At 51.6% G+C, this 70,688-nt stretch overlaps 2 long non-coding RNA genes across 2 annotated transcripts; both read left to right on the top strand.

Moving 5' to 3' along the window:
- Nucleotides 1-6,905: 6,905 nt before the first annotated feature.
- LOC120237970 lies at nt 6,906-19,424 on the top strand. The gene is made up of 3 exons (XR_005530097.1): nt 6,906-7,037; nt 19,169-19,295; nt 19,377-19,424. It is a non-coding gene; the product is annotated as an uncharacterized LOC120237970 (long non-coding RNA).
- A 7,758-nt stretch (nt 19,425-27,182) lies between these two features.
- Nucleotides 27,183-54,986, top strand: LOC120238385. Its single transcript, XR_005530204.1, has 3 exons — nt 27,183-27,357; nt 47,943-48,213; nt 54,039-54,986. It is a non-coding gene; the product is annotated as an uncharacterized LOC120238385 (long non-coding RNA).
- The last annotated feature ends 15,702 nt before the right edge of the window (nt 54,987-70,688 follow it).

Raw genomic sequence — 70,688 nt, 5'->3', positions numbered from 1 at the left:
GCCCCGCCATGGACTCTGCACTGTGCGGAGCCTCCTTCGGATTCTCTCTCTCCACCCCCCTCCCTCTCTGCTCCTCCCCGACTCCCACTCTCTCGTTCTCAAAATAAATAATTTAACTTAAAAAAAAAATCCTACCCTGTGTGTATTTTGCAGAAGCCCTAAGAGGTAAGTCCTCTGATTTTAGTCATTTTACGCTTAAGAAAATTTGAGGCTCAGAGAGGTTAATTGTCTTTCAAAGGTCACACAGCTGGGGCAGCGAGGCTAGATGCAAGCCCTGGCCCCTCTGACATCAAGCTTGGGGTCTCAGCCCAAGCCTGTCTGACCGGCTTAGGCTGAATGTTAATATTGAGGTGGGTCCTGTAACCCACCTTGCTGAGTACTTCGGGGCTCCTACACCCTCCGTGTGAGCCTCCCTCTCCTGGGCCCCCCGGCCCTGCCGCCTCCTCTCTGATACACCAGATTCCGGCCACGGCTGGCGGTGTTCCTGAGTGACACCCCCAAGTGCTGTAATGTGTTTTTGTGCACAAAACCTCGTGTTCAGCAAATCGCTGTGACCAAGACCCTATCCAGTTACCTGCCGCATCAGAGGTATGCTCTGCGGTCATGCCAAGCAAAGCAGCGAAGAATGCTTCTAAGAATTTTAACCATGAGATAGAAAAAGGGCAGCCCCGGCCGGCGCTGCGAGCGGGGACGGGATACAAAGCAAACAAGAAGGGCTCATCCCATGTGCGGGCTGAGGCCTTTCCTGGCGGGCTGCCCTCCCTGGCCCTACGGTCACGGCGGCAGAGCCATCGGCCACCTGACTCCGGTTGCTGGCTGGCTGGAGGCACGGGGCGCGGGGTTTCCAGACACCGGGGTGCCTCCTGGTGACGGGCTCAGCTGCGATGGCCACTCACCACAACGGCTCCACGCATCAGCTGAATGATTTTTTTTTTTTTTTTACAAATAGTTTATTGAATGATTTTTTTTTTAATGTTTACTTATTTTTGAGAGAGGGGGAGGGGCAGAGAGAGAGAGGGAGACAGGGGATCCAAAGCAGGCTCTGGCCTGACAGCAGAGAGCCTGATGCGGGGCTTGAACTCATGAACCGTCAGGTCATGACCTGGGCCAAAGTCAGAGGCTTAACCGACTGAATCCCCTGGCGCCCCATCCACACACCCGTCAGCTTTAAAGCCACACTCTGCCAATCCTGCTGTTATCCCTCACCTCAGCAGCTCGTGAGCTGAGAAAGCGACAGCCTTGCTGAACCTCCCTGGGGAAGATAATAATAATAATCCCTGTGTTGCTTGTGAGGATTCAAACAGGCTAAGAGAAACATGGAGAGCTGAGGGCGGCACACTCCCGGGCTCTGTAGCTGTCGGCTGTTACCTACAAGCCAGACATTCACCGAACAGAATCCTGTGGGCCCCTGCTGGGCCTTGCCAGGTGCTCACTGATGAGGAGGGCAGATGTGGTCCCTGCCCTCATGAAGCTTACAGTCCAGCGGGCTGTTGGGTGACATGATCACATGTGACATTCTAACCAGCTCCATGATAGGTTTTCACTGCATGGGAAGTCGGAGAAAGGCACTCTGGGAGATTTTGGGGGTGTCTGAGCTGAGACCCAAGCACGGAGGAAGTTATGAGGGTGTAGAAGGGAGGGACAAGCTTTCTAGGTAGAGGGAACAGCACTTGCAATGGCTTAGTGGCAGGAGGAAGCCTTGTGACCCAAAGGGCCTGAGATAAGGCGGATGGGGCTGGAGTGCAGAGTGACAGGGAATTGAAAGATGGGGCCAGAGAGATGGGCAGGGACCCAGCCTTAAAGCGCTTTGGAGGCCACGTGGGTGCATCCGAGAGCGTTGCCGCTATGGAAACTAATATCACTGGCCAAGTTCCCATAGAGGGGACAGGGAACTGGCTGGGTCTGTTCAGGCCATACCCAGTTCTCTGCACCTCTCTGTCCCTGAAAGCCACTGAAGGCCGAGAGAGTTCTGTGCTGGACATGCCCCTCTTGTGTCCACACCTCCCAGCGTCTCTCCAGGTGCCCAGGTGGGGTCACGGCAGGTCTCCCGGGGACGCACCTGACGCTGTTGCCTCCCGGGCACTGCGGGGAGCTGGGGCTCTGAGCCCCGCCCTCCTCCACACTGAGCACCAGCCTTTCCCAGCGGAAGCCAGTGCTGGTGTGCTTGGTACAGTGGTTTTAGACCCGGTTTTGGAGTCGGAGGGACCTAGGTTAGGGTGTAGGTTCCACGGTTACCAGTAACTGTTTCCTTGTCTGTGCAATGTAGGAGGCACCTAACTCGTGGGTTGTAGTGAGGATTTCAATGAGTTATCCCCATAAAGCACTCAGAAGAAGGCTGGGCCCATAGCAGGTGCTCAGTAAATACTTAGTATTATTACCAGCTGTAAAGAGAGGACAATGATCACAGGGCTGTTGAGAAGACCGTGCCCACGGCAGTGCCTGGCCCCTGGTCAGTGCTCAAGAAGTTGATGTCGTTGGCCTTTACAACAGCGCTAAATCAGATGCGGCTTCAGGCGCGCCTGGGTGGCTCAGTACGTTAAGTGTCTGACTCTTGATCTCCACTCGGGTCGTGATCTTGTATTTCCTGACATCGGGCTCCACATCAGGCTGTGCACTGACAGCACGGAGCCTGCTTGGGATTCCCTCTCTCCCTCTCTCTCTCTGCCCCTCCCCTGCTTGTGCACTCTTTCTCTCTCTCAAAATAAATAAACTTTAAAAAAAAAAAGCAGCTTCAGCCTCTACCATTGCGATCTTTTCAGTCGGTTCTGGATACTCACACCACAGAATGAGAGGGAGCTATTGGAAATGGTGCTGTAGAAAAATGAACGGGGAACTTACTCATTCTATAAGGCTTAAGCGAGAAGAAGTTGGGGTTAAAGCTGGCTATGGTCTGAACATGTCCCTGTAAAGATCTTATGTTGAAATCCTAACCCCCAAAGGTGGTGGGTTAGGAGGTAGGACCTTTGGGACATACTTGAGTCAAGAGGGTGGACCCCATGAGTGGGATTAGTGCCCTTATAAAAGGGACCCCAGAGAGCTCCCACACACACCCTTCCACCATGCGAGGACACTAAGTGAAGGTGCTGGCTATGAACCAAGAAGCAAGTCCTCACCAAGACACAACCGTGCCGGCTCCTTGATCTTGGACTTAGCCTCCAGAGTTGTGAGAAATAAATCTCTGTTGTTTACAAGCTATTCTGGTATTTGTAAGGGGTATTTTGTTATAGCACCTCAAATGGACTAAGACAAAACTGTTCAGGCAGTAGGTGATAGAGTGGGGATTTTATTTCTTGTTTCTACTTCTCATAATTTAAAAAATGTCAGTTATGAATGTGTATTTACTTTAGAGTCTGAAAAACTATTGTATAGGATGTTTATAAAGAGTTTTCAGGGGCACCTGGGTGGCTTAGTTGGTTAAGCGTCCGACTTGGCTCAGGTCATGATCTCACAATTCGTGGGTTCGAGCCCTGTATCAGGCTCTGTCCTGACAGCTAGCTCAGAGCTTGGAGCCTGCTTCTGATTCTGTGTCTGCCTCTCTCTCTGACCCTCCCCTGCTCACACTGTCTCTCTCTCTCTCTCAGAAATAAATAAAAAAACAGGGGAGCCTGGGTGGCTCAGTCGGTTAAGCTTCCGACTTCGGCTCCGGTCATGATTGCATGGTTTGTGGGTCCGAGCCCGGCGTCTGGCTCTGTGCTGACTGCCAGCTCAGAGCCTGGAGCCTGTTTCAGATTCTGTATCTCCCTCTCTCTCTTCCCTCCCTTGCTCATGCTATCTCTCTCTCTCTCAGAAATAAATAAAATATTTAAACAAATTAAAAAAAAACATTACAATTTTTTTAAAAAAGAGTTTTCAATGACAAGAGAACATGCTTGTAATCCAAAGTGAAGTTAAAAAAAGGAATTAGATCACAAATAGTTTGTACAGTTTTGGCTCACCTACACAAAATGAAGTATCCAGAAGGAATTAAATATGCCATGATATCATTGTTTGTTCTCTTGGAGTGAGGGTGTGGTGATTTTATTTATAAAAAATGTTATTTATTTATTTATTTTGAGAGAGAGTGTGTTTACGAGCAGAGGAGGGGAAGAGAGAGAGGGAGAGTGAGAATTCCAAGCAGGCTCCATGCTCAGTGCAGAGCCTGAGGCAGGGCATGATTCCACATACTGTGAGATCGTGACCTGAGCCAAAAACGAGAGTCATGCTTAACTGGCTGAACCACCCAGGCGCCCTGAGGGTGTGGTGATTTTAAAACGAGGCTGCGTATACTTTGACCTTCCTCCTGCGGATGGCCTCTCTTGAATCCAGAAGGGCTTGTGACTGTTGTAACCACTAGAATATGGCAGAAGTGACACTATGTAATTTTTTTTTTTTTAATTTAAAGGAATATCTATACCCAACATGGGGCTCAAACTCAGGACCGTGAGATCAAGAGTCACATGCTCTACCAACTGAGCTAGCCAGGTGTCCCTTTACTATGTAACTTTTAAGACTAGGTCATAAAAGGCCATGGAGTTTCCCTTATTTGCTAGAACCTTCTCTCTTGGAGTCCTGAGCCTCTCAGAGGCCACCATATTGTGGGAAAACCTAAGCCACACAGAGAGGCCATGAGTGAGTACTTAGGTCAACAGTTTCAGCTGAATCACTCCAGCCCAGGAGCCAGACGTGTGAATGAAGTTTCTAGATGGTTCCAGTCCCTAGCTGTTTGAGTCTTCCTAGCTGAGGCTTCAGACATCACAGAGGCAAGCCACCCTCGCTGTGCCCTGTCCATGTTCCTGTGAGCATGATTACACGGTTGTTCTCTGCCAATAAATTTGAGGTGGTTTGTTATACAGGGACAGGTAACCGGGACAGGGGGATTGTGGGAAATTTTTATCCTTTTAACTCTACTTTTCTGGAAACCCGGCATTTTTTTTATTGTGAGCATGTTTTCATTATTAAGAACATATAAGGAATTTTTCGTTGAGTGAATAAAAGAGGAAGTCAGGAAAGGAAACAACATGAACTAAAGAAAAGGGAAGAGAGAAAGAGGCAGGCAGAAAGGAAGCAGGGAGCTGTTTTTGTGGGAAGGCCTTGACTCCACCTCTCTCAGGAATCATGGAGCTCCTGTAAGCTTCCTCTGGACATCTCTTCCCTCCAGGGCCCATTCCCTTAGATTACTCTGTTCTTAGACCATGACTGAGGTGTACAGTGGCAAATGGCTCAGAGTCAGACAACTGGCTGTGTGTCTTTCTGCAACTCACTCAACCTCTTTGAGCACATTTCCTCGCCTGCCATGCGGGTACACTTGGACACAGCTGGAATGTGGGAGAAGCAGGATTCAAATCCAGGGTTGTCTGACACACGCAGGGCAGTTCTCTTTTTCCATTAAGGGGGCCCAGGAAAAGATAGCTGGGAGAAGAAAGCTGCCCCCAGCCAGCGCCAGCCTGGGAAACTTCTGGGCAGGCTGATGCTAGGGCCAAGGTGCTAGGCACAGAGCAGGGAGGCTGGGGGCCCAGGCAGAGGCCAGTGCTGCTCTAGTCCCTCCAGGAAGCCAAGTGATCCCTCCCATAAACCTTTCACCCCTGCATGCTCTGAATGGAGCCATTCAGAGGAGGAAACCTGACCGGCCGATGTTTTATATGTTTTATGTATGGTCCGGTCGCGCCAGCAGCGCAGGCCTCCTGGGAGGTATTCTTTTTAGCTACAGCATGTGAGTGAGTTGGAGGCTTGAAAGAAGCAGCCCAGTCACCCACCTGTCCAGGCCCCTCACCCAAGGACTCCTTGCCTTGCTGGGTGGCCGGAGGCAATGTTAACACGTTCTGTGCCCAGCACTGGTGGTGGTGGCCCAAGCCAGGCATCCGTCGGGGGTGTGGGGTGGGGGTGGGCTGGCTCATCATTCCAGCCTGTCTGTTGTGTAGCCAAACAAAGCAGCTGGCCTTCTCAGACACCTGCGTGGCCACCTCCCACGGGGAGCTCCCTCCCTGTCCAGCTATTGGCCCTGAGTAAGGCCAAATCCAGGGGAGGGGAGTGAGCACGTTCCCGACGCTCTGGGAGAGGATGTAACCTTTGTCAGCCTTTTGAAATTCCTCTGCTGCTGCAAAACAGGAGCTGGCTGCGGGGGGTGCCAGCTTCCATCCCTCCCAGCCTCCTCTGGGGCAGTGTCCGCCCCTGCTAGGGTATCCATCACAGGGTAGATTGGCAGCGGAGGCTGGGTAACACTACCCCTCCCGCCTTGCTTCCAAATGAGTTTCGGCGGTGCTGTGGCTCATGTGCATGAGTACCTACTCTGTGCTCAGTGCTTGTTAGCCCATCACTTCCTAGTCTTCACAACCTTTGGGGGTAGGAACCGCTGGGTCTCACTTTTATGGGGAAACTGAAACTCACCGAAGAGAGTGACCAGCTGGAGGCCACACAGGGAGTTATGGCAGAGCCAGGACCCAGACCCAAGCCTGTCTGTCCCAAAGGAGTATTCTCTGCACTTTGAGGCCTGGTCTACTGACTTCTTTAGGTCAAGAGCCCAAACCCCCAACTCACCGGCATTTTGTCTTTTCTCTCTCTCTTTTTTTTTCCTCCTTTCGCTGAATCATCACAAGCCACAATATGTGGATGTGGAAGGAATGGCAGAGATCGCCTCTTCCAAGCTGTTCATTTCTCAGATGGAGAAGTGGAGGCCCAGAGAGAGGAGGGTGCCTCCTGAAGGTCGCATGGCCCAAGGGCACTGCCCCGTGTGCTGACCTTATTCCAGGCCTCCTTCTTCTGCTCCAGCCCCAGATTTTCTAGTACCTCATCCTCCTGGCGCCGCCCCCCCCCGCCCCCCCGGCATTTGGCAGATTGGTCACGAGCTAGCTCATAACCCCTCATGTAGTCATCCACATAAGGGGGGGCGTGGCCTTCATTTGAAATGGCCAGGAGACGGCGCTGGGTCCTCATGGCACTGATGAATGATATATGACTGAGGTCCAGTCAGAAATCTCTCTGGAGATGTCAGTGAGAGGGAATTCCATAGAGGACATTGACCAGGTAAGACGTGTGAGAGCCAAGGGGCCCAACAGAGAAAGGTAAGCGGGCCAGGAGCTTAGCATCAGCCAGAAGCTGCTCCCACCCCGGGGCCTAGGACAGAGAGAGGAGGTGGTGTTACCCGAGTCCGGGAGCTGGGGCAGGGGCGAGAATCTAGGCGGGGGCAATCTGGTCGGAGCAGGATCGTAGACCCAATGCGGTTTTTGTTGGAAACACAGCGATGGTGGGAGAGGGGAGAAATACCTTGGCTTTTCCCTCTTCCTACTTTCTTCCATGCCTCCCATTGGCCAAACCAGCCCAGAAGCCATGTAGCAAAGGAGTCTGGGAAATGTAGTTCCTGTGATAGGGAGCGGAGCAGGAGAAGAGCCAAGATAGGATCTGAGATCAACAGGTAGTGACCGGCACAAGCTTGATCCAGCATTACGGCTGTAACGGCAACCATTGGTGAAGTGTTCCCCAGGTGCTCTACCTCCAGTAACTGCTTTTCCCCCCGTGGTAACCCTTTCACAGACAAGGAAGCTGAGGCACAAAGTAATGAAGTAACTCAGCCAGGAAGTGGGGGAACTGGCTTAAACGCTGGTCTTATGCTCAGACTCCACCCTCTTTCTTGCTGCAGACCCGCCCGCGCCCCGCCCCCCCCCCCAAGCGGGGTTCCAGCCATGCCTGGGAGCATGCGCTCTGGGTTGAATGGCACCTCCCTCAATACAAGCTAGTTGTTAACCCATCTTACAGCTGAGGAAATGCAGACAGGTTACAAGAACCCGCTGGGTCACTTGGCACATTGGTGGCAGTGTTGGGACTTTCGACCCGTCTCTTCTGGCTTCAGAGCACACGCCCTTCAGAGCACAAGAGACCCCTGCCCCTGTCCAAGGTGCTCCCTGAAATCCCTTCTAATGGCCACTGTTGGGATCCCCCATAGCCCTCTCTAGCTCATTAACTCTGACCGGCTGGCTGGGCTGGCGTGCCTCGTGCATGACCCACACGCCCAATTAGAGGAATTCAAAACGTCATTTATTTATCAATGACTTAAGCTCATTTGATCATGAAGGATGGAGCCCAAACTGTTCTCCGAAGTCACTATCGTCCCTCAGCTGTGCCAAATCCGCCTTTGATCTACTAATCCTGAGTTTATAAGGTTAGGAGATAAGTGGGCGGAACGAAATTCTTTTCTCTTTTGGTCCATCTAAGCGGCATGAAACCCCCAAACATCATAGACCTCCTGGGCCCCTGCCTCCTCGCCAGGATAAGGCAGACGGTGTGTGAAGGGGGAGCTGGTGTCCTGGTGCACAAGTTATTTGGGGCAGCAGGCACCAGCCCCCGATCTGCCTACTTCTTTTTCTTCTTCTTCCTCCTCTCCCCCTCTCCCTCCTCCTCCTCCTGCACTGCTCTCTGGATGCCAGCCTGGGGCTTGGAAAACCCAGGAAGCCAATCCAGCTACTGACCTCACCAAACTGCTGAGAGCCTGCTCCACCCCCCCACCCCCCCACCCCCGCCTTTCATTTTATACACAAATCTGCTCTTCCATCTGGAGCCCTACTGCCTGGTACTGACCCTGGGGAGGTGACAGAAACCCTGTCCATAGGAGAGGGACAAGATTTCAGGCCAAGTGAGCCCAATCCAGATTTATGGTGCCCTTGCGGGAGAAAGCCCCCAGGGAGTGTTTATAACTCAATGCATTGAAGAGCATGAAAGATTTGTAGTCGGACAGTTGTGATGTAAAGTCCAGCTCTGGCCAGTTATGTGACCTTGGGCAACCGGTTAACCTCTCTGAGCCTCCGTTTCTTTATTCAGAAAACGGGGATAATGACGGTACCACCATCATTAATTGAATTCTCACTGCAAGAATCCAATCAGGACACCTGCAGCCTGGTGCAGACTAAGTGCTTTACAAAGGGCGCTGGTCCTGATGATTTTCCTGATCCTCTGTAAGAACTTAGCTCCCAACCATGCAGCATCTCTTACTCACCCATTTGGTGGGTGCCCTGTGGGTCTGTGGCCTCTGTCTGTCCCCACGAACCCTGGACACAAGTTGTGTGGCCCCTGCCACGTTGCTTAGGCCAGGGCTGGGGGAGACACCCCAGGAAGCGGGACAGAGAACAACATGGGCTCTGAGGAAGATGGGGGAACGTGGGCAGGTGCTCTTGTGAGCAGCTATGACTGACTCAGGCCACGGACTGCTAAGGGCCACAGGAGAGAGGTTCACTGGTTGGAAGAGGCCACTTGGAGACTGGGGCGGAAGTCTCCTGGGTTGCTGAGAGGCTTGGAATGCAAGTGTCCTGACCTATTTCATGCCCTTTAGATGCAAAAGGCCTTCAAGGGCAAGGACTGATCCTAGACAGGGGAAGGGAGAGGCCGAGGCCGACCAGCCTGATTCTCTTCCACTGGGGCGTGAGAGAAGCGGGTAAGGGCAGGGTCACTGCTTTGGGTGTCTGGAGGCTGTATTCTCACCTGACTTCCCACCAGCTCTGAGCCAAGTCCCCTCGCGTGGAAAACATCGCCTGACCTCTTGCCTGCCTCTCCCTTTTCAAACTGTATACTGGGAGCCCCCTTGAGCTAAGGCTCTTCTTGATTCATCTTTGAGCAACCCACCTGTCAGCGGAGGGCACTCCGTGTATAAGATGTCCATAAAATAGATCAGATCCTACACTTACATCTTGGAGTGGGGATGGGTGGGAGACCAAGCTCTCCTGAGATTTCTGCAAGGTTCAAGTGTGGACAGTTTCATGGTCATGGCTGGCTCTGACTCCCTGGCCCCCACTCCCCACCTCCTCTCTCACTTCCTCTCTCCTCCATGACTGAGTCCTTCCCTGTCCCTGCCCCAGAGTGGACCCAAACTCTTTCCCCACATGCCCTGCAATTACCGCTGACACTAGTCATTTCCTGGCACAGCCGACTTAGCTGGTTGAGGGTTTCAGGAGAAGGAAGTTCGTATTATAGAAACTGCCCAGTTCAAATCCATGTTGTGGTCACTCTTCCCTGGAAAAGCCCCTTAGCCTTTGCCCCCAGGGACATTTTTCACTCAGTGCCTGTCTACGTGAGCTCCTGCTATGCGCCTGCTGTTTTCTCCAGCAAGTCCTTAATCCCGGCGAAACCCTTACGTGGGGGCAATTCTGTTTATTACCATCTTCCGAGCATGCACATCAAGGCTTCACCCTCACACACAAAGTGCCCCAGCAAGATATTTCTCAACAAACCTCAATGAACGTGCATGCTAGCACACCCCCCTCTCTGGGTCTGTCTTCTCTCCTCTGTCTGTGGTGATCACCGTGTCTACCTTTCCATCCAGCGACCCTGTTGTTTGGGATCAAGAGAGACTAAAGCACAAGGAAACAAAAGGGCCACACAAACGTTTGAATCCTCCTTGGAATAAGTATTCCATGATGATCACGAGGGCATGCGGCCTTTGGAAGAACTTGAGTCTCTTCAGTTTGGATCTCCATGCAGGAAGTTTTTGACCTTGCTGACAAAAGGGCCCTTTGCTCTCCCCACCGCTGAGATTTGCCAGATGCTGGAAGGATGGCTCAGAAACTCTGAGGGTCCCTGTCAGAGAGGAGAAAAGATGTCCGTCTCCTCTCATTTGGTCTCTCTGTGGGGAGAGGGACTGTTTTATTCTCTTCCCCACTTCTTCTTCTTTTTTTTTTTTTTTACCATATGCAAATCTCTCTCTTGGCTTCCCTCACAGCTTGATAAGTGATTGGTTCTTGCTTTCAACATCAAGAGCAAGGCACATATTTTTTTACTTATGCGCAATTCTGTGTCTAAGTTCTCGGGCACTGAGAGAAAACAATATAGTTCTCCTGCAGGAGGTAGACTGTGTAAATATATATTAGTTTGGGGAGAAGGCACGAGGGATGATAAAATATTCAGAAAGCGGTCTCTTCTTGAGGGATGTTATTCTGCACAGCCAGGGAGCAGATTAATGACACCGTTTGCGAGGAAGGGAGACCAGCCCCATAAAATATGGATTAGTGGGGATGGTGGTGGGGCGGATGGGGGTGTCTGGGGTTGGACGTGCAGACCCCAGCCTCAGAATCTGGTGCCCACCTTGGTCTCCCTCTTTGGAGCTCCCAACGGCTGGCTCCAGGGCCCTGGGGGAGTGAACGCTCCGATGTGGATGTGCCAGCCATACCACGGGTAGCCGCAGGGGACCCACTGGGCACTGGAGAACGAGGTGAAGAGTTGGGAGGCCTGGCCCTGCCGCTAACCTGCTGTGTGGCCTTAGGCAAGTCACTTAAGTCTCTGAGTCTTTGTTTCTTCTACTATGCAATGAAAAGCAAAGGCTTCTTAACAGGGCTTAAGGGGTGGTGTGGAGTGCATAGGGTTTTTTCTGGAAATGAAGCAAGACAGCAGAGTTGTATTTGCCACGCCTCACCATCAGGAGTGTACTGTACATGCTTGAAGACATTCTCTGATAAGCCAGGTGGAGGTGGGGGGGGAGGCCCCCTCAGGGCCCTGCTTGAGTAACCAGAGATGGCCCCTAAATTGCCTTCTAAAGTGGACAGTTCTGTTAACTAGGGTTTTGTTTGGTTTGGTTCAGTAGGAGTGCAAGTTTGGGGCCAGAGCTGAATTGCTTGTAGGAATGTGGCAGAAAGCATGGCTGAGGGTGGCTAACACCGTTTGGCCCGCCCTCTAAGTCAACGGTGGATAAATATTTACAGTCGGTTGGCCTGCCAGAGGGCCCTGCATGTCTTGGACCAGGGCTGATCCCTGGCGTTACTTCTGCCTCAGACACTTCAGGTTTCTCTGTCCCATTTCTACTCAGACCCCAATTCAAGACCTTCCCGGAGCCGAACTCCACCAAACTGAGATTTTATGACAAAGGGTGGCCTCTTGCTACTCCCTCGGATTTCACACAGCAAGAGTAAAAGCTTTGTACTACCCAACCCGTGTGCTAGGCACCATGTTACAAGTGTTCTCTCATTTCACCCCTAGAACATGGAAGTATGATGATTGTCCCATTTTACAAATGAGAAGGCTGAGGCTCAGAGAAGTCAAGGAACTAGTCCAAGATGACACAGCAGTGAGTCAGATGCAGGGGCCAAGGCCCCGACCACTGTGCTATATTGCTCCGCGGGACTATCTCCTCTCTTCCAATTAAACTGAAGCTTCTCAGGGGAGGGTTTTGGTGCCACTGGCCCCTAGGAGGTAGAGCCCAGTCCAGGCAACAGGGGGCTTGGCAGATCTCCCCGTACCAGGCCTTCCCAGCCCCTCTATGGCACGGTCCTTGCCAAGTTACAGGTCTGGGCTGGTGAATATCACAGGACACCTGCTTGGGGTCCCGGAAGCTCTCGTGTCTCAGATCAGAGGATGGTCTCAGTGTGTTTGTCAGCAAGGGCTCACTTGTGACTGGCTCTCCTCTGGGTGCCCCAGGCTGCCTCATCTGTGGTTTCTAGCAGCACGTGGATGACCCCAGAGGCCAGCCCATGAGCCTCTGGGCAGCGATGGGTCTCCTGGCTCTGAGCCCAGGTGTCCACGCAGCCCCCATGGGCCAGCTGAGGAGCCGCTCAGACGTTAACTGAGTCAGAACAAGTGGCCACATATGAGACAAAAGACATCATAGCTAAAACTGGGAGGGGCACCTGGGTGGCTGTCTCTTATGCGTCTGACTTCGGCTCAGGTCATGATCTCACAGTTCATGAGCTTAAGCCCCGCGTCAGGCTCTCTGCTGTCAATACAGAGCCCACTTGAGATTCCCTGTCCCCCTCTCTCTCTGCCCCTCCCCTGCTCGCTCTCTCTCTCAAAAATAAATAAATTTTAAAAAATTAAAACATTTTAAATTTTTTAAAAAACTGGGAGTAAATATTTGTAATGCACGTAACTGAAAAATATTTCTACCTGCACCATCGCGACAGCCTATCAAATATAAGAAAGAAGGCAGACAATCCAATAGAAAGTGGGCAAAGGGTAGGTGACTTGCAGGGTCAATGAAGCAGGGCAAGATGCAAAATACTTAGGTGTGGGCATCTGAACAGGTGCGGCCTGGCTGGGCACCTGTGTGTGGTCAAGGTGTCGGACAATGCTCCACCCACTCGTGATCCAGGGAATGCAGGGTACAGGAGCCGTGGGAGAGCTCAGACAGGGCCTCCTGGGCCCTCCGCTCAGCCCTGGCCTCCCTCCCAGGCTCCCTCCCACCCCAGATTCCCCAGGGAATATCCAGCTCACCAGGTGCGGTTTATCTCAGGAGCCGAGGCTGAAAGGTGTGAGTTGGTCTTCAGGGTCGGAGAATCTGTCCCCTGCAGGTTCCCTAAAATGGGACCCTCCCTCCCTACTCAAGATCAGAAGAGGAGGTGCCCTCTCTCCGTCTGTCCCCATTCTGGGAGCTGGTTGTGGGAAGTCACGGCAAGCCAGAGGTCTGGTCACCTGCTGCTCTGGTCTGACTGGGTACAGTCATCAGAGCAGGATGGACGTGACGTGCCATCTGACACTGTCCGGGGTCTTAGGCAGGACAGGCAGGAGCTCCCTCCCAGACCTCCCCCTTCCCTGCAGTGGCTTCGGAAGGGGGCCGGGCCCTTCTGCCTGTACTGTTAGAGGAAGCCCAAAGGGGGCCCAAAGCTTAGAGGGGGCCATGGGCTTTCTGCCTTTCAAGCATCCAGAAGACGGCCTGGGAGAGGGGCTCATTTCAGCGCTTCAAGGGGCATGAGGCTGGCCATCAGTCCTAGTGTTGAGCAGAGGGGAGAGAGCCGCGCCCTCCACTTTGTTAGGGCCCCGGGAGCAAGAGGAAGCTGCCCCCATACGGAAAAATACCCTTGGCCTTTGCTGTAGGGGGTGCAGGCAACGGTCATGGAGCTGGGTGAACTTATAGGGGCACAAGGCTCTGTCCTTCTTCCCACAGATGTAACGGGTGCAGCCCGTGATCCTTCCAAGCCTACCCCCCCCCCCGCACCTGTTCCCTACTTCCAAATCTCCCTAGTCTGTACCATCTGTGGCTCTTTCTGGATGCTTCCTCTGGCTGCTGGGACTTATGCAGTGGAAGTGCAGGGGAGTCACTGTCCCTGGGATCACACTACAACCAAAAACGGACAGCTCTCTCACCCCACGGGTGGGATACCGGAGGTAGGGTCTACGCAGTCCCCAGTAGGAGTGAGCCTGGGCTGCCCGCAGGTGGCCTGCTCATTATCGTGCCCCCAACCAGCTTCTGGGGCCTCCACCCCTCTCCCTTGCAGGTGCTTCCTAGGATCACCCCCTAAATGAACCCCCTATTTCAAATCCTGGTTTCAGATCCTGCTTCTGAGAAACCCTGCTTAAGACAATAGTTGTAGCAGAACTAAAACTTACGGGCTTGGGGGTGTCATCTGCAGAAGCGATTCACAGGTGACCCAGGGAGCCTCACTGAATCGCCCAGCCCTGGACACTAGCGAATCCAGCCTTCCTCTCCTGGGCACATAACTTTTTTTTTTAATTAAAAAAATGTGTGATTTCCCCTGTTGATAACCACTTGTGATGTTCACACCATAAAACATAGAATCGTGGCTTGGGCTCCACAGTTTTACTAGCCACTTCTGCACGCCTTTGACAGTTCTGGTATGTTTTCAACTGTCTGCTGTATCCACTGTCAGGCAGAGGACACGTTCCCCTGAAGCTCTGCTTGCTCATGCTCTTCCCCCAGTCCATATCAAGTCGTCCCAAGAGGGGGCCCCTGACACCTCTCCCCATCCCAAGCCCAAAGGAGGGCTGGCCTCATCTGCGGAGAGCATCTGTCTCAAGTGGGGCCAGCACAAGGTAACTAGAGTCAGGGGTGATACGGGCCTTGAGGGGTCGGTCCGGAGATCTTTCCCAGGACCGTTGGCAAGTTTAGGACTTTGCACACGAATCGTAGGCTGGCACACAACTGAGTGGAGAATCTCACGGGAGGGAGTTGGAACAAACCTTGAGTTGCTCCATGGAGATCCAGAGTGGGAGGGGACCGTGGCCATATTTGACCCCTGGGTCTCGAGAAGTTACGGGATAGACGTGCAGGTGCCAGGCTGGAGAGGCGGAGGGTTCACTGCCCAGAGGGCTAAGTCATGGTGACTTTCTCTAGGAGAGCTGGTGGGAGCTCTGAGGAGATGGGCAGGCACAGGGGCGGGGAAGGTCGGGTCCCCTCAGTTGGGGACTGAGCTCACCTCCCCCAACCATGCATCTGTGGCCTCATTGGTCTCCTGTGATGAGGAGTTAGTTTAGTGGGTTGTCACCTGCTGGATACCTGTTGACAATCTTTCACGATCATGACAGAATCATTGATACTGTGTAAGTTGGTTGCCAGAAGCTTATCTGGAAGATGGTCCCAGGAAACACCAGCAAAAGAGCAGGATAGCGAGGTGGGGAGGGGAAAGTGACAATGTGGTGAAGGCAAGGACAGGCCCTCAAGCGAGGAAGGGGAGCCCCTGAAGCAGGCATAGAGCACACACCCCAGGCTCTCCCGCCTCCGGAGTGTTTACACACCGCCCCCCCTCTGACGTGGGTGGACAGCTGCCCTGGGGCGCTGCCGATCTTCCGGCCATGCTGTCCTGTGGCTGGAACGGACATGGGGGACATGGGGGACTCTGGCCATCAGAGAAAACCTCCTGGCAAAGTAGTAGGAAAGACCCAGAGGCTATGGGCTGGGCAGCAACAGCCTCTGCTACACTCCGGTCTCCAGACACTACTCGGCCCTGGCCGCCTTGCCTGGCTCGCTCTCACCTCACAGCCCTGTTCAGAGCAGGTCCCTCCTTCATCCAGAACCTCAGCACTAGCACCCCAGAGGCTTCTGGGAGCCCTGACCATCTGTAGTGCTCATTTTGTGCTAACCCAGGTTGGGTCAGGGCAGTGTTCTCTTTCCTGGGTTAGGTTGGCTGGTGTGTGGCTTGTGTCCTCAAAGAGATAGCACCCTTGTTGGGGCGCCTGGGTGGCTCAGTCATTTAAGTGTCTGACCGGCTCAGGTCATGATCTCGAGGTTTGTGAGTTCAAGCCCTGCACTGGGCTCTGTGCTGATGGCTCAGAGCCTGGAGCCTGCTTTAGATTCTGTTTCCCCTTCTCTCTCTCTTTGTCCCTCCCCTGCTCACATTCTGTCTCTCTCTCTCAAAAAATAAAATAAAACATTTAAAAAATTATAAAAAAAAAAAAAAAAGAGAGAGACAGAGAGAGACAGCACCCTTGTGTCTTAAGCAGCTCTGAGTTGCAAGCCCAGAAAAACATTGGACACATAGTAGGTGCTCAGTAAGTGCTTATTGTTTTCACTGTCGACATGGTGATGGTGGTGGTGAAGGTGACAAGTCAGGCCGCCAACGAGCATGTCACGGGTCTCACTCTGTAGCTACTTGCTCTGTTTCTTCCTCTTCTCTTTCTCCTTCTTCCTCTTCTCCTACTACTTCTCTTCCTCCTCCTCCTCCTCATCCTTCTCCTCCTTCGTCTTCTAATTTATTTATTTTGAGAAAGAGAGAGGGAGAGGGATAGAACACACATGTGTGGGAGAAGGAGAGGGGCAGAGATGCAGAATCCCCAGCAGACCCTGCACTGTCAGCGCAGAGCCCGATGTAGGGCTCAAACTCACAAACTGTGAGATCATGACCTGAGCCAAAGTGAGGAGCCCACAAACCTGATGCTTCACTGACTGAGCCTCCCAGGCGCCCCTTGCTCTGTTTTTTTTTCCGACAGCTCACATCATCTCTCTGAATCTCTTGTCTCGTAACAGACCCTTTAGCCGGTTGTTTTAAATGGTTCCCTTTCCCTCCTTGGCACACGGGGAACCCACACTCTCCCACATCCCTGGTGGCTGGGATCAGCTGTGTGACCTAGCGATGGAACGTGGCAGAAGTGATGCCTTCACCTCAGGGGTTTGTCTTGTAAACCCTCCCAGGCACATCCTTCACTGCCTTTCTCCATCTTCCACTAAAGATGGAAGGAGCCTGGCCACTGGCACCCCTGAAGGGGTGCTGTTCAGGAGCGCCCTGCTCTCGGACACTCCCACGGGGCTGCCGTGCGGGTGGGAGATGGAGTGTTACTGTGGGAAGTCCCTCCAGTTTACGGTTAATTGTAGCAGTCCATTTAACTCCGACTAACGTGAAAATATTTATTTGTTTGTTTAATGTTTATTTATTTATTTTGAGAGAGAGAGTGAGTGTGAGCTGGGGAGGAGCAGAGAGAGAGGGAGGGAGAGAGAGAATCCCAAGCAGGCTCCACACTCAGCACGGAGCCCAATGTGGCTGGGACCCTGGGATGACGACCTGTGCTGAAATCAAGAGTCGGATGCTTGACTGACTGAGTCACCAAGATGCCCCTTATGTGGAAATATTTAATAGGGTTTTTTTTTTTTTTTTTTAAATTTCTGAGAGAGAGAGAGACAGTGTGAACAGGGGAGGGTCAGAGAGAGAGGGAGACACAGAATCTGAAACAGGCTCCAGGCTCCAAGCTAGCTGTCAGCACAGAGCCCGACGCGGGGTTTGAACCCACTAACTGTGAGATCATGACCTGAGCCGAAGCCGGACATTTAACCAACTGAGCCACCCAGGCGCCTCTATATGGAAATATTTAAAGATGAGAATAATGTCAACGTTGAATGGGCTGCCACCAACATTAATGCTATAACCTGTTTAGAAGATGCTACATTAGTTTCCTAGGGCGACCATAACAAAGGACCGCAGGCTGCATGGCTTCAGCCCCAGAAATTCATCTTCTTTTAGTTTTTTCTAGAGGCCAGAAGTTCTGGGTCAAGGTGCTGGCTGGTTCGGTTTCTTCTGAGGACTTTCTCCTTGGCTTGTGGATGTCTGTCTTCTCCCTGAGTCTTCACCTCATCTTCCAACCCTCCACCGCCGACCATGTCTGCATTCAAATTCCCTCCTCTTATAAGGACACTGTCCTCTGGATATGGGCTCACCTCAGTGACCTTGTTTTAGCTTTGTCCCCTCTTTAAAGAAACTGTCTCCAAATACAGACACCTTCTGAGGTCCTGGGGGCTAAGATTTCAAACTATGGATTTGGGGGACACAATCTGGCCCATAGCAGAACCTCAGGAAACATTCCTTCCTTTCTTCTCCAGGAAATTCTAAGACACTCCAGTAATTAAGAGTGATGTCCACAGCACATCCAACTTGTTCTGAACTGTGGTGTTCAGGAATATCGCACTGGCCCTTTGTTCAAAGTCTAATCCTTTGATGGAACAACATCGAAGATGCTATGACTCTATGATGTACAATGTGACACGTGTGAGGCCACTGCAGAAGTGGGTGCCCAAGCTGTGCTCGGTGGGGAGCCAGGCAGCAAGATGGACCACGCGGCACCCTTGGCCTTGACCTTCTGTAATTGACTTCATCTGTACTTCAGTGGGGCTTTAAGAGACCAAGTCATAATAATGACATCAACTACAATTTCTTGAGCGCTTACGAAGTGTCTGACACTTGGCTAGGCACTCCCTGCGCGTTATGTCATTGAGTTCTCTCTACGTGGGTTCTCTGGTTATCTCCCTTTGAAGAGAGGCCCGGAGCTTAGACAGCTTGCTCAAGTTCACACGGCAAGGGAGAGGCAAGGCTGGGTGGGTTGGGCCCACTGTTGTGTGTTGGCCGGATAACTTGTTGGATGAAAGGGGCAGATGTGGCTTCTTTGACGTGACAATCAGGTGCTGGCCACACCAACTGTGCTGGCCCCTGACACCTGACATTCCCATTGTTGGCTTGGGCTGGAGCCTGCCCTCTTCTGCCTTCAGGGTGAGAAAGCTCCCTCCCGCCTTCTTCAGTGTTCATCCTGAAGTCTGGCCGCCCTCCCTGTCACGGTGCCAGGGGCTGTGAGCTTTCATTCAAGTGGAATTGAGCCGAGGACTTTTGTAGCACTTCATTTACATGTATGCCAACAAGCTGAAATGTGCAGCAACCTTGGAACCCTTTCAAAGGCGGGAATAATTCCTCTGAAATAGGTCTTCCGAAAGCTTTATCTTGTCCTTTCTTTTTTTGTTAATCTTGGAGCCCCTTAGCATGTCAAAGCAATTTTCCTAATGTCACATCTCTTAGACATTAGCATGAAAGGGCTTTAAGAGATGATTTGAAAAAGAATAAATGTTGAATGAGCATTTATTATAGAGTCGCTTATGCTACATTTGCATTTTGACTCTATTTCTGCCGTGTGGGCTGGAGAGGCAGGCTGATTTGAAAGTCAATGGTGTCTAAACAGGCGACGCTACAACTCTGTTTACACTCAGCTGTTTCCTCTACGCATTAATTTACAGAAAGAGGAGATTTCATTAGGCTGATTTTTCTTGGGGAATGAGATTAAGCAGAGCCGGTGCGCGCCTCACACGGAGGTGGGATTCCCAGTGGGAGCCGAACCTGTCGTCAAGAGTCCGTGAGGCAAAGGTAAGGGGAGCCCATTCTAAGTGCTGACTGCTTTCTGCACGTGTCTTAGTAAATTAATTAGCGGTGTCCCGTCTCCTGCAGGAAGCCGGCCTGGCCCAAATGGCATAGTGCAACGGTCAGAGCCCAGCCTGGGAACAAGGCACCACGGACATGACTCCCTGAGGTCCAGGGTGACTGCTTTCATCGGTTTCCTCCTCGGAGCCACGGCAGTCACATCTCTCCTTGTCTCACAGGGTTGATACGAGAATGACATGCTCAATGGAAGCTGGCTAGTGCGGCGCTGGGCACCCAGGAGGTGCTCCATCAGTATGAGCCGGTTTTAACATTTAACGCTGTTATTGGCTTATGGGTAGAGTTTGGTCAGCGTTCCAGACAAACGACCCTGGTTTGTGCCAAGTATGGATTTTTCCACCTTTGCTCTGGAAGACCCTCATGTAGGTTCTGACCACAGGCGGGCAGGTGGGTGTGAGTGGGTCCTGGGGCCTGTGTGTGTGTGTGAGTGTGTGTGTGCCTGTGCATGTGACTGAGGGAGAGAGAGAGAAAGTGAGAGAGGGAGACAGGTCAGCTCAACACACCCCGAGGCCCCCCCAAGCATGAGCTCCCTGTCCCCTGCTCTTCCCAGCCTCCAGTCAGCCTCTGCCACTCCATTTTCCTGCAGGTTTCTCTCTGTATTTGTCCCCTCACCAGACTGTAAGCTCCTTGAGGACAGGAAATTATGAAATTTATTAATTATGAAACTATGAAATTTATTAATTATGAACATTATTAATTTTCATCGAAATCTGGCCCCCACTGAAGGCACAATGAATTCACGCTCAATCAAGTCCATTGTTCAGGCTTGGTTTTCAAAGCCGCCTCATCCGGGTCCTAAGCCAACCTTAAGTGGAGGTCCAGTCCCAGCGGTGCAGAGGGCGGTGTGGGTCGCAGCTGGGAGTTGGGGGAGGGGACTGGAGCCCCGTCCCCTGGGCAGGCCTTCCCTGGGCCCTAGTCCCTTCAGAGCACAGGGCCAAGCCCCTCACTGGGATCTGCCCAGAACTAGATCATTCCCTTCGTGTCACAGGTGGGGAAAGCCCAGCTTCCGAGAGGGGACTTCACGTGTCCCCCGGTCACGCAGGCCTGCTGGCTGAGCTAGGTCCGGCCTCCAGGTCCGGTGCGGCTGGCCCAGCACCCCTGGCAGCCTGCCAGGCCTCCTCTCTACCCTGTCCCATCTCTCCAGTGGGGCTGGATTCTTTCTGGAATGCTCCCTAAAGCCGGCTCGGGGCCAGGCTGCTCTCATCCTACACTCCTTCCCTCCGTGCCTCTGCTACCAGTGCTCCATCTCCAGGGGTCCATCCTCCATCCAGCAGCCCCCCGACCACTCTCCTGCCCCCCCCAGGGGGCTGATACTCCGCCTTCAGTAGACCTCTCACTTTCTTGTCCCTGTTTTCTTGACATTTACACAACAGCGACAGTGACATTGCTTCCTGAGCAGCTACTATGTGCTGGGTGCTGCCCGTGGCCCCATGAGGCAGCCACTACTGCCCCTCCTCCCCCCATCTTGCTGAGGAATGCGTGAGGTCACAGCTCAGCAACAGAGGCAGAGGCGGGCTTTGAACCCAGGTTGTGGGGTCTGGCCGACGCTAGGGACTCCATGATTGTCAGGTGGTCAGGCGGCGTCCACACAGGGGTCTCCTACATTTCCCCTCGTCCTGGAGCCTTCTGACGGGGGGGCTTTGCCCTGCTTGCTCTCTTCCTTCCCCACAGCCTTCCGAGCTCAGTGTTCAGGATGTCACTGATCTCAGCTGGGAGTCAGAGATGATTATCTCCCCCTGCCGCTCATCTCCCGAAGGACCTGATCCCAGCCACTGCCCTGAGACACTACACACAGTGTGCCTATGAGGGGAACCCAGGACCGTAGGACAAATGCCACCCAAAGTCCCACTGAGCCTGGCAGAGCAGGGACAACCAGCTGTGTGACTCCAGCCAAGTGACTTAACCTCTCTGAGCCTTAGCTGCCTTCAAATGGGGATAATCCTAAACCAGTTGCTTCTCCTTCCTGGGCCTCAGTTTCCTTGTCCGTAAAAGTGAGGTTGGATGGTCTATTTCCAAATTCCCATTTAGCTTAGCAGGTCTCAGACCCCCTGGTGCCAGGAGTGGGACTTGCCCCTCTCTTCGTCCCCCCATCAGAAGGCAACACAGTCCCACCTGGAGCCCTCAAGAAAGGCCCCCACAGCCCTCCAGCAGCCCTGCTGCCTGGGGCGCACCCTCCCTGTTCTGTAGGAAAAGATGGAAAGGTTGCCAATCAGAGGCTACTTGAAAATGTAATCATAAGTTTTGGCTTAGGAGGAGAGATTGAGGTGGGGGCGTGTGTGGAGAGGAAGAGAGAGAGAGGTTAGAGAGAGAGACTTGAGAGAGAGAGTGACGGGGGAGAAGAAAGCCCACTTCAAGGCCGGCCCCCCTCCCCTGGCTGGAAACCTGTGTGTGTGTGGATGAAGGGAACGGAGCAGAGGCAAAGGAGCACGCGGTGCCCACTTTGAACGGTGGCCTTTGTGCCTGCCTATTCAGGGCGGCCTCAGGACAATGGGGGGCAGACACACAGGGGAAGACAATGACAGGGACAGCGCTGCCTGCCGCTTTGCATTCCCTTTGAAGTGGCTCTGCCCTGGGCCCCTGCAGGCTCCAAAAAGAATGCTTTTGTTGCCCGCTCCAAAGATGCTGTAAGATGCTGAGCAAAAGTAACCGGAGGGGATCTGCTCGATTAAAAAAAAAATTAAAGATAAGAAACAAATCAAGCTGGCCACGTGGGGGCTGGCGGCAGCTTTGAACCCTGAGAAGAGAAGGGACATCGTGATCCAGCCCTATCTCCCCTCCGGGTAAGTGGCTGACTTCTGGGGGTCACTCTCTATAGGAGCTGGGGCCCGGGTGGGGAGTCCTAGCTTGCTGGGGTCTCCTGCAAGTTCCCCAAGCTGGATCTGGGACCCGGAAAGCCCACTCCAGTGCTGACGTTTGGGCAGAAACGTGCTGGAGGCAAAACCATAAGAACTGTGCTGTTTACTGACTTTGGCCTGTGCCAGGCATGGGGTTAAGTACTTGCTTTACGGACTGCGTGATTACCTTAAAAATGCTTTGCTCTTCTTCATGTGATGAATGCGCAAACACAAGATATCTCCACATCCTAGGGGTGGAGGTCAGCATCAGAATGACCTAAATCAGGGGGCGCCTGGATGGCTCAGTCGGTTGAGCGTCTGACTCTTGATTTCAGCTCAGATCATGATCTCACGGTTCCTGGGATTAAGTCCTGCATCAAGCCCAGAGCATGCTTGGGGTCCTCTCCTTCTCTCTCTGTCCCTCCCTCCACTCTCAAAAATACATAAACATTAAAAAAAAGAGTTACCTAAATCAGGAGTCTAACTTGTTGGGTTCTGGGCCGTGGGGAGTAGGTGGAGCAGGCAGAGCACTGCAAAGTTCCAGGGGGTGCCTTCCCCTGTGCTGCTTCCCTGATTCGTACCATGGTTGTGTCATGGTACCTGCTGGAGTTGTGCAGTGTACAACTTGTACATCTGCACATGGTGCCCCTGCCAGGGATAGTTAAGTGATATATGGAGGGTCCTCATGAGGAATCCACACCTTCAAATATTGTCATAATCAACATCAAGAATTTGTATATTAGTGTGAGGATTGTCAGAAGCAGTTTTTTCACTGGTGACAAGAATGGAGTTCAAAGTAGCTGCTTGGTTGGTAAGGCTGGACGGGCCCCACTCCCTGTGCAAAACGAGATGTAAGCCCTGGGAAGCCCAGGAGTCTAAGGCTAGGACACTAGGCTCGGCACAGTGTCTAGCTCATCGTAAGTGCTCAGTAATTGTTATAATTATCCCCATTCCACTGCTGAGGAAGCTGAGGCTCCGAGAGGTGAATTAACTCGCCCAAGCACACACAGCTGGCAAATGGTGGTGCCAGATGTGGCACTCCTGGGCCCTCCAGCGCTGGCCTCTCCTGACTGAGAGGATGCCTCTTCCACTTGGGCAGTAATGGGGTCAGATGGTGAGTTTGTGAACCATCACCTCAGGCCACGTGTGCCAAGGCCGCCTGCTCAACAGTATCAGGTACCTAGACCTTGAGCCCCAGGTCCATCAGATCTTTTAGACCTGCCCTGAGCATTCGGGGAACTCTTCATGCTTGCCATGCCCTGGGGCTGCCCCCAGAGGCTTTTTGTTCCCCAGAAAGTATTCAAAGGGGCAGAATTGAAGATCTCGGACTGATGGACAATCATCTGGGTCCCTTTTATCAGTTTTGGGCACCGAGCCCCATTTCTGTGCTGGCTCTTCTTTGGAGGACTCCCAGGGGCGGCAGCTCTCTGTCCACACCGTGGAGAGTCTCAAGTGCCTGGGAGCTTGTCCTCCAGCAGAGCAGGTGTGGGAAAGCTCCCTTGCCCAGGGCCCTTCAGAGTTCCCCAGGCGATCAGGTTGAAGCTGCCCTCTGTGGGGCTGACCGGAAATCATACCTTGTTTGGTCCCGCGCTCCCCCGTGCTGCTTCTCTGATTCGTGTCCTGATCGCACTGCACGGGCTGGAATCTCACCCGGGATCTGGTCCCTGGGATGCTGGCCCTTTAAGAAGCCCGCACGCACAGAAAGTCCAGCCATCTCCTGTGGGAACCAAAAGTGAGGTGTTCGGCTGAGCGAACTGGACAGAACAGTCTGGGGCGTCTGGGGCGTCTGGGGCAAGTGGCCCAAGGCCACTGCTTCTGGGGCCTCTGGAGGGAGGACTCGCTGCCCTGACGGGCTTCTCTGATGCGCTCAGGGAAGTCCTGCTTCTCCACTAGTGGGTGGCTGAGTCAGGACTTGAACCCAGGTGTTTCATCATAAGCGTCTGACTTCAACACAAACCTGACCCCTTTCCCCGCAAACACCCACAGCACATTTCTTGTCTGCAGGCCCAGCGTGGGGACTTTTCTGAGCTCCCCGTCTACCGACCTCCTTCCCACTGCCCTGCAGGTGAACAAGAGTGAGAGACACACACAGAGGCCCCATCAGGGACAGAGACTGTGAGCTGGCAGGAAGCAGAGGGCCTGAGAGCCCAGGAAGGGTCGTGAGCCCAGGACGGCAGTGCTTTTCCTGTCTGTCTGTCTGCCTGCCAGTGTCTCTGGGTAACCAGTGCCTTTCACTGAGACTCCTTGGAAACTCTGGTGGCCCTGGCTTGCTGGCCAAGGCCCTCCATGTCTGAGGCTGCCTCTTTAGAATTCCCCAGGGCATTCCAAGAAGTCCTCAGTGGCTCTCACAGCCAAAAGTCTGCTTATTCTCGGCTCCTGGGCACTTAGCAGCCCGCAGATTGGCATGGGGAGGCAGCCAGTGACTCCTCACCCCTCTTGTGGCCGGGAAGCCCCTGATTCAGGCACCTCCTTGTGCCCCTAGGGGTGAGAGCCTAGCACCTGAACAGCCTATTTATCAGCCTGAGCTCCCTACCGGGCAGAGCAAGGCCCGAGAGGGATGTTCATTTACCGGATCCAGTGTGTGCTACGTAATGTGCCAGGCGCTGAAGGGGGAGAAAATATGCACAGTGCCAGCTCCCTGCTATCTGGAGCATGGAGCTCAGCGTAGTGGCCTGGCAGGTCCCGAGCGGTCAGAAGCGACTGGATACCAGGCCAATAGGCTGAGTCAGACTGGCAGGATCTCAGCAGAAGGAGATCTGTTCTCAGGAGATCAGGAGGGCTTCCTGGAGGAGGGAGCATGCACTGAGCTTTGTGCATGGAGTCACAGGGCTGAAAAGAGAATCAGACCACCACTCCTGCCTTTATCCAGGCTGTTGTCCAGGCCTAGCCTTGTGTCAGACCTGTCATCTATCCCACAAGCCTGCGAAGTGGTTCTTGTCCCTTCTTGATTCTAGATCAGAGAACTGAGGCACAGAGAGGTTGCAGAGCCACACAGTTGCTGACTGGCAGGGCCCAGGTTGGAGCTGTCAGTCTGGGAGGCACACAGATCCTGCAAAGGAATAAATCACTGTCATTCAAGGCCATGTGTTCTTCAGTAGGAAGGAGACCCTCTGTAGGTGTAGGATGGAGACTGGGAGAGACAGCGAGGAAACGTAAAGATTGGGCTCTTGCAGGATGAGTAGGAGTCTGTTCAGGGCAGAGGAAGGCATTTTACGCAGAGACAAGTGCTAAAACATGAAGGTGAGAGAGAGCCATTAAGGAGGAGCTTGTGGGTGGCCTGGGTGTGGCCGGTGTGTGGGGCTGGAGGGAGACGAACCCGGGGCCAGCATTCAGCACCTAGTAGACACTCAAACATTGCTTACCGGATGAATGCATGCATGCAGGAATGAATTGTATCCCTGGTCTGTTAGTATATAAGTAGGAGTTCAGTAAATGAACGAACGAACGAACGAACTGTATTTCCTTTGCCCCTGCACGCACCAGGCACGCAAGGAGCGCTTGCTGAATTCACGACGGAATGAATGAAGGGGTGACGCCCGGAGCTCGCTGGGGGCGCTGACGCAGCCTCGCGCGGCCGCGCCGCGCGTCCCCGCCCCCACCGGTGCGCGCTCTAACGCGGAGCAGATGGCGGGCGGCGCGGGGCGGGAGGGGCGAGGCGAGGCGAGGCGAGGCGGGGCGGGGCGCCCGCGCGGCGGCAGCCGGGCCTGATTAGGGCCCCTCCCGCGGGCGGCCGCGGGCGCTTTGAAGTGAGCCGCTGCCGGGCCGCTCCGGCCGCCCGGCCGTCCCTGCCGCCAGGCCGTCGGTCCGGGGCCGGCGGCGGGGCCGGCGGCGCGTGTTTATCCAGGTGCGGGCTGGGGGCTGGGCGCGGGGATCCTCTTTCCTCCAGGCCCATCTGGGACTTCAAAGCGCGGCGCTGGGCTCAAAGGCGGCCTCGGGGTGGGGGTGGGGGCGGGGCGGGCGCGCGGGCTTCCTGCGCTTGGCCACCCCCCCCTCCCCGGGCGGGCGGGCGGCCCCTGGCCCCGCGGTCCCCCACCCCCACCCCCACCCCGGAGAGCGCTTCCTGGAGCGCGTACCGTGTGCCCGGCTGTGCTATCAGTGTGTGATTTCCTGACCTCTCATTGCCATCTAGAGACAGGCGATGCTGGGATTCCCCACTTTACAGGTGAGGAAACTGAGTCTCAGAAAGGTCGAGGACTGGCCCGGTACCTCTATGGCCATCTGACTCCCGGGGCCTCTCTGCGTCCCTGACTTTAGGAGCAGCCTTCTTCCAACTCTCTCTGAAGCTCTGCCCTCCCAGTGGTGGGCACAATGGTTATAGTTTATTATAAAAGCAGTGGCTGGCATGTCTTGAGCCCCTCCCATGTGCCAGGCGTGTGCCAGGGGTGTGCTAGTGCTTCGTCGGCCCACACCACTCTGTGAGGTGGGCGTGGTTGTCTCCCTCACTTCAGAGAGGTCAAGAAACTTTCCCAGAGCCACACAGCTATTAAATGCCAGAAGCAAGATTTGAGCCTACGGCCAGTTGGCTCCAGACTTCTCCCTCTGCCGATCAGATTCTCCCCTACTTCTTCCAAGGAGCCCGCCCGGGTAGCCCCAGGTCAGGGCTCTTTCTGTCAGCAGAGCAGCTAGTGGAAGTTAGCTGTCTACACCCTGGATACATCTCTCTTCTCTCGTTCCTCACATACCACCAGCAGCACTCGCATCATCAGAGCCTTGTTAGACATGGAGAATCTCAGGCCTCTCCCCAGGCCTGCAGAATGAAATCTGTATTTTAAAAGATCCCCGGTGAACTGGACATGCATTAAAGTTTGAGGACACTAACGTGCTGGTTAAAAGTCTGCTATTGCCACTGTTGTGGGAACCTGTTTTTGGGAGGCTGCACCTCCCTCATTGGATTGGGAGCAAGTCAAGGCAAGAGCTGAGCCTTCTGCATCAGACCAGATATGCTTCCAGTGCAGAGGCTGTGCTTCCGGGCTCTCCCTGAGCACAGGCATCCATCCTCCCCAGCCAAACTGCGAATCTAACAGAAGCAGAGACCGTGCTTGGTCGCCGGCCAGGAGCCTGCCTGAGGCTGGCGGTGCCAACCCCATCTGACTGGCAGTCTCCAGGATCCCCTGTGAAACGGCTGGCTTTGGGGTCGAGACCCACTGCAAGGAGAGGTATCTGATGTCCGTGTCTTCCAGGGTGGAGGTTGCTTTCTCTCCAGGACCCTCCTGAGCCCCTTTCTGGCCCAGGGTGTGCCTGTTAGAGGGCGCTGGGGGCGGGTGGCAGGGGAGAGGGCTGATGCCACAGTGGGACCATGTGTGCTGCCTGACACCGGGTCTCTCTGAGCAAACATTTGTCCTTATGTATCACCCAAGGACCACTCAGGCGGCAGGAAGCCCGCAGGCGGGCGCAGGAGTGAGCCTGCTGGCAGCGGGAGGGTATTTTTAGAGTTTTGACTGACGGCCCTTTATTAAGCTGTCGCTGCCTCTGCCCTGGCCCCCAGCCTTTCTTGGCCAGGACAAAAAAGAAAGCACATTGTCATTTTGTTAAGAGGAGGGTCCTGGCAGCCCTTCTGCAGTCCCTCGCCAACTGGACAGGTTATTTCTCGCTGTGTCTGGGGTCCAGGCACCCCCGTGGGTGCTCCCAGCGGGCCCCACAGCCTGACCCTTCACACATCTGGCAGTGATAAATGGCTTCGGCATCGCTGCCATCACCTTGCACCCTCTGATCCCACTCACTTTGTTCTCCCTTTAAAGCCAGTGGGCGGGTTGGGGGGGGCGCTCTCTCTTCTTCCCCTTCTCCATCAGCCGTCTCCTGGATACTTGCAGGCCTGTGCTCTGATACCACTTGAAAGGGACCGCAACAGTCACTTATCTGGTCTGGGAAGTCCGGCCATGAGTTGTCTTTGCTGGCTCGCGGAGTGTGTGGGGTGGGAGTGCTTGCCAGTGTATGGCTGTATGCCTGTACACGAGTACCTCATTCATGCCTGTGTATGCTCGTGTGTGTGTGTGTGTGCAAGTAGATCTGAGGATGTGCTTCTATGTGCCTTTTAATTACTATAGCTTTATAATTTACTTTGATCTCCAGTAGGGCAAGACCACCCCATTCCCACTGCCCACCCCCTTACAAACATCTTCTGCTCTTTTAAAATTTTTTCTTGGGGTGCCTCGGTGGCTCTGTCGGTTAAGCATCTGACTCTGGCTCAGGTCATGATCTTGTGGTTCATGGGTTCGAGCCCCGCATCGGGCTCTGGGCTGACAGCTCAGAGCCTGGAGCTTGCTTTGGATTCTGTCTCCCTCTCTCTCTGCACCCCCACCCCTGGCTTGTTCTCCGTCTCTCTCTCAAAAATAAAAAAAAATGTTTTTCCTTGATGACACAGTAGTTCCAATCTCAGGAATATGCTCAGTGAATTTGTGCATAAATGTGGATCAGAAGACAAGTATCAGAATGCTTTTTGCGAAATCTCCAAGCTGGAAACTACCCCCAATGCCTGAGAAGAGTAGAATGGTTAAATATATGGTGAGATAGGCATACATTGGGATATTACACAGAAGTGAAAATAAAAGATCGACAACTCAGGCAACAGTATGGATGAATTGCACAATCCTATGTTGAGTGAAAGAAACCAGATACAGAAAGTACATATGGTATGGTTCTAGGTATAGAAAGTTGAAAACCAGGCAAAGCTCATTGATTAAGATAGAGGCAGCATCAAGCTCTCTGCTGTCAACACAGAGCTCACTTCAGATCCTCCATCCCCTTCTCTCTCTGCCCCTCCCCCTTCTCTTAAAAATAAATAAATAAATAAAGATGGTAGTGACTACAGGGAGATAAAATGGCAGTTTCCTGGGCAGTAATCTGTTTTGTGATATGGGTCTGGGTGACCTGGGTATGTTCACTTTGTAAAACCTCATTGAGTCGTACACTTCTAATTTGTGTACTTGAGTATGCTGTTCTTGTGTTATAGTCCTCTGTAAAAATTTTTAGAATAGCTTAGTGAGTTCAATGAAAAATGCTGTTGGGTTGGAATGGCATTATATTATAGGTTAATTTGGGAAGATTTGTCCTCTTTATGACATTGGGTCTTTTCCTCCATGAACATGGTATATCTCCACTTATTCAGATCAATATTTACATGTCCCCAGTGAAGTTTTATGGTTTTCTCCAGAGTCCTGTGAATTTCTGGTCGGGTTTATTCCAAGGTGGTTTGTGTGTTGTTGTTATTGTGAAGAGAATATTTTTTTCTCTCTTATGTTTTTAGAAAAAGTTGTGGCAAAATACCTAAAAATTTACTATCTTAACCATTTTAAGGTATACAGCACAGTGACATTGAGGGCAGTCACATTGCCACATCACCAAATTCATCTCCAGGATGTCCATCTTCCCAAATTGAAACCCTGTACCCTCTGAACATGACCCTCATTCCCCTGCCCCCCTCCGACCCCCGTTCCCTGGAAACCACTACTCTCTTTTCTGTCTCTACATTTGTCTATTGTATGTACCTCATATAAGTGAAGTCAGGCAATATTGGTTCTTTTGTGACTGATTTATTTCACTCAGCATAATGTCTTCAAGATCCATTCATATTGTAGCAGGTATGTAAGAATCTCATTCCTTTTTAAGGCTGAATACTTTTACTGTTTGGGTGTACCACATTTTATTTATCAGTTCATCCACTGATGGGCATTTGGGTTATTTCCACCTTTTGGCTGTTGTGAGTCATGCTGCTGTGAACATTGGTGCACAAATATCTGTTTGAGTCCCTGCTTTCAATTCCTTTGGGTATATACCCAGAAGTGGAATTACTGAATCAAATGATAATTCTAATGTTTAATTTCTGTTTTCCAAAGTGATTGTGCTATTCTACTTTAAATTAGTTTGGCTGGTGTGTAGGAAAGTGCTTGGGTTTTTGAAAATTGATCTTGCAGTTTTGTGCATATCATTTTGTGCAGTTTTATGCATTGTGTGTGTGTGTGTGTGTGTGTGTGTGTGTAGGAGTCACACTCACAAAAGTATGACTTTTAGATAACTTAGAATTCTCTGGCTGCATGTCCTGGAAACCCCACCTTGAGCTGGCTTCAAGAGCCGGGAGTTTTAGTCTTTCACCTACCCAGACGTCTAGAACTAGGGTGGGCTGTGCCCATGATAACCAGCAGCTCAATGATCTCATTCTTTCTGTCTTGATACTACTACTACCTGCTCCCCACAAAGCCAGATGATTGTAAGATGGCTGCCGGTGACAGGGGGGCCACGGGCTTCTTTGGCCATGTCCAGGAGGACAGAGCAAAGCTCCTCCCTGGGCACGGACTATGGCTTCTTTCCTTTGCAAGCAAGTGACTCCAGTAGCCCAAAGGCAGGCCTCTGAAGGAAGTTGCAGGTTCAAGCCCCTCGGAGCAAAGCCGAGAAGCCAGCAGTGGGGCACAGCTGCGCAAGAACGCAGGAGGCACCCAGGGGGTCTAGGAGGGAACCCACACTGTCCCAACCGTAGTGTCGAGTTACCCAGAGTCCTCTTCTGCGTCTCTTTGCTCAGGCTGGCTGCTCTCATCTGCTCAAGATGGCAGCCCCGGGCCCTGGGTCCCTTCCAAACGTGACAATATCTGGCCCACGAAAGGGACCATCTTTTCCTGTACATCTCACTTCATCAGTGAAGAAACTTTTTGCAAAAGCTCCCGCCTCCTTTCCTCAGGCCTTGCTGGCTAGAATTGCGTCACAGGCAGATTCTGAAATCAGGGAAATGAGCTCACTGTGGCTGCTTAGACGAATCTAACAGACCCAAGGAACACCTTGTGCGAGCTTGTGGCAACACGGAGGGTGGACACCTGTGGAGACAGCGGTGGGAGGGGAGGAGCTGAGACTCTGAGCCTTCCCTTCTGTTGTTCTGACCTCCAGAAACCACAGTTACTCTTTGGGGAAGTGTGAGTGTGAGTGTGTGTGTGTGTGTGTGTGTGTGTGTGTATGTATGTGCGTGCGTGCTGGGGGTGGGGTCACACAGCGGGGTGGGAGGGAACTTCTGTAAGAAGCAGAGCTCAGCATCACGGGAGGAAGAGAAGGAGCCTATTCCTGGACTCGGGGGAGTGTGGGCAAAGGGTGGGATCGGAATGAGCAGAGGCATCTCTACATCCTGCAGAGAAAATGCTGGTTGCACCTGTTGTGTCTTTTATCTGTACAAGGATACAAAGGAGGAAAAGAGGAACACACTTTTATTTTATTTTACTTTTATTATTTTTTTAAATTGAAAAAATGTTTAGTTGTTTTGAGAGAGATTAAGAGTGCCTGTGAGCAGGGGAGGGGCAGAGAGAGAGAGGGAGAGCGAGAATCCCAAGCAGGCTCCACGCTGTCAGCTCAGTGCCTGACGTAGGGCTCGTCCTCACGAAGCGCAACATCATGACCTGAGCCAAAATCAAGAGTCAAGACGCTTCACTGACTAGGCCACCCGGGTGCCCCAGGAACGAGCTTTTAGATGCAGCTCAAGACTGAATGCAGTGATTCTTTCATTCATTCCACAGATGCTTTCTGAGGACCTACTCTATGCCAGTCTTGTGCCACGCACAGGTCACCCAGCTACCAGGAAAGCAAGGCTCGTGCCGGCATGGCACCCCACTGAGAGGAAACGATCGCCCACTTGACCTTCAGCTGTGGCTTGTAGCACAGCGTGGCCAGCTCAGGTGGTCAGGCCGCGTCTGTCTTATGTGCTGATTATTGCCCTCAGCTGGGTGACTCGACCCCACAATCAGTGCCAAAGTCATGTTGTTGCAAAGCGGACCTGCCTCTCAGCCGCTCCCCCTCAAAAATAATGCTCTGTCCCTTTCAAAAGTGAATAAACATTTAAAAAATTTAGATTTTTCAAATTTCCCATTTTATATCCCACATATGCATACACATGCATGAACACACTACACACACAGCTGGGGAGGGTTTAAAATTGCAGAATGAAGAGGAGGTATTGTTACTTTATTTATTAAAAAAATTTTGGGGGCGCCTGGGTGGCTCAGTCGGTTGAGCGTCCGACTTCGGCTCAGGTCATGATCTCATGGTTCGTGGGTTCGAGCCCCGCATCGGGCTTTGTGCTCACAGCTAGCTCAGAGCCTGGAGCCTGTTTCAGATTCTGTATCTCCCTCTCTCTGACTCTCCCCTGCTCACACACTCTCTCTCTCTCAGAAATAAATGTAAAAAAATTTTTTTAAATTTTTTAATGTGTATTTTCAGGAGAGAGAGAGAGGCAGAGCATGAGCGTGGGAGGGGTAGAGAGAGAGATACAGAATCTGAAGCAGGCTCCCGGCTCTGAGCTGTCAGTACAGAGCCTGACGCGAGGCTTGAACTCACGAACTGTGAGATGATTGCCTGAGCCCAAATCAGGATGCTTAACCAACTGAGCCACCTACGTGCCCCAGGGGTATTGTTACTTTAGGTGACGACAGACCAAGCTTGGTGTCTTCAGTTTATTTCTTTCTCAAGGTCATACAGATAAAGGCATAGCTCCCGTTTAAAAACACTACCTTTGGGGGGCATCTGTCAGTTAAGTGTCTGATTCTTGATCTTAGCTCAGGTCTTGATCTCAGAGTTATTGAGTTCAAGCCCTGGGTTGGGCCCTGTACCAGGCCAGGAGCCTACTTTAAAAAACAATAATAAATAATTTTAGAGTACATGCACTCATTGAGCATTTGCTACATGCCAGCAAAGCACTTTGCATGCATTTGCCCATCTTGTCTTCGCTATAATCATATGCAGTCGTAGTGTTGTCATTGGCATTTTAAGACTAGGGAAGTGAGGCTCAGAGAAGTTAAGTAACTTGTCGAAGATCACACCTATATGTCAGCGTTTGATCGGGAAAGCAGAACCTCTACGAGCGGTACAGACGACAGCTTTCTTATGGGTGTCGGACTGTAAGCATCATGCAGGCTGTTGCCTCCATGGTCCCCCTTCATGAGCCTCCCAGGAAGGAGAGCTGGATGTGGATGGCTGTAAGGACAGATTGGATGCAGCGTCTGTCTCTCATCCTCTCCGACCTGGATGCTGTGGGTGACCCACAGGAGAAGCTGGCGCACCTCACAGAGTTGCACCACACCCGGGCCGCACTGGGAGAGGCTGAAGGAGGTCTGGAAGTTGCTGGGGAAGCTGGGTGGGGCTCAGGGGTAGCATGCGTAAGCTGCGCCGGGGCCGGAGCCCGACACTGGCCTTGGGAGCAGGAAAGCCACGGCTGCTGCCTGACCGCCGCCTTCTGCATCTCCCGCATAAGGTCTGTTTTGGCCACCGCCAGCTCAGGAGCCCTGGGAAGTTCTGGGGCCATGTGGTTCCAGCTTAGCTGAGCCGACAGTGCGCCCGGGCGTTGCAGGTACTAAGGTAAGACTGGTCTATCTCGTGCCAAAGCCCCCAGAATGTGATTTTCATTGTGTTTAGCCAGAGTGGGTAGCCCCGATGGAGGTGTGGAGTCACACCCACAAATGTGACTCTGAGGTTGGCTGGTTACTATAAGTGGGTGCAGCACCAGGGAGTCGTGGGGACTGTAGGGAACCGAAGAGCGCATGCTCTGTCCACGGTGGGGGAGCCACTCCCCAGCTCCCGCCCACTGCTGTCTTTTAGGAATGTGGGCACAGTATGGCCAGATAATCTGATTTTTTCACTCTAAGCTGGAGATATTAAATTTGGAGTGAGAGAGAGGAGAGAGAGACACAGAGAGAGAGAGAGAGACAGATCTGCCAATTCAAATGTGTTGGCAACCAATTTGAATTTTTTGGACATCACTGTGCAAATGAAACAAAATCTGACTGTGGATTGGATTGGGCTTCTGGGCTCCCAGTTTGTGACCTTTAACCCTAGTAACTTCTAAGGTCTTTTGTATTCCAGAAGATTCTCCCCAACGTGCTGGCTAGGCTCTCGAGCTGCTGATTTGAAAAGAAGACTGGGAGGCAGCCCCCATCCTCTGCCTCCAGCTTCCACACCAGCATGCTTCCTAGAGCCTGGTTACCTTCCTCTCTCCTTGTTTGTAGCCGCCTCTCAAATGCAGAGATGTCCAGATCAGACTCAGTTGGACCGAGAGGTGTGATTGCATTTGAGGCAGGGATTTAGATTTCCTGAATCCGCTCCTGGTGCTTATAGCGCTTTCTCGTCTACACCCACCAGCTACCTGAGCACCTTTTTTCTCTTGCACTGGGCAAGATAGGTTTTGTTCTCTAATATTGAAACTTTTGTTTTGTTTACATCCTTCATACATGCAACAATGCACTAGTGCAAACTGTTCGGTGATGTACCTTTTCCATTTTGTCTGGCCTCCCCCACCTTCTTTACTCCCTCTCCCTTCCAACCCCTGCTTGCAAGCTAGAAGTATCTTTCCGTGCTCCTGTTGCCCTCAGGGAACCAGAAGTATACAGAGCACACGTGCGCCCGTGCTCGGTACGCATGCGCTGTTAGAGGGTTTCCTCGTTTGTTGGTCAGATTACCAACACGGGGAGTTACAGACGCCTCTCTGCCTGTCGCTTTTCTCCCCCTCCGCTGTGGAGTGCCCCGGGTCCAGCTCGGATGTATTCTTCGTGCAGGCTGAGTCTAGGGTGTCCTGTGCCGTCATTTGGTCGTCCCTTCCTACTGATGGACACCCAGCCTGCACGTGGAAGTGTGGCCAGGCTTTGCCGCGTGCAAGTCCAGAAACTGCAGCGTCGTATCACCACCAGAGTTTATTTCTTGCTCTGTCCCAGGGCAGCGTGGTCGGCAGCCCGCGGGTGGTGTTCTCCAGAGAGGGACTTGGGAATCACGCTCCTCCCGTGGCCAGTCATGGGGTCTCCTGTGTCAACTGCAGAAGCAGGGAGATCGAGGAGGAGATCGCTTTCGCCCTCCATCCATTAGCCAGGACTCAGTCACGTGGTCCCAAGCAAAATGCCAGGGAGGCTGGAAAACAAGGTCTTCCCTGTGTGCCAGTCTCTGCCATGCTTTGTTTTGAGGTTGATTTTTTTTTTTGCCATTATGAATAATAATTTGATAAGCCTCTTTTGTCAAGTGTCCTTAGCATATGGTAGTTTCGGGGCGCCTGGGTGGCTCAGTCGGTTGAGCGTCCGACTTCGGTTCAGGTCATGATCTCACAGTTTGTGGGTTCGAGCCCCGCGTCGGGCTCTGTGCTGACAGCCCGCTCGGAGCCTGGAGCCTGTTTCGGATTCTGTATCTCCCTCTCTCTCTGACCCTCCCCTACTCACGCTGTCTCTCTCTCTCTCTCAAAAATAAATTTAAAAAAATTTAAAAAAAAGAATATGGTAGTTTCATTTCTATCAGATAGATTTCTAGGGCAGGGATTGCTGGGTCAAATATACATAATACATATATATTTATATATTTGAGAGAGAGAGAGCATGCAAGTGGGGAGAGGGACAGGGGGGAAAAGAGAGAGAATCTTAAAAAAAAATTTTTAATGTTTATTTTTGAGAGAGAGAGAGAGAGAGAGCGCGAGCGAGTGGGGTAGGGACAGAGAGAGAGAGAGAGGGAGACACAGAATCCAAAGCAGGCTTCAGGCAGGCTCTGAGCTGTCAGCTGTCAGCTGTCAGCACAGCTTACAAACCTTGAGATCTTAAGCAAGCTCAGCGCAGGGTGTGATGTGGGGCTCCATCTCATGACCCTGGGATCATGACCTGAGTTGAAATCAAGAGTCAGACACTCCAGGAGCCTTGATGGCTCAGTCGGTTAAGCGTTGGACTTTAGCTCAGGTCATGATCTCATGGTTCATGAGTCTGAGCCACGAGTCCTCCTCTGTGCTGACAGCTCAGAGCCTGGAGCCCACTTCAGATTCTGTGTCTCCCTCTCAGCCCCTCCCCTGGTTGCACTCTCTCTCTCTTTCTCAAAAATAAATAGACATTAAAAAAAGAGTCAGAACCTCAACTGACTGAGCCACCCAGGCGCCCCTAGATGTATATATTCTTTTAATGCAAAATTTTAATACAACTCCTGAAGTTCTAATTCCTGTAGCCAGCTTTCTTCTTAAAAAGATTACAATAATTTACATGTGCAGTAACAACATGTGAATGTAGCTTTCTCCAAATCTCTGGCAGCAATTGCATTCCTGGTTACTGCTCTTTTAAATTTGCCTGTGTGATATCTCATTGTCAGCTTAATTTGCATTTCCCTGACCACTAATGAGTGTGAGCATCTTTTCATTTGTTTGTGGCCAGTTGGCTTCATTCTTTTGTGAATTGCCTATTCATGTCCTTTGCCATAATTTCTTTTGGGTTGATTGCCCTTTTCTCTTCCATTTGTAAGAGCTCTTTGTATATTATAGGCGGTAACCCTTTGTCCTCTGTATCACAAATAGTTTTCCAAATTTATTGTTTGTCTAATTAACTTTGCTTATAGTATCTCTTGCCTCATGAGAGATTAATATTTTTACGTTGCCAAATGTGCCTGTCTTTTTAATATCTATGTCCTGGGTTTGCCTTCTCGGAAGGTCTCTCCTTACTTGGGTCCTTTAAGAAACTGCTTTCTGGTCATGGGCTGCGGCCTGGAAGAGGCTTCCCTCCTCCCATCCCCCCGGGTATTTCCAGCCACCCTTGCTACTCCTGCCCATGTGGGCACCGAGGCCCAGACTTGATTCCTGTGAAACTTTTCGGGCCTTTGGGAGCTGAGCAATCCAGGTCACACAGCTGGAGGTCAGGGAGGGGCCCTGGGCTTGGAACTGAGAGCCTGGCCTCTAGAACTGGTTTTGAGTTGCCTCTGTGACCTTGGCTGAATCACTTGGCCGCTCCAGCCCTCAGTCACCCCACCTGTAACATGGGGGCACAACCCTTGCCTCGGTGGCTTCCTAGGGTGCCGTGACCCTCAGAGGGTGAGATGGGGTTGAGCACTCCGGAGGCTCAGAACCACGGATGGTGAGTTGCCGTGACAGTGTGGCAACTGACAGTTTCTGAGTTTTGACAATGAGTGACTTTACATACATCGTCTCATTTAATCCTCAGTGATCCTAAAACATAGGTATCATCACCGTCTTTTTAGAAATAAAGGAACATAGACTCCGAGTGGGTAAGTTACCCACCCAAGATGCTGAGCAGATAAATTACAAAGATGTCAGAATTTGAGTCTTTCCTAACCTCGATGTGTGTGTGTGTGTGTGTGTGTGTGTGTGTGTGTGTGTGTGTGTGTTAGGCTGGCTAGGAGAACTTTACAGTATTTTAGAAGCTGCAGAGCTTAAAGATTAACGTGAAAAGCACGGGAGATTTTGTAAAACACTCTGGATGTTTCCTGCGAGGCCAACCTTCCTGACATTCGGAGTTCTTACAACCTGTCAAAACAGACAAGAGTGACCAGGGCCAGGAAGGGTGCGTGAGGCCCCTGACATACCGTTATCCCTTGGGGGAGGGGGCAGGGCCAGAGGGCTGGTCGCTGGCTGAGGGCACCGAGAACTAGCTCGCTGTGAGAGGCACTAAGTTACCACGGGTCTGGGGCTCACGGGCTGATGTTGCTCTGAGTGGTGGGAGTGAGCGCAGGGGCTTAGCAGGGCTCACGTCTGGCTGTGACGGGCGGAGAGCCAGGCCGATGTGATTGTGGCTGCCTGTTTCCACAGACTCTAAATCCCTATGCCACGATGGCAGGTGCAGGGAACCCCTCCCTCAGCATGACTCCCCTTCCTCTGCTAATAAAACTACAGTCAGTTGGCCATGTCTTCGGGGAGACTGGCTCTCTTTCCAAAGAGGTCATCTTGACCAGACCTAGCCAATCACAGTAATGCCTCTCTCCTGGCAGAGATGGGCCTGGGTTGCAACTCTGACCAGGGAAGCATGAGGAGAAGTCAGGGAAGGGGGTCTCCTTGGCTTCGAAAATGAGGCTCAAGGTAAGAATTATGAAGATGAATAAAGGAAATCTCATTTAAAATTGTAATGGGAGGGAGCATCTGGGTGGCTCAGTCGGTTAAGCATCTGACTCTTGGTTTCGGTTCAGTTGGTGATCTCAGGGTTCATGAGATCAAGCCCCACATCGGGCTCTGTGCTGATAGCACAGAGTCTGCTTAGGATTCTCTCTCTCCCTCGACTTGGCTTGCTCTTGCGCATGCGCGCTCTCTCGCTCTCGCTCTCTCTCGCTCTCTCTCAAAATAAACTTTAAAAAAAAAAAAGGAATTGGGAGGCCAGTAGAGGGAGCTCTTGTGCCCTGTCATTTGGGCCAATTGCAGACCCACCAGTCAGAGAAGGACCCTGCAGGTCAATACTGTTTTAGCTGTTGCAGCAAGAGGAAGGTTTCCTCTTCCCCTGACAACAGCCCAGCCAATGGGAGACTGTCACAAGTCAGCCAATGAAAAGCCACTAGACTTTGAACTCCCAGTTTACTCCCATAGACTTTTGGTTTATAATAGCCCTCCCTACTCCCCCCTTTGTTTTCCTTTGAGTGTACCTTTCCTTTGTCCTCTGGACTTATTTATGGTTTTGTTATCGCTTTCTTGTCCCAAATGGCAATTCTCTGCTATTCCCAAACAAGCCCATGTTTACTGGTAAAATAACTGGCAGTTTTATTTTTAAGGTTAACGGGATATCTCCTTTTTCCTGCTTTGGCTCTTCCTGTGTGAGGTCATGATGCTTGGTTCAGCTGCAGCCATTCTGTCACCATGAGGTGACAGGTCTCTAAGGGTGGCAGAGCAGAACCGGCAGAAACATGGTGGTTGGAAGTGGTGATGCACTTGAACCAATGAATTGACCAAACCCAGAAGGCCCAACCTTTGGATACTCACTGGCCTGTGAGATGACACATTTTTCTTGCTGTTTAAGTCCCTTTGAGTTAGATGTTCTGTCATCTGAAGTCAAGTGCAGGCTGTCTTTGCACATTGCAAGGGTAGGACCAGAGAGTCCGAGTGAGACGGTGAGCGAGATAGAAGCTACTTAAACTCAGAATCAAGTGCTTTAATCTCAGGACGACTTTGCACTCTTAAATTTATCGAGGACTCCAAAGGCCTTCTGTTTATGTAGCAGAGAGCTGTCAGTATTTACTATATTTGAAATGCAAACTGAGAAAGCTGAAAAAGATTTATGTATTCATTTCTTAAAAGTTCTATCTTAGGTTAACGTAAGTAACTTTTGTTTTTTAATGAAAAAGAACTAGATTTTCCAAAACAAAAGAGATTTGGTAAGAAGAGTGGCATTGTTTCTGTTTTTGCAGATCTCCTAATGTCTGGCTTAATAGAAGACAGCTGTGTTCTCGTATCTGCTTCTGCTTTCAATTTCTTCCAATATCACATGTCATGGAGCCCCTGGAAAATTCCGCTGTGCAAATCCGGGGCGAACGAGTGTGAGAAAGGCATAGGCCGTCGCAGGGTTTGTATTAGTTTTCTGTGGCTGCTGTAACAAATGCCCATAACCTTGGTGACTTACATCAGCAATGTATTCTCATGGTTCTGGAGGCCATGGGCCTGACGCCCAGGACTGGACAGGGCTGTGCTGCTCCCAGAGACTGGGGGAGAACCTGTCCCTTGCCTCTTCCAGTTTCTGGTGTCTTTCCACGTTCCTAGGCTTGTGGCTGTGTCACTCACTTCATTCTCTGCCTTCATTTTCATGCACCTGCCGTGCTGTGTTTCTCTTACGACATTTGTCATTGGATTTAGGGACTACCCAGATCATCTGGCCTTATCTCCTCAACTCAAAACCCTTAATTATATCTGCAAAGATCTTTTTTTGCAAAGAAGTTTCTATTCACAGTTTCTGGGGATTAGGACATGGGCCTATCATTTTGGGGACCACGGTTCAACCCACTACAGTATCATTACAAAAACAATTCAGCCTGCGGAACCCCTGAGTCGTGGGGACCCCTGGGGTCACCAGGGATCTATGGCTTCCATACACGCACAAACAGGCAGATGATGGTAGGAGGGCCAGACATGCTTAGCCTGATAATCCAGTGAAAAGGAAGTTTCTGGATAGAGTCCTAGAGGGAAGATTCCAGAAGAGGGGAACAAGAGGTGTCCAGTGTGTGAGAGAGGACCAGCGAAGACGACAGATTGGGGAGGAAGGTGGCAGGTGGGGGGCCTCTCAGTACCGGAATGCCCAGTTTGGGGTAGCTTGCTGTCACTTGAAAACTGATCCAGGCTGATACTCACCAAGAGCTCTGCGTGAATGAGGCCGGCGGAGAGAGGGATGGTGCAGGGAAGCAGCGGCCGGGGCTCCTGTCTGAGGCAGGGACAGGACGGGACACGACCCAACACTGACCAGGTCAGATGAGAACTCAGAGGGCACGGGTGCTGGAGAAAACCCAAGAGACGCCCCCGAGATTGTGAGAGGAGTCCCCATCCTCGAGTCCGCGTGAGAGAGTGGCCTCGCTGCCTGGTCGGCAAAAGCTGATGAGCTTCGCAGCTCAAATGACAGGCACCCTTAACCAATGCCCAAGTGATCGGGCTGAGTGGGACCAGGAGCCCAGGAAGGAGATAGGTGAGACCCTTTTGCAGGTGCCAGCTCCCCAAGGGGCCTGTGAGGAGTCCCAGAACCCCTAAGGCAAAGGGATCACATTTAAAACAGATTAATCCCTCGCTCCTCACTTTACAAATGGGAAGTCATAAAGAAAACGGTTGATGATCGTCACATCATACCAATGCAAAAAAAAAAAAACAAACAACCCTCCTCCAACCCCTCCCTCCCCCACACACTTTTAGGTCACAAAAATCACCTTAAGAATGGACAAAAGACCCCAAACTGGGAAATATCTGCAATATATATGAAAGGTGAAAGGTGAGCATCTCTATGATGCAAAAAACACATCCAATACCCTCAGCAGCAGAAAACAGGCAAAAGACATAAACAGGCAATTTAGAAAAGAAGTACAGACAGCTAATATGAAACAAGATGTTCAGTCTCACTTAAAAAAAAATGAAAGAAATGACCAAATGTCTATAATGAGCTATAATTTTTCACCTATCTGTTTGGCCATGACTGGCAATTAAAATAATTGATAGTATCCAGCTCCGGCAAGCGAGGAAGGAAAATTGACCCTTTGCGCCGCTGGAGGGAGAATTAATTGGTACAGTCGTTTGGAGGGCAGCTAGAAAATGTGAATCGAGATGCAAAGTGAGCCTGCCCTTTGACCCCGCGGTTCCACGTCTGTAAAATGGGGACAATAAGACTCCCTATTTCAGTTAATTGTTAAAAAGTCTCAAGTGAGCTAAGCCATTAAAAGCATTTAACACAGTGCCTGGCAGAAAGGGCTTAGGACATGTTAGCTATTATTAGCGATTTATCCTGGGATATAAGATCCCATGTGCAAAAGGATGTGTGTACAGCATTGTTTTCATGAGCAAAACACTGGAAACGAATGGATTGTTCTTCAAGAGGAGCAAAGAGGCGATTTCCAGGAGAGCCCACGTCTTCTGCAGTTGCAGGCTGGACTGGAAAAGAGCTGAAGGTCCTTGGCCAACACTGGTCACAGATGTGTTTTCTTTGTGAAGTTTATGAACTTGCATCCTGGTGATTTGGACACTTTTCTGTATATATGTACTATTTCAATGAAGAGTGAGACACATAGGGGCACCTGGGTGGCTCATGGGGTTAAGTGCCCAACTCGTGGTTTCTGCTCAAGGTCCTGATCTCATGGTTTTAGGAGTCTGAGCCCCGCATCAGGCTCTGTGCTGACAATGTGGAGTCTGCTTGGGATTCTCTCACTCCCTCTCTCTCTGCCCCTCGCCCCACTCACACTGTCTCTGTCTCTCTCAAAATAAGTAAAAATGTAAAAAAAAGTAAAAAACAAAAAGCACCCACCAGCCCTAGAGTAGGAGCTCATCTAAATAAATACTACATGTATATGTACAGAAACAAGTCTAAAGGGACATTTATTCCATTGTTTTCAAAGTTGCTTCTGGGTGGGCGGACTAGGTGTCATTTTTATTTTCCTTTGTGCGTGTATCAATATTTTCTGCTTCCCTTCAATGGTATGTATTACTTTTGTAATTAGGGAAAAACACGTTCTCCATTAGGACTCTTTGTCTAAGAGTCAAAAATCCAACTTAGTGTTATATAAGGAAAACAATGTAATTAATTGGCACGTGACTGAAAAATTTGGCAATGGATTTGGTTTCAGGCCTGGAATGAGGCTCAAAAGAGGTCATGGGGAAGTTGGCCCACCCATTTCTCAGCCCTCTTCGAGTTCATTGGCCAAGAGCCAGAGGTATATATCAATAGGTCCAAGAGACCAGAGCGGCTATATGGTGCAGAAAAGGGAGAGGCCCAGAGGGCTTCTCAGAGGAGGAAGCCAGGAGGTGAGCCTTAAATGATGGGCAGGATTTTCAGGGACAGTCGGGGTAGAAAAGAGCTTCTCTGCAGAGTGAAAAGCGCTACAAAGTGATAGGTGTATTGCAGCATGAGTAGCAGGTCAGTCAGTTGCCGAATGAAGCTCATTATCAGAGACAAGCATGAAAAGCTTGGCTGAGGCTTGAGAGAAAGGAGCCTAGCTCATTAGTCAACATTATTTAGGTTTGTAGTCGCAGAAGCCCCATTCAAACCATCCAGAAGTTTGGGTTTCAGGCATAGCTGGTTCTAGGTGCTCAAACTATATTTGCTATCAGGACAGAGACTCTTTGATTCTCATTATCTTGGCTCTAATTTCCTCTCTGTGGTCTTCATTCTCAGAGAGTGCTCCCTAACTGTAGCATCCAGCCCAGATCCTATGTAGCAAGTCTAGGGAAAATAATATCTTTTCCCCACCAGTTTCAGAAAAAGCTCCAGGACTGACGATTATTAGTTTACCTTGATTCCCGTGCTCATTCCTACACTAGACACTGGGGGCTGGGGAGCCAAGCATCTTAAGGATTTAGGTCTGGTTATGTGGCCATTCTCGGAACCAGGGGCTGGTTCACACAAGTGACTTCACACAAGTCACTCGGGCACAAGGAACTGTAGTCAGATGAAGAGGGGCTCCTTTCTGGGTAGGCACAAGAGCCGCTGTCAAGTAAAGAGAGGACACTCTCCTCTCCAGGCGATGCTTCAAGTTACGCAGAAGGAAGACGGGCGGGGGCACTGGAACAGCGAGCCCGGTTTACCCCAATGTCTCCTCCTCCCCGTGAGCCCAGAAGCTCCCAAAGGTTGGGTGCCCGCGCCCGACTCCTGGTGTATTCTCCACGCTGCCTGGCATACCACGAATGTACAGTATGTGTGTGTTGACTGCCTTTCATGGAGCCCATGTAATGACCTCTGTTTTAACCAGACCTCTTTACCTTGCAAGTGACATTCTGTTCAAATCGCCATAAGCAAAAATGGGGAATGCATTGTCTCTCACATAATTAAAAGTCGGCCGAGTATTTTGCTTCAGGTATGAATTCAGTTGTTTAAAAGGATGTCATCAGTTCTCTCGGTCTCTTTCTCTCTGTCACCCTCCACCTTTTAAAAATACCTTTTCCAATTTGGCCTTCTTTTCAGGCAGGCTCTCCCACCGAGGGAGCAAACGTGCTCCCCGGCACCAAACACCCAGGTCCCCAATTATTCCAGCCGGAGTCCTGCTGCAGACACTTATTGGCTCCGCACCGGTCACATGACCAATTCTGAACCAATCACTGTGGCCAGGGTGTACACTCTGATTGGCCAGCCTAGATCATGGGCCTAGAGCTACAGGCGGCCCATCCCTAGGGCTGTGGCCTCAAAGAAAATCAAAAGTTGCTGGAATAATGGTTGTCGTCCAAGTGAAACGAACAGACGTCCACCTGTGCTGACCCCACCCCTTTGGGGTTCCCTGGCTTTGGGAGCCAGTGGCTCTGAGCGCATAATTAACACCCTTGTCAGAAGGACCTTGGGCTCCCACTTCCGGAGACTCACCCCGAGGGGGGCTACGATGGGAAGGGGCAGGGGAAAGCGGCCTCCCCTCTGAGGCCGCCGGTGCCGAGTTTCTGGCTGAGCCTCTCTTGGAAGACTGGGTCACAAAGCTCTGAAAATGGATGTTTCAGATGGAAACGCAGACACACAGTTAATTACAGCGTCCTGCTCGGCGCCACCCTAATTAAGGCAGTCCTCTGATGGGGGCCAAGATTTAATACTCTCTCTTTTATAGTGCGTGGTGGCAAGTGGCGGCCCTGTCCTCTCCCCACCCTCTGATGCTCCCCTCCCCTCCCTCTGATCCTGTCTGGCTGGCCAGGGCCTGGGTGGAGAGGGCCGCCCGGCAGGCAGGCAAATGAGAAACACTATCTACATGCCATCGCAGGGACATAGCTGCCCTCCCGGGACAGAAGACAAGTCGGGTGCCGTGTAGGAGGCGATGTGAGGGGCAGAAATGTTCGTCCTAACTCTCTCCTTCTGGGAAGTTTTCGAAGAGAAGTGTTAGGAACTATCTTGGCTCTGAGGCCTTCCAGGAAGTGGGCAATGGCTCCCAGAAAGCACTGGCGACCTCGCTGGCCAGGAGCGCAATCGGGTCCCAATGGCAGGCGTAACGACCTACCCTGATGCAAATAAAATGGGGAGGGCAGCTCTACTGCCCTCCCCCCCAAATTAAAATACCGTAGAATTTCTTTGGAAACCTATGGAATTTCTCTCTGCTATCTACAATATAGAATTGTCTGGTCCATCATCAGAGAATTCATTGGATGGCAGAACTGGCAGGGACATAAAAATCATTTCACATTACAGGTGAAGAAATTGAGGTCAAGATAGAAGGGATCTTCCCAAAAGCCGAGAGTGTGTTCGATAGGCATCGATGATGGCTGGCAACTAGATCTTACCTCAGGTGCCACTGCTGAGTGATCAGACAGCCGGAGGCTATGACGATGTGGCTCTGGGGCCTTTATCTTGCTCTGTGGGGAACAGACTCTTGATTGATTAGTGATGCCTACCATGGGCACTGGAGGGGTGGGAGGGGTCCACGTGCCAACTTTTTGCCATCCCATGTCAGAGGGATGCTCTGAGTCAGGCTCTGAAAGTTGGCAATCTTGCAGGGCTTTGGCTGGACAGAGAAGCCGAGAGTCAGAACAGATTTGCTGAGAAAGGCATGAAATCCACAAAACTTGCCACCAGGGTGCCATGAGGGATTTGTGGTCACAGTTGCAACATGGGAATTTCCAAAGGTTTTCACGTTAAGGAACATTCTGATAAAGCTTGGGCTGTGTCTCGCAGCCCTGCCTACCCCCTGGAGCTGTGAGTCTACTGTGCCTGTCCTGTTCTTCATGGGGAGCTGGGCCAGGCGGTGGATCTCCAGACACATGGAAGGGAAGGGTGGGGCCTTGTGCAGAGACATGCATCGGGATGCTGGTCCCGGAGTTCAGAAGCTTGCATTGAAGGGCCAGGGCTGACAGCCTGAGTTCCAGGACACCTAAGTTCTCCTCTTGCTTCTGCTGTCACAGCTGTTCCCGAAACAAGCTCCTTTCTCTGCTAAACCTCACCTCTGCAATGAATGAGGGCACAGTGGTCTCCTGGATTCCTTCAAGCTCTCACCCTTGAGCAAATAGTCTCCTTTCTTGGTGTGTATGGTAAAAGACACATAACATAAAATGTACCATGACAACCATTGAAAACTCTTTTTTAAATGTTTATTTATTTTTGAGAGAGAGACAGAGCATCAGTGGGAGAAGGGCAGAGAGAGAGAGGGAGACACAGAATCCGAAGCAGGCTCCAGGCTCTGAGGTGTCAGCACAGAGCCTGACACGGGGCTAGAACTCATGAACCGTAACAGCATGATCTAGGCCGAAGTCGGACTCTCAGCCGACTGAGCCCCTCAGGCGCCCCCCATGACAACCATTTTAAGTGTATGGTTCTGTGGTCTTCAGTACACTCATGTGATTGTGCCCCCACCATCCAGCTCCAGAACGTTTTCATCTTTCCTAACTGAGACTCTGTCCCCATGCAACACTGGCTCTCCATTCTCACCTTCCCTCCTCATCGCCCTGAAACCACCATTCTTTCTGTCTCTAGGAGTCTGAGCACTCTAAGTACCTCATATGAGTAGAAGCCCAGAGTACTTCTCCTTTTGTGACTCACGAATTTTACTTAACATAGTGTGTGTGTCTTCGAGATTCCCCCAGGTTATAGCAGGTGTCAGGATTTCTTTTTTAAGGCTGACTAATATTCCATCGTGCATATATCCCCCGTTTTGTTTAGCCATTTGTCTGCCGAAGGACACTTAGGTCACTTCCGCATTTTGCTATGGTAAACATTGCTGCTATGAACACAGGGGTCCAAGCGTCTGTTTGAGTCTCTGTGTTCACTTCTCTTGGGAATATGCCCAGAAGTAGAATTGTTGGATCATATGGTCATTCTATGTTTAATTTCTGAGGGATTTTCACACCATCTTGAAAAGCAGCTGCCCTGTTTTTCCATTGCCAACAGCAATGCGTAGGGGCTCCGATTTTGCCACATCACCACCATACTTGTTTTGTTTTTGTGTTTTTATGTTTTGGATAACAGCCATCCTAATAATATTAAGTGGTGTGTCGTCATGGTCTTGATTTGCATTTCCCTAATCATTAGTGATGTTGAGCATCACTTTGTGTGCTTATTGGCTATTTGTACATCCTTCTTTGGAAAAATGTCTACTCGAGCCCTTTAGTCATTTTTAAAGTGGATTGTTTGAAAAATTTTTTAATGTTCATTCATTTTTGAGAGACAGAGAGAGACAGAGAGTGAGTGGGGGAGGGGCAGAGAGAGAGAGAGAGGGAGGCACAGAATCTGAAGCAGGCTCCAGGCTCTGAGCTGTCAGCACAGAGCCCGACGTGGGGCTCGAACCCATGAACCGAGACATGGTGACCTGCACCGAAGTCAGATATTCAGCCAGCTGAGAGCCACCCAGGTGCCCCCAAAGCAGATTGTCTTAAAGAAATAAATTGGATTATTTATTTCTAGCTTGTTTTAATCTCCTATGAGGGCCCTGAAGGACAGGTGCTAAGGAAGGGTAATTTTTTTCCAGCTTTACTGAGGTATAATTGACAAAAAATGTAAGATATTTACAGTGTACAAAATGATGATTTGATACGTGTGAACTTTGAAAGGATCCTCACCATCAGGTTAATTAAGACACCCATCACCTCACATGGTTACGTGTGTGTGTATGAGAATGGTTAAGATCTACTTTCTTAGCAAATTTCAAGTATATTACACAGTTTGATCAACTAGAACCACCAAGCTATACATCAGATCCTCAGAACTTACTCATCTTACAAGCAAAAGTTTATGCCTTCTCATTAACATTCATGTTTTCTTTGTCCATTCGTCCATCGACTGACACTTGGGTTGTTTCCATGTCTTGGCTACAGTGAATCACGCATCAGTGAACATGGGAGTGCAGATATCTCTTCAAGATAGTGATTTCATTTCCCTTGGGTATATACCCAGAAGTGGGATTGCTGGATTATAGGGTAGTTCTACTTTTTATTGCTTGAGGAGCCTCCATACTGTTTTCCACAGTGGCTGCACCGATTTACATTCCCACCCACTGTGCACAAGGGTTAGGAGGGGTAATTTTTGATGGAAGACGGAATGCAGATGAAAAGGCTCAAGGCTGAAACACGTCCTCCAATCCCCCCACCCCTTTGCTTTCTGTGGTATCGTTACCCGCAGTCAACCACGTTCTGGAAGCCGGGGATCCTCCTTACATGTCATAGGAAGGTGAATAGTAGCCTAACACTAGCTCACGATGCCTACGTCAGTCACCTCACTGCTTCTCATCAGTAGGCATTTTATCATCTCATATCATCACGAAGGGTGAGAACCCAGCACAGTAGATATTTTGAGAGAGAGAGAGCACATTCACATAACTTTTATTACAGTAAACTGTTCTAATTGTTCTGTTTGACCATTAGTTTTGGTTGTTAATCTCCTACTGTGCCGAATTTCTAAATTAAACTTTATGGCAGGTATGTTCGTGTAGGAAAAACCGGAATACATGGGGTTCCAGGCATCCCCTGGGGGTCTTGGAACATCTTCCCCGTGGAGCAGGGGCGACTCTTGTACAGTCTGGTGTCTCTGGTGCTCTCTTCATCGTGGCCGCAGTGGTGGAGGCTTCCTCCCTGGCTTTCCAACTGCCTCGTCTCCTACCCAACCCCAGTTGCCCCAGGGCCGCCTCAGGGGCCGCCATGATCCACGAAGCAGCACTTGGGAGGAAGAACTTCGCACCCACACTCCAGAGTGAGTCTCTTTCCCCAACCCTCCAACTTCAATCTGGAGCCTGGCTCTCACTCGACTTATCTAGAAGCAGGTGGGGAGGAGGGGAGACTCAGGACCCCCTGCTTCCTGCATGAGGCTGCTCTAGCCACAAGAGATTGAGCCCCTCAAGTTGTCTCAATAAAACATCTTGACACGCTAAGGCTGGGAACGGTCCCTGGGACTGGAAGGGCATTCAGGGCACCAGGTGGCTGTCCAATGGGGCTGTCTGTCTGTCCCCTCAGCATGGAGCTCAGAGGAAATACCCTGAAGGTGACTCTCCTGCTGCCGGGAGTGCGGCACCCTTACCTCGCTCTGCTGGGTTTCTCTCCACCGACTTCCAGTGACTCACTCCCCACCGACTTCCAGCGACTCAAGGCCTCTGCTCTCCAGGGCCCTGTGGCTCCTTGTCTCTCACAGCCTCTCAGCGGCCGCTCCTGCTCTTCACCGATGTGGCCCTCATGCCTCCCAGTCCGGAGGGGGGACTCAGATTGGCTCAGTGTCCTAGGCCACCATCAGGTCCATACGGCCCCATCTGCCCTTGGCCCTCGGTCCCTTGCTCCGTCCCCGGGCGGAGTGGCCCCAGCTGCCCTGGTGCGTGGAAGGCCCCGGCCACATCCCTGTCATCACATCTCTTAGCACCGCCAGGTGACTCCGCTTTCCCCCGGGGGCAAAGCTCGGGCTCTGGCGTGGCCTCCGCTGTACCTGCCCAGGTGCGGGAGGGGCGGCTCCAGCGGTGCCCACGGAGGCGGAAGCTTCGTGCGGCCCTCGCTGACGCAGACTCTTCTGAGATGCTGTGCTTCCGTGTGTCCTCCGTGGAGATGTCACCCCACTGGGTTTTTTGGGAAGCCAGGACAAGCTAGGTCACGCTCACATTTGAATTTTCCTTTCCTTCAGCCCCTCTGGCTTCCGTTTAGCAGAAGTTTAGCGGACGTGCTCTCGGGGTCCCTGCCCGTGGACCGCCAGCTTGGACTCGGCGCCGGGCAGAGGGAGAAGCGGGTGGTGATGCAGTCTCGGTGGGGGTCCTGAGGCTGGTGGGGGTCTTCAGAGTTGTCCTGAGTCAGGGTGAGGGAGGGAGAGGGCCTCTATGCCCCGGTGCCGATCAGCCAGCCATGGGGGTGCTTCAGAAAGGGGCTGGAGCCAGGGGGCAGGTGACGTCAGGAGAGCAGTGCCAAAGAGGGCGGGCAGTTGGGGGCGACCTGCCCCCAGCACTCCCAGAGCCGGGAGAGTAAGTTCTCCGCTTCAGAAGGGGGATCCACTCACCCCTCTTCCGGCCTCACGGTCCCCTTTCCGCTTATTCTTGCTTCCCTAGGAGCGTATCTACAGTCACACTTTAGCAAGTAAGCTTTAACCCAGGCTCTGCTCTCTGGGGGATCTGGGTTCAGACACCCATGAAACCCTCTTTCCGGGAGATCTTAGTGTGGAGATGTACCACAGGCCATTTGCTAGTCCATGATATGGCTTCCCTTAGGTCAGGTGGTCAACCCTCGACCAGGTGTCCCTGGTCAGAGACAGGGTGAGATGGGGGTCAGCTACCTGTGCTCCAGGGACGGGGTGTCCCCTCTTCCCTCAGCAGGGGACCGTGAGTGGGGCCAGTCTCCAGGGCTGACGCATCTGGTACACCTAGGTGTCTGCTATTTAATGGGCTGTGCCTGGGCAGGGGACAGGCAGCTCAGGACGACAGACATGGATTCTGTCCTTGGAGCTCACAGTGCACACATTCCCCCTTTCCTCACAGAGCTCTTGGGGGGAACGCAAGCAGAGGTGGAGGCAAACGCTTTTGACTGCCCTCCCCCATCAGACGTTCCCCCTACCCTTGTGTCTCAGGAGGTGAACGGTGAGTGCTCTAACCTGGTTAGTGTGGCCCATGATCGGTTTGAGTCTGGGCATGGACTCGGCTTGGTCAGAACCCTGAAGGGAAGTCTCAAAAGTTAGATTTGGAAACGGATTTCCTCGCCAATGAAACGCAGCACACCAGAGGAGACTTCTCTTTTTGCCAAAGTGCACATGATTGCCTGAAAATGCAAGTATGTTGTGGCCCTGTGACTGGGGCGACGTGGTGGGTATGGTGACGGCGGCATCGTTGATGAAGTCACCGAGCCACGCAACTGACCCACCCTACAAAAACGGCTCCGCTCTGGGCTTGTAGTTATCTGAGGTTTCGACATCCTTATTGGATGTCTTTATAGGACATCCTTATAGGCAGCAAACAAGAGCGAGGCCTCTGAAGCCTACCTACCACACATTAGGGGTGTGACCCAGGCAAGATGCTTAACCTCTCTTGCCTCACTTTCCTCGCCTGTAAAGTGGGCGTAAAATAAGATCCACCTTGTAAGGTGGCTGCTGTGAGGTGTAAATGGGTTTGCATGTGTGAAGCGGTTGTTACAGTATCTCACACTCAGGAAATGGTATATAAGTGCTGTTGATAGCTATTTAGGGCCCCTTTAAAGATAGCTCTAAGTTAACAGGTAGGCAGAATTGGATTGATCACAAGCCTTGGTTTGTGACATGCCACTCGCATATTTGTTCATATAACGAGCACCTGTGAAACTGTCACTCAACTCAAAACTCAAGAACTCGAATATTGTCTATTGTAGTTCCTCCCCCATATGTGTTTCTCTCGAACTAGCCCTTGATCACTCCATCCCAGAGCCCCCCAGTTGAGTAGCCCTGAATTTTATATTTACTATTCTTCTGTGTGTCTGGTTTTGTATAAAAATGTACATCCAGCCAACACATTACTTTGTGTTGCGTGCTTTTGAGCATCATAAAGGGGGTACATGCTGTGTGGTCTTCTGGGAATCTTTCTTTCCACGAAGGTACTTTTATTTGAGGTGTCTGCTTCTCACGGCCAAAGGAATCCAATCCCATAGCCTCTTCACGAAGGAGAAAGGCCCGCTTTTTTTTTTTTTTAATTTTTAAATGTTGTTATTTATCTTTGAGAGAGAGAGAAAGAGCATGAGCAGAGGAGGGTCAGAGAGAGAGGGAGACACAGAATCTGAAACAGGCTCCAGGCTCTGAGCTGGCAGTCAGCACAGAGCCCGACGCGGGGCTCGAACCCACAAACCGTGAAATCATGACCTGAGCCGAAGTTGGATGCTTAACCGACTGAGCCACCCAGGCGCCCTGAAAGGCCCGCTTTTAACAGACAAGAAACAGCAGTTAGGTCTTTCCTCTTTCTCGATTCCTGCACTTAATTGGGCTGTGGAAGTGCGCTTGCCCTCGTAAGGGTCCTTCCAGGAGCGCCCTTCCTCTGAGCTAGTGCTGGAGGGCTTGCCGGCCCCGCCGCCCTGCTGTGCACACAGCCCAGGTGGGAGGCCCCGAGAGAGGATACTGCTTGGAGCCCTGGTCCCCGCGTGGAGATGCTGTGGCCCCTGTGGAATTTTTCTGATGCCTTTGAATCCCCACTGGGATTCATTTTCCCTTTTCCATCCCAAATATGGGCTAGGGCCCTGGAAGGCGTGGGAGAACTAATTTGAGGCGAGCATAAATGCTTCCGTGCCAGTGGAGCCCTGGCCAGCAGGAATTCCAAGCCATCGGAGAAGCCTGCCAGCCTCTGGCTGGACTTTGGCCGGGACCCTCTGCTGTAGCTACTTTTAGCTGGGAACATTTTTTCCCAGACTCTTGAAGGCCACACTTGAAGGATTATGATTTACTCAACAAAGACCCCAAACTGGCCAGGGGCATTTCTATATCAAGTTCGCCATTTACATGCCTTCTTCCCCAGGTTCCTGGTTCTGGGTGGTGGAACCTACTTATAAGACCCAGAGCTCAGGAGGGAGACAAACCTGGTCTGCCTCTTACTGATTTTTGGCCAATGACCTAACATGTATGAGTCTGTTTGTTTCCTCATCTGGAAAATAGAGATGATGGTGATGATGATGATGATGATGATGATGATGATGATGATACTAATATCTACCATAAGAGTGCTGAGAATTAAGTGAGGTAATAATATATATGAACATATTTGCACATAATAGTGTTTGTACCAGTCAGTCCAGGTGAAGTTATGCTACAGTAGCAAACATCCCCCAAAGCTCAGGGGCTGAACACAACAGAACTTTTTTTTAATGTTTATTCATTTTTGAAAGAGAGGACATGAGCAGGGCAGGGACAGAGCAGAGGGGGACAGATGATCTGAAGCGGGCTCTGCAATGACAATGGCCCAATGCGGGGCTCAAACTCAACGAACCGTGAGATCATGACCTGAGCCAAAGTTGGATGCTCAACTGACTGAGCCACCCAGGAGCCCCAGCACAACAGAAGTTTATTTTTCATTCTTATAAAATTGGCTGTAGGCCTAGGCTGCTCCCCAGGTCCGCTTTCCCCCATGTGTGTGATCCATGATCCAGAAGGTCAAATTCTGGTTCCACCATTTCAACAAGAAGCCCCCACGTTCACTGCGGCAGAGGAAGAGATTGGCTGAAGAATGGGGAAGAGCCCTTTTGCCCTCAATTAATTGGACAGAACTACATACACGGCCTCACCTAGCAGCAAGGACGTTGGGATATATAGTGTTCTGTATGCTTGGGGAGGAAAAGTGAACCAGGTACTGGGGAGAACTTAGTGTCTCCCAGTGTTCAATAAACATAAGTTTCCTGCCTTTATTTTCTACCCTCAAAGAGTTTAGAACCTGTTCAAGGTGACAAGGCATAGATAGATGAAAAGATAAACATATTTTCTTAGTTCCTTAGAAGCATGCTGTCCTTTGCATTTTGTAGAAGGCTTTTCAGCCTCATTTCCATAGTCTCCTGGGGAGGCTTTTTCCTGCCGGTGTATGAGAAGGAAGACCGGGAGTGGAGTGTGGGAGTCCTGTGTAGGGACTGGACGGCAAGTTTCAGAACCATCTGGCTTTGCAGATGAAATTCAACTGCACCAAGCCTCCCCGGAGGGCAGAGCATGAGGCTGGTAACTCGGTAGCTCTCTGTGCCCAGAGAGAAGGACAGACCATGAGCCAGGCAGCAAGCCAATGCTACGCATACTGTCAGTCATGTTATTATTAGCACCCCAGTTTTACAGGTGAGGAAACTGAGGCTCAGAGAGGTGAACCATTTTGCCAAAGATATGCAGCGACGACACAGGGGAGAAGGGGTGAGAGGGGGGATCGGGAAAGCCTCTGGCTTGCGGAGTGGGTCAGTGATGCCTGGCCCTCCCTCAGTCCTGCTCGTGCTCTGACCCAACAGGCAGGACAGAGGGAGTTGTTCGCAAGATGCCAAGTGGGAAAACCCATGAGGGGCTCTTTGCAAACCATCCAAGGTGCTCACGGGAATTTTCCACAAATACAAAATAAGATGGGACTTTTCAGTGTAGAAGCAGCCAGTTAGTGGCTCCTTTTTGGATAGAAGGGAGTTGAGGAAGGAGGATTCCACTGAGTGAGGGAAGGCATTCTTCTCCACGTTGGGGCCTAAAGCTGGCTGAGATCCGATTAAAGTGTCCTTTCCTTGTAAGATGGGGAAACTGAGGGCCCAGAGCAGGGAAGGGTCCCTTCAGGGTCACACAACTAGGGAGTGGCAGAGGCAGGTGAGAACTCGGGTCTTCAGATGCCTGTCCCCCCCCCCCCCCCCCCACAGCCACCTCCTGATGCAGAGCAAAATGGGGGTCAGAGGGCACGAAGTCAACACCAAGCCCTGTGTGATGGCGGGATGCAGACCCTCTCCTCCGGCCTGGGCTGTCCCCGAAAGCCTACAGCATCCCAGAGAGGAAGGGGGCAGGGAGGTGATGCCCCCACCACACCTCAGTCCCCTAAAGTATCCCATTTTCCATAAGGGTGATCTGCGATCTGTTGTTGTGACATTTTCTTTTTTTAGGATCCTGATACGATGGCAGAAAAATCAAGACCAGGAGGCATCAAAGGGTGATCAAATGCGAGATACCCTTGTTCCTTCTGCGTTGACCAGTGAAGCAGGCCAGCTCTGCACGAGCCTTCCAGGTCGCCCACTCCTGACCTTAAACTACAGCTCGCTCCCTAGTAAGTGTGGGCTTGCTCCCCACGCTCCAAACTTGGCTTTGCCAGGAACTGAAGTTTGGAGTGTTTCGCAGCCCACCCGGCCTCCCCATCTCTGGGTGTGGCACACCAAGGGCGGTGTCCCGTAGTGGGTGGGAGCCCCCCCCCCCCCCCCCCCCCTGCTCTGTCCTCCGGGTAGCTCCATCTGTCCATCTGTGTCTCCCACTGGCTTTAGCCTGTGTTTGGAGGCGGCACCCGGGGGGCGGGGGGGGGCAGTCAAACTGTCCGTTCCCTGCTTCTGCTCCCACCAGGCCACAGCCCCTCCCTCGTAGCCTATCCGGAGGTCGTCCCTTCTGGGTCTGGGACCTGTTCCGCATCCCCCTCCTTCCAGGACTGATTGGGGTTAACCGCTCACGGCGGCTGCTCCCCCCTCTCAGGGCGCCTCCGCCCCTTCCGCTCCCCTTCCCGCGTGAAGCCCCCTCGCCATCCCTCTGGAAGGTGGCATTTGTTTCCTGCCGGGACCGGACTGACACAGACCGAAGGGGTAGGACGTCGACCCCTCGGACCCAGGCTGTCCCGGGGTCCTGCTGCCGCCCGCCGCCCCGGTGCTGCCGACGGCTGGGCCCCTCCGGTGCCAGGCCCGCGCCGAGCTCCCGCCAGCCTTATTTATTTATCGAGCAACATGCAAGCACAGTTTCCTTTTGTGTCTAATGTGTCAGCATTTCAGTGGATTCTGGCTTCAAGGCTTGGATTTTGTTGACAATAATGAGATCACCCAGACAATTATCGTTTGATTTTTCAGTTTGCCGGAGAGGGGAAGATTAAAGAAAAGTTAAGAAGCTTTGGCTGTTTCCTGTTATCCATTTGCTGGGAGGGGTGGGGGTGGGGCCGAGGGTTGGGAAGCAGAGAAAAGCTAACTGCTTAAAAATGTCCCCGTCGGGAGGCACTCCGCCGGCTGCACCCAGCAGGCTTCCCACGTCTGTGACGGCGCCCACGCAGGAGGATCCGAGAGGGACCGGAAACCCCTCTCTCCTCGGGTGCTTCCTCACCTCCGGCCTCAGGGTCTGAAAATCTATCAGCTCCAGTATCCATTCCTGCAGCTTAAATCCTGGAGTGAGACTCGGGAGATCGGGATTCATATAATTCATATAATAATGATAACTTCTACTCTCGGAAGGACCATCTAGAAAATGACTCTACCTCTGGACATGTTCTCACGGTCTCTTCTACACCTTACACCTCCTTCTGGAACATCACAGAGGCTCTCCCCCCGCCCCGCCCCCCCCCGTGGGGTCGGCCTTCCGTCTCCCTCCCTTCCAGCGCTGCCTGCACCTGCCCCCTCCGGTCTGTGAACCTCTCACCGTCTGCCCCCGCCAAGTCGTCACTCTATGGGTCTTTCTAGGTGCTGACCCTTTCAAGCAACCTGCTAGGTGGGGTGTGTTGGAAGGTGGCCGCTGGGACAAAGCAGTTTGTCACCGAAAAGAGAAGAAAAAAAAAAAAGGAGAGAGAGATAATAGGGGTGGGTAGGTGAAGGGACTCAGAAACGTTAAGCAAAAAGAATGCTAGACAAATGGGGGACCTGAGGCCCAAGGAAAGAGTGGGACACACGTCTCCCCGCCTGGCTCTAAACTGTGGCGTTCCATCTAGAGCTTGCATCCCCTACAAGACAGAGCAAGCAGAGGCAGTTCACGGAGTTGTTGTGTTTCGTTTCGTTTTGTTCTTTTTTAAGTAGGCTTCGTTCCCAGTGCGGAGCCCAGCTCAGGGCTTGAACTCATGACCCTGAGATCAAGACCTGAGCTGAGATCAAGAGTCGGACGCTTAACCGACTGAGCCACCCAGGCGCCCCTGAGGTTTTCGTAACACTTTCTCTTCTGAGAGTTAGTCCTGCCTATTTTTGCTGTTTGAATGTCCATTAGTTTATGAAATTGTGGTGACAATGTGTGATTGCCGATTTTCTTTTTAAATGTCCTTGCTTGTGGGTACCTGGGTGGCTCAGTCAGTTAGGCGTCTGACTCTCGATTTTGGCTCAGGTCATGCTCTCACGGTTCATCGGATCGATGGCCACATCGGGCTCTGTGCTGGTAGAGCAGAGCCTGCTTGGGATTCTTTCTCTCCCTCTCTCTCTGCCCCTCCCCCGCTTGTATTCTCTCTCTCTCTTAAAATAAATGAATAAATATTTTAAAAAATCCTTACTTGGCATAAGACACAGATTTTAAAATTTGGCAATATCAAATTGAGAAGCCAAATTTGGGTGAAATTTGACTGTTGCATGAGGGCCGATGTCTGGGAACATGTGCTTCCAGGCACTGGGAGAGGCCCAGGCCGGCATTTGTTAAACTTCTCTCCTGGTGGGGAGCTCCCTACCTCCCGTGGGATGTGGCTCTGAAGAGCACAGACTTAGGGAAGCCAATGCTCACAGGCCCCTACTGGCCCGAGCCCAGGCCCCCCTGTGGGATGGAGTTCACACCCAGGTCTCTGCCACATTGGTTCCTAAGGCATTACGTTGCTGTGGGCCAGGAAACGCAGGACAAGATTTCTCCCGCCCAATCAGTGATTATGAAGGATATTTCCCTTTCTTTCTTTCTTTCTTTCTTTCTTTCTTTCTTTCTTTCTTTCCAGAGTTTTAAAAATTCTTTATTTATTTTTGAGAGAGAGACAGAGTGGAGCAGGGGAGGGGCAGAGAGAGAGGGAGACACAGAATCCGAAGCAGGCTCCAGGCTCTGAGCTGTCAGCACAAAGCCTGATGCGGGGCTTGAACTCATGAACCATAAGATCATGACCTGAGCCGAAGTCGGACACTCAACCGACTGAGCCACCCAGGCGCCCCCATGTTTCTGTACTGTTTTTGCTATTGTCTGAATGTTTACCGGCAGCAAAAAAACTTTTATAGCCATCTCCAATAAATCATGTCTGCATTGGAAAAATATAAGCCCACAAACTTTTGTCCTCCATTTTTTAAAGTTTATTTATTTATTTTGAGAGAGAGAGAGAAAGAGAGAGTGCGCGCACAAGTGGGGAAGGGGCAGAGAGAGGGGGAGAGGGAATTCCAAGCAGGCTCCTCAATGTCAGCGCAGAGCCACACGTGGGGTTCAACCTCATGAACCTGAGAGCATGACCTGAGCCAAGATCAAGAGCTGGACGCTTGACTGACTGAGCCACCCAGGCGCCCCTGTCCTCCAATTTTAAAAGTCATAATTGCTCAGGGCACTAAATTAGAACACCCAGGGCAGGACAATGAGAATGTCTGGCTCCCATGAGAAAGTGATGGCCAGCACTTTGGGTCCTTCCTGTCCATCTTAGGACCACGTAGAAATGGAGGGCACCATTGGCCACTCTCCGGAAGGCCACGTAGCACAGATGTCCAACGCCTTTGCTTCGGGAGGGCAGACGCTAAGTCCGTTCCCTCTTGGGTTCCTCTCCCTTCCACACATCCACCCATTCCCTCAACCTCCCAGACGCGGATGCTGGCCCAGTAGGAAATCCCCTCATGAATGTTTGTGGAGCTGCATGAAAAGGCGGTGGAGAGGAGCCGGCCCCTGAGAGGGGGGCCTCCACTCCCAGGCCCCTGGGGGGGCTCTTTTGGCTAGACTTTGACAGACAGGGGTTTGTTTCTTGGTGTTGGTGAGCTCAGAACGGAGTTAAGACTCCTAATCGTCTCAAATGACCTCAAATGGTTTCCCAAGCAACCTGGGGCAGACCCTGGGGGGCCAGAGGGCATGCAGGGGCCCTGGGCCTCTGAGGCTGGAGGCCTGCCCGCCCCTGCACTGCCTGACACAGATTCCAGAAGGGCAGCAGATGCCTGATGCCGAAAGGCTCAGGAGAGCGAGTGTGTGTGTGTGTGTGTGTGTGTGTGTGTGTGTGCTGGGCTGTGGATAGGGGGGAGGGCTGGGTGGGGAACAGGGGTCGAGCTTGGGCCTGGGGTATTGTCTCCAGGGGCAGGGAGAGGAAGTGGCCTGGGGACATCGCTGGGGACAGAGATGAGTGAGAAGAATGGGGCCATTCTTCCAGAAAGCTGAGCGCTCAGAGCTGGGGTAACTCCCAGGGGCAGGGGGTCCAGCCACTCTTTGCCCAGGGCAGGACAGTAGGAGCCAAAGCATGGCTGGAGGGCTTCCTGGAGGAATGGCTTGTCCCAAAGTGGAGGGAGAACTGGTGCTGGCCCACCATGCAGTTCTGGGGTCTGGGGCTTTAGGACGGGGAAGGCCGTCCCGCCATCAACAATGTGGGGAAACCAAGGCCCATAGAGGATGAAAGACTCTCCTGCGATCCCTTCATGAGTTAGTGGCAGAGCTGGGACCTTAATCCAGATGAGTCTGGGGACTGGGGTTGGAGGCCCAGGTGGGTCGCTTAGTAGGTACGTGTGTGAGCCCTGGGGCCTCCTATTCTCCATCTGAAAAATGGAGACAAATACAGTTAGTTCCCCACGGAGCTGGTGCAGGGCCCGGGCTGATGTGGGCAAGGACACTTTTCTGCTGCTATTTATAACCGACTCTTAAATCTAGTCTCCGCGCTCCTGCTGAACCCTCAAGGCCCCTTACAGCCACTTCTCTGCTCCTGGCTCCTCTGTGCAGCCACTTGGGGACACCTGTCCTTGCCCCATTCTCCGTGTTTGGTCCCCCGGTGCCCAGTCGAGGGTGAGCCCGGGTCCCCATCCTCCCCTGAATTCCCCGTGGTTAGCCTTTAAGAACAGATGGCAGGGACAAAGGCCTTTCTCCCAGCTCTGGGCATGGTGACCGTCTAAGGAGAGACAAGTACAGCATCCCAGGGATCCGTATGATGTGTCACCTGGGCTCATGGCTGCCAAGAATGGGGGTGGGCTCTGCAAGGCGAGAGACCGATGTCCCCGACATGTCATAATCATGTAAGCTTTGCAGAAGGCCTGTGATGTTCATGGCATTTATTACCATTTTGCAGATGAGGAAACTGAGGCATTTCCTTGGTGCACATTCTAGCCTTCTTGGCACACGGAGGCCTGTGAAAGCGCTGTGGCAGAGGCCTTACTGCTGGTTTCCTAGCAGCCCTGCCTTCCAAGCGGGTGGCCCTCAGTTTCCTTACGGAGCCTCGGTCTTGGAATCACCCCACCCCCACCCCCCACTCTTTGGTGCCTCCCTGCCGGGTCTGTGAGGCCAGAGGAAACACCAGCTGGTAGCGCCTCACCCTTGGAAGGGGAGGCTCAGGGGGCTCTGGGAAGACGAGACTCGATACACTCACCCATGCCCCTAATGGTGTGGGATCCAAATGAGTTAGACACAGGCAGCTCCATGGAGCCAGAGGCCTTGCGACCTGGGCAATGGTCAGGCCAGGCCTCGGTCCCCGAAGGGCTTGGAAGTCCTGCTCAGCCAGGCTCCCATAGCAGCCTGCCATCAGCCGCAGTCTGGCTACTCAGCTTTCAAGGCCGTGGAGATGCTGTCACTTTTAAGGCACAGAGATCCCAAGAAGTACAGATTTTACCACCTGGCCATTTATTATCTCACATAAGAGAAGCCCAGTGACAGAGTAGCTCCATGTTGGCTCCACAGTCTCTCGGGCACTCGCTTCTGTCCCTCTGTTCCCTCCACTGTTCTTGGCGTCAGCGTGACCTCTCGGCTTGGCCATCCTCATGGCTTCAAGATGGCTGCGGGATCAGATGCTCATGGCGCACCATCCCGTGGGGAGGAGACGGCCGGCTTTCTCCTACGGGTCTCTCTTCGAGGGTGAAGGGGTGAGCAGGAAGCACCCCCAGCCCTCCCTTACCGCTCACCGGCCAGAGGACACTGCTGCCTTGAGGAGTTTTGACCCATCGAGATTCATCCGGGGAGGGAGTCCAGACTCCCTCCAAAACCTGTTACCTTGAATCTGAGCAAAGTATTAATGAGGTGGAGGGGAGAATGTTAGTAACAGGCCTCCAAGCCCACCTCCCGTAATCTCTGTGTACGTGCGTTTTTGTGTGGATATATACATACACTTACCTTTGTTTCATCCTTGAAGCACCTATCTTAATATTATTTTAAAATTCTGACTCTGGTGCCACCACTGGGATTGCATGTAGTTGGTCGGGTCTTGCCTGGGCCTCAGGACATTCCAGCACGCAGCCCAGGTTGAGGACTGAACAAGAAGGTCCCTGGGCCGGTTTACGTTCCCGCCACTACCACAGCATTAGCTTCCTCTTTGCCAATCTGAGTGATGAGGAGCAACCCCCCGCCCCCCCCCCCCGCCATTCTCATCGGCCTTTCCCCGGCTACTCCGGAGCATGGGCGTCTTTGGGGACCCCCATTCCCCACTGGGGCTCCCTACCCCAGGATTCCTTCCCTGTGCTCCTGCCCATCTCTGTCCCCCACGGAGCCAGGGCCCTCTCCTTATCTCTCTCACTGGGTCTCCTAGAGGCCTCGGAGGACAGATGGCAAGGGGGCCCCGTTTCCCATTTGGGAGACGTGGACATCAAGACCCGGGAGGGACCCCAGGACACGCAGTAGATAAGAGGCAGAGGTGGGCTTACACTGGCGTCTTTATACTTCGGTGCATCTAAGTTTCCACGACACTGATAGTTTCCAAAAACTTTTTAGGTAAGGAAGTCTTTTTTTAAAAAATTATTTTTACATTTATTTATTTATGAGAGACAGAGTGAGACAGCCCAAGCAGGGGAGGGGCACAGAGAGAAGGAGACAAAATCCGAAGCAGCCTCCAGGCTCTGAGCTGTCAGCACAGAGCCCGATGTGGGGCTTGAACCCACGAACTATGAGATCATGACCTGAGCCGAAGTAGGACACTTAACGGACTGAGCCACCCAGGTGCCCCAAGGAAGTCTTTTTTGACATCTTTTACACATAACCCCAGGTAGAAAACAGGACAAAGTTCTGTCCCTGAGGTTTAAGGTCTGGCCTCTGCAGTTCTGCCCCCTGAGGACAGGGGCTGGGGCTCCAAACCTTCTTGTATCCTCCGTGATGCCCTGGGCCAGCCGGCCATGGGCTGGATTCCACTCCTAGTGCTGCTTTGTTTGGCCCACAGAGTGATTTTTATTTTATTTTTCATGTTTTATTAAGGTATACTTTTTCATAAGGTATAATTTTTTTTTAATGTTTTATTTATTTCTAAGAGTGGGGGGAGGGTCAGAGAGAGAGGGAGTCACAGACCGAAATAGGCTCCAGGCTCTGAGCTGGCAGTCAGCACAGAGCCCGATGCGGGGCTCGAACCCATGAACCGTGAGATCATGACCTAAGCGAAAGTCAGATGCTTAACCGACTAAGCCACCCAGGCACCCCTCATAGGGTATAATTTTATTGTATAACTTCTCTATAGTAAAATTCACCCTTTTTGGTATTCAGTTTGGTGAGCTTTGTCAAACCGTCACCACAAGGAACACAGAGATCATCTCCATCACTCCCCCTCAATATCCCCAAATGCCTTCTCAGTCTCTCCCTGCCCACATCTCCAGCCCCTGGCAATCCCCGATCTGTGTTCTGTCCTTATAGTTTTGCCTTTTCCAGAATGTCATAGAAATGGAACCTTACACTAAGGTGTCTTTTGATTCAGTGCTCTGGAACTTAGCAGAACGCATATGAGATTCAGGAGTTTTGTTGCACATGTAGGTGGTTTATCCTTTTATTGCTGATCAGTGTTCCATTACACTGGATTTATCACGATTTGTTTATCCGTTACCTGGTTGACGGAACACGTGGATTAGTTCTAGTTTTTGGTGATTACAAATAAAGCTGTCATAAACACACACTTACAGATTTTTGTGTGGACATGGGTTTTTTTAAGCTCATTAATTTTTAAGAGAGAGAGAGAGAGTGTATGTGAGTGAGTGGGGGAGGGGCAACAGAGAGGGAGAGAAAGAGGACCCCAAGCAGGTTCCCTGCTGGCAGCATACAGCCGGATGTGGGGCTCCGACTCACGAACAGTGAGATCATGACCTGAGCCAAAATCAGCCAACTGAGCCACCCAGGTGCCGTGAACATAGATTTTTTAAAAATGTTTATTTATTTATCTTTAACAGAGAGACAGAGAGTGAGTTCTTTGACAGAGAGACAGAGAGTGAGCCTGACGCGGGGCTCGAAACCTCGAACTGTGAGATCGTGCAAACTCTGAGACCGTGCCCTGAGCTGAAACCAACAGTTGGCCATGTACCCATCTGAGCCACCTGGGTGCCCAGAACGTAAAGTTTTATTTCTCTGGAGTAATACCAAGGAGTGGGGGTTGCTGGGCTGCGAAGTTGAATGTATGTTTCACTTTATAAGAAACTGTCAAACTGCTTGCAACGGAGCGGTACTCTTTTGTATTCAAATCCAGTAGCGAGGCAAGACAGTTCTCGTTGCCCTGCATATTTGTCAGCACTTGATATTGTCAGTTTTTTGTTTTTTTTTTTTCTTTTTCTTTCTTTTTAAGAATTTAGCTATGCTAATAGGTGCATGGTGTTATCTTAGCCTGGTTTTAATTTGCATTTCCCTAATGACTCATGATGTTGAACATCGCTTCATGTGCTTGTTTGCCATCTGTATATCTTCTTTGGTGATGTGTCCAAATCTTTGGTTTAGTTTGTTTTTAATTAGACTTTGAGAGTAATTTATATATTCTGGATACAATATAAAGTGGTTTTTTAAAAATCAGAATCTGTTTATAATATTTAAAGAGATTCCACGAGATTTTATGTCAACGTTGGATTTCTGGTTTAAAAAAAATTTGGAAGACCTGACAAGGCTGAGCCCAGGATCCACGTGACCGCTGTGGCTGAGACAGGGTTGCGCCTGCAGCTTTATACCGGCTCTGGCTCTGGCCTCCTGTCCGTTTATGTGCCAGCCTAGGCAAGCTGCGGCAGTGGAGTTTGAGACCCTCTGATAAATGTGTTTAATGTGTGTCCTGTGAAGTGGGTTGGCCACATAGACAGCGCCCCCTAGGGCTGACTTCATGTTTTGCACTGTTTTTCTTCCCATCTTCCGAATGACCTCTTGTCTGAGATTGAACTCCCCAAACCCACTTTTTCAAAAGACCACAAGACCCCCTCCTTATGCTCCTTGGATCCTTGATGTTCCCCGACCTGGCCACCGGGTGGTTCATTCCCATGGTAGTTTATGTGGCTGGTGCCCCCTGGAGTTGTGCAGTGCACAACCCACACTGCCATACATGCCAGCCTTTGTCTCCCTAGCCCAGGACTCAGGTGTTTATTGTTTGCTCCCCACGTGGGAGGATGCTATGTTGCATGTACCAGGACCTGAAGTTGTCTCAAGACACCCTACCTTCTGGACCTTCGGTTTTATTTTTTATTTTTTTTAAAGTTTTTTTTTTTTAAATGTTTTATTTATTTCTAGGAGAGAGAGAGAGAGACAGCATGAGCAAGGGAGGGTCAGAGAGAGAGGGAGTCACAGATTGGCAGTCAGCACAGAGCCCGACGCGGGGCTCGAACCCACGAACCGCGATATCATGACCTAAGCGAAAGTCAGACACTTAACCGACTAAGCCACCCAGGTGCCCCTGGACCTTCAGTTCTAAACTTATAAATTCATCGTGAGGATTATACAGGACGAGGGGTTCTCAAACTTTAGCATTTGCTAGAATCTCTTGGAAGGCTTGTTAAAACACGAATTGCCAGGGGGCCTGGGTGGCTCAGTCGGCTGAGCATCTGACTTTTGATTTCAGTTCAGGTTATGATCTCACGGTTCATGAGTTCAAGCCCCTGGTTGGGCTCTATGCTGACATCTCAGAGCCTGCTTGGGAGTCTCTTTCTCCCTCTGTCTCTGCCTTTCTCCTGCTCGCTCTCTCTCAAAATAAACAACAACAGCAACAAAACATGGATTGCCAAGCGCCAAGAAATTGCATTTCTAACAAATTCTCAGGTGATGCAGGTGCTCCTGGTCCAGAAGCATGCTTTGGGCACCACTGTTCTAGATCATTCTAGAGGGATGGAGAGAGAGGAGAGTGATTCTGAGTGGGGGAGGTTGATTTAGGGAGAGGAAGTAATGAGAAGAAAAGGGATGTATAGGATTCTTGGGTCCCTAACAGACAGAACTGGGGGAGACGGCTGTGGTTGACCCTCTGAGTGAAATGGCTACATCTCAGCCTGGTGGGACTGAGGCCCTGGTCTTCACCAGGTGCCATGCCCAGGCGAGGCTCGAGGCATCAGAGATACAGCCTTGGGGGGGGGTGCTCTGAGGGGTTGTCTGGCAGGGGGGCCTGCAGGGTTGTCCGGCTCTGCCGTGGGGTGGAGACCCGTCAGCAGTGATCAGGACCCCGTGTCCAGTCAGGCTGCTGGGACAGGGCTTGGAGTCTTGTTTAATTTGATTTTGGAAAAACCAAATAAGGACTTTATTTTACACATCGAGGTCGTGGAGTAAAATTCATAGCCGCCGACCATGATTTTAGCTGTAAGCACCTCTGCCTTCACTATTGCAGGGGTTTTGGCCAAAGGTAAAATAATTCTGGGGTGCCTGGGGGGCTCGGTCGGTTAAGTGTCTGACCTCGGCTCAGGTCATGATCTCACAGTTCATGAGTTTGAGCCCCGCGTTGGGCTCTGTGCTGACAGCTCATAGCCTGGAGCCTGCTTTAGACTCTGTGTCTCCCTCTCTCTCTGCCCCTCCCCTGCTCATACTGTCTCTCTCTCTCTCTCTCAAAAATGAATAAACATTAAAAAAAATTTCTTAAAAAAGATAAAATAATTCTGTCTTTCTTTTCTTTTTTTTTTATTTTAAATGTTCATTTATTTTTGAGATTCAGAGAGAGACAGAGCAGGAGCAGGGCAGAGTCAGAGAGAGAGGGAGACACAGAATCCAAAGCAGGCTCCAGGCTCTGAGCTGTCAGCACAGAGCCCAACACGAGGCTCGAACTCACGAACCATGAGATCATGACCTGAGCCAAAGTCAGATGCTCAACCGACTGAGCCACCCAGGCACCCCTACGATAATTCCGTCTTTCCTAAGCATGTAGAATCCCACAGTGGAAAGAAGTCAGCAGATGATGAAAATCAGGTTGTAAACAGCCTGCAAAGTGGAATAGTCAAGAGGTGGTTAAAACTACTGCTTGTTCTCCCTGTCACTGACTGTTTAATAATAATAGTGACTGCAGGGGTGATCAAAGCACGAGCCAGGAGCTGAGGGTCTACTGTATCGGGCACTCTGGGCGAGCATCGCCAAGTACATTACATATTTTGAATCTCCCCAAAGCCTTGTGAGGTAGGGATTTATTACTCCCACTTTCTAAAGGAGAGACTGACGTTAACAAAAAGCACTTTGTCTAAAAGCACACAGCCAGGGGCAAAGGCAGGATTAGAACCCAGACCCGTTTTACTATTTACGTTGTGGATTATATGCTGTAAGAACGGATAATCTCTCATATCACCACATAAAATGGTGCTCCACAGGAAGGGTACAGGGTGATGGCAAAGGGCAAGGGCTGGGGGTGGACTGGACTTCTGGGACCATCTGGCCTCTGTGTCTATTTCTCTCTGCACATCAATTTCATCCTTCTTTCTTTTTGGACACTTCATCATCCAGCTTGCCTGTGGCCCAGCGCAGTTTAACAGACTAGATCCCAATCCCTACTCCCCAGGAGGAATGATCTGATGGGCGCAGCTTGGGCCAGGTGTCCCCCACTGGTCCAAGTGGCTGTTTCAAGGGAGGGCATGGTGGTCAGGAGAGGGAAGTCTAACCGCAGGCAGGAACAGGTGTCCTCTGAGCAGGTGGCCCCCATGTTCTACAGGAAAACCCAAGGTTCTGAGAAGTAACTACCCAGCTCATGATGCACTGGGAATGAAGCTGCTTAGCAGGGTTTTGAGCCAGGGAGATCGGGGTGGGGGGAGTCTGTTGGCCCCACTGTGTAAACTCGAACACGTTCTGTAGCCCCCAAAGCCTTGGTTTTCTCAATCGTAAAATGTAGAAACTGTCACCCATCTCATAGGATTTTTGTGAAGAGTGGATAAAGTCTTGCTCCTTGCACATAATAGACCTTTGGTGCTCACATCGGGCATCCCTACGTATAGGAAGGCACCTTTGCGGCTCATTATCTTCCAAAATAGCTATACCGACCATAATATCAAAATGAAAGAGGACAGGTAAGTGCTAATTCCCTTTGTCTTGTACTTCTTGATTCTTGAGTCTATCGTTAACCTCCAGGTAACCTCAGGCTGGTTATTTGAATGCCACAGGGCTTCAGTTTTCTCATCTGTAAAATGGGCACAATTATTTCCCCACCACTCCCTACCATCTCCAACGGCAAGGCAGACGTTCCTATGAGCCCAGAGATATACAAGAAGGAACTTCAGGGGAATCAACAGTTTATGACAACAGGTTAGTGTGTGTGTGTGTGTATGTGTGTGTGTGTGTGTGTGTGTGTGTGTGTGTGGTGTGTGTAAGGTACCTGAAAAGAGCTGAAGACTCCTACGCCCCAACGATCAGGAAAAACCTTCAGAAAACTGGTTATCTCATTTCAGCTATAGAAGCCCAGGAGTGCCAGGCCATCTAATTTTTAAGTAGAAATTAGAAGGAAAAGGCTTGATTTCTTTAAGAAGTACTTAAGTATCTGGTATATTTTTTTTAAAAGTTTAATATTTGGACTAGTATTCATATCAGACATCACCATGGGGGTCAAATAAGACACACGCCGAGGCTACCCCCCACATCAAGGCAGGCAAGGGGTTCAGGGCCTTGCTGTCAAAGCTGCCCCCTACTCAAGCTCTGGTCCAAGCCTCTGGCCAGGCTACAGACACTGCCTCCCCCAGCCTCCTCCCTGCCTGGGGCCTGGGACGACTTCAGCTAGAAGACAAAGGGGCCTTCATGTTCAAAGGCCGGCAAGAGGGTTCATCCTCCGTCCTCCACAAACAAACAGGGAGGCTTTGATCTGGGTGGGGGTGCAAACAGCAGCTCCAATTAGGAGATCAGCCTGTGCCTGGGCTAAAGAATGTTTGTAATAAAATAAAAGATCTAAGTGGTGGTAATGAAGGGTAATAGAAAAATGGTGTCACTCAGGATTCCCCCGGAGCTGCCCCATTTGAAGTGGATTAACCGACTGGTGTAGGAGCCGGGACAAAGGGCTGGTCGCAAGCCTCTCCCAGCCTTCGCCCTCACCCCCACCCTGGGCGCACATAGGAGGGCCACGGGGGAAGACGGCAGGACCGTGGTTTTGGAAGCACGGCCCTCCTCACCTTTGCGGACATTGCCACCGTCACCCAGGGGTGGCCACCCTCCTTCATTCAAGGTGTGTGAGTCAAGGCCTTCCTACGGGGAAGAAGCCCCTGCTGCCTCAGCCTTTGATCCCCTTATCCTGCTGTGGGTTGCCCCACTCTCTGGAGCCTGATCCATGACGTTTGGTTCTGCAATATAGCAGGGCTTGGGCTATTTTCTTGCTAGAAACTTTTGTTCCTTGAGGACAGAGGCACTTGCAGATTAGGGATGGCGATTCTTCCTCAGCGCTGACATCCGCCATAAGGACAGAGGAAGGTGCATGGAAAAGACTGAGCTAAAGTTAACGGTTTGATGTGTAAGTGTATGCAGAGGCCCAACACACCAATGGCTTTATGTTCGTCATCAGGGCTTCTCTGTGTGGTTGCCTAGATTGTGCACTGCACAATCCTAGAGGATGCCATTTACAGTTTAGGAAGTAACTACTTCCATAATCCCATTTTTCTTCATAATAAGGCTCAGGCAGTTATTTTGGTTCCGAGATGATGAGGAAATTGAGGCTCAGAGGGGTTGCATGATATTCTATAGGCAAGCTAAGTAAGCTGGGAATGTGGGTCCTGCTGGCCAATGAAGCCCTTGTGTTGCCACTTCAGGATATGACACTGAAGGTGACAGCCCGGAATAGGTATTTAGAAGGCATGCTTCTCGGGCTGTATCTTTATTAACTCCTTGAATTCTTACATGTCCTGATGAGGTGGTAAGTGATTGTCATCTCCATTTTCCGAAGAGGAGGTTGAGGCCGAGGGTGGACTGGAAGTAGCTGGCTCGAGGACATTTGGTAAGCAGAGCTGTGGGTATTTGAAGGCAACAGGCTGGGTGCCCAAACCCCGGGATGTCACCTGCTATACGATCTTGCCATCAGCGTGACCCCATCTCTGGTTCCTTGGTTCGATGTGGTTTCTTTCCCCTTCCAAACTGATGATTCCATTCGTCTGAGAAAGCCTGGTCTGTCCCCGACCACACTTGGCCACCTCCATGATAGGGGCTTCTTCCTTCTTGACCACATCATCCAGCACCCTGCTCTATCACTCCCGCTCTCTCCTCCTGCCTCAAGGGCATCCTGAGGGCAGCTCCTGCCTTGACACAAAAGTCCTTTAGCTTTTATTTTATTTTTTTCTGTTTCTTATTGGCAGCTTCCACTGACCTGGTGTGCCTCGATGTGAGTTGCTTCTGATCCACCAGCGAGTAGATGTCGTGGGGACATTAGCCTTGTTCCTGTGTCTTCAGGGACATGAGATGTGCCATCTGAAGAAGACAGGAGGACTCCCAGGAGGCGGCAGGCTCCCCACCTCCTGGTGGTTCCAAGTGAGAGGGACAAGGTCCTCTTGTACCAGGACCTGGATTTAGCTCCTAAAACAGAGGAGGTCACCGGGTCTGCAAGGGGGAGCCAGTTCCCTCCTGAGCAAGGATGAGCTGATCCCGACCACCAGCCGAAGGAAACTGCAGAGCGCCACACGCGTAGTTTTCCCCTCACCAGCCGCCAGCCATTCACTTAAAATCCCTCTGACTTTTGAGTCTTTTGAATTTGACTCGTGAGGTCATCCCTCTGCCTCATATACCAAGCCAACCACGTTGCTGGATGTAAATCCAAGTGGGGCCCAAAGCACGCAAAGAGGGTCCAGCCCTTCACAACCTTCTGGGGGTGCCTAAGGCTCCTTTGTTGGCAAAGGTCAGCAGGCATGCCCGGAGGCCTTGGGGGAGGGCCGATCTGCTTTCTGCAGTCTGATTCAGGAGAATCACCCAGAAACACCCCGAGAGACACTCCCAGGATGATGCTGGACCAAACGTCCGGGGCACTCTGCGGCCGAGTCAAAGTGACACAGAGAATTCACAGTCACTCCCATGGAAGACAGCTCCTCAAAGGGTTGGGGGACATCCACCCCTACGCCCACAGGCTTGGCATCCGGGGGGGAAAGGCTTGTGCACGGAGAACGACCTATGACCACACTTTGGGCCCCGGGGGGGTTTCCGGGGTCAATCTGGCTGTGTTCCAGTCTTGCCCTCCTGGCTGAGAGCGCCTAGTACCCCCTAAGCCGCACACTCACACACACCGCTCAGGCTCCCCACCTCCAAGTGTGCTTGGTCTCCCTCACACGAGTCCTGGGACGCTGCTACCCGCACCTCGTGGCTGACACCGCCTGGCTCCCGCCTCCCCATCCCGCCCAGGCCGCTGTGGTTGGTGACCTTCACGACACCCTGCTTTGTCACAGACCCACAGAGTGAGCGTGAGTTGTGGGCGTGTGATAGATAGGGGTGTGCTGTGCACATAGGGAGGTGTGTGAGCTCGTGTGGCTCCCACCTAAGGACCCCAGGTGGTGGATGCCTAATTGTGAGGTGGCAGGGTGGGCGCAAAGGCACTGGGCAGGGGCCGAGTGGGGTCAGCTAGCTGAAGAATAAAATCGATTCTCCAGGATCCTCATTAAGGGAATGAGAACTCCACTGGCTTCAGACCCAGCCCACTTCCATGCATAGTTACCAGGGAGGTTGGTAGGGGGGGCAGGAGGAGGGGCTGCTCTGCTCCCAGCTCTCCTGGGTGGGTGGGTCGGGGGCAGGTGTTCCTCTTCCAGTCGGAGCCCCGTCTGAAGGCAAAGCCAGGGTCTGGCTCCCTTGAACCCTGCCTAACTATGCCCCCCTCCCCCCCAGCCCATGCCCTTCAGGGCCTAATTTCTCTCATCTGGACAGGAAGGGGTGTGTCAGGAGGCAGATTCCAAACCTCAGCAACCCCCCCCACCCCCCTCGCCTTGGCAAGACCAGAGGAGGAAGGACAAGGCAGGGGGTTGTTCATAATCCGAATGCATTCAGCTCAATGGACTTTCCTTTCTTCTGAGATGACGCCCTTCTTCTTTTTCATATTTAAATACCCTTTTTAAAACTCAAATGGTCGACGCTGAGTGTGTGGGCGCGTGCGCATGTGCACCTATGTTTACATGCATGTGTATATATAAAAAGCAGAATGGCAAAAGGCAGTGTGTATCAAGCATTGTCTGAGAGTGCCCGGAGGTCCCTGAGTCCCTTTCAGGGCGTCTGCAAGGTCAGGACTCTCTTCCTAATGATTCTGAGCTGTTGTTTGCCCTTTGCTCACCGATGGTGCAAGAGCCACGGTGGGTAGACTCGCTGATGCTGGAGCACCGTGCACTCCATGCAGTAACAAAACACAGGGGGTCGCCCGGGGGGCTCAGCTGGTCAAGCGCCAGACGCTATCTCGGCTCAGGTCATGATCTCACGGTTTGTGAGTTCAAGTCCCGAAATGGGGCCGCCAGCACAGAACCTGCTTGATTCTCTCCCTCCCTCTCTCTTTCCCCCTCCCCTGCTCAGAGTGCTCTCTCTCTGAAAATAAACAAACATTGGAAACAACAACACAGAAAGAAACA

The sequence above is a fragment of the Hyaena hyaena genome, unplaced genomic scaffold (assembly GCF_003009895.1).
Source record: "Hyaena hyaena isolate Hyena2069 unplaced genomic scaffold, ASM300989v1 scaffold_7, whole genome shotgun sequence".
Classification (NCBI taxonomy): Eukaryota; Metazoa; Chordata; class Mammalia; order Carnivora; family Hyaenidae; genus Hyaena; species Hyaena hyaena.
This window is presented reverse-complemented; position numbering and strand designations above follow the sequence as displayed.